Source organism: Mytilus californianus, unplaced genomic scaffold (assembly GCF_021869535.1).
Source record: "Mytilus californianus isolate M0D057914Y unplaced genomic scaffold, xbMytCali1.0.p SCAF_6, whole genome shotgun sequence".
NCBI lineage: Eukaryota > Metazoa > Mollusca > Bivalvia > Mytilida > Mytilidae > Mytilus > Mytilus californianus.
Window position 1 is genome coordinate 109218518 of NW_026262712.1, and position 72089 is coordinate 109290606.

At 32.0% G+C, this 72089-nt stretch overlaps 1 protein-coding gene across 1 annotated transcript; it reads right to left on the reverse strand.

Moving 5' to 3' along the window:
• Positions 1 to 2029: 2029 nt before the first annotated feature.
• Positions 2030 to 26150, reverse strand: LOC127704280 (MAM and LDL-receptor class A domain-containing protein 1-like). Its single transcript, XM_052208287.1, has 9 exons — positions 26021 to 26150; positions 22182 to 22352; positions 13995 to 14159; positions 12979 to 13137; positions 12359 to 12499; positions 9777 to 9922; positions 7108 to 7189; positions 4078 to 4253; positions 2030 to 2324 (listed from the first exon to the last, which is right to left on the reverse strand). Exons 1-9 carry the CDS (start codon positions 26076 to 26078, stop codon positions 2187 to 2189), a joined length of 1236 nt encoding a protein of 411 aa, XP_052064247.1. The 5' UTR covers positions 26079 to 26150; the 3' UTR covers positions 2030 to 2186.
• Between the last annotated feature and the right edge of the window lie 45939 nt (positions 26151 to 72089).

The following is a 72089-nucleotide window of genomic DNA, read 5'->3' on the forward strand; positions in this document are numbered from 1 at the left end:
GCCGTATGTCTTGATTTCACCTCTTTTTGGTCATGGCGTTGTTTATTTTATCAAACTTATTATTTTTTATCCCCGATTTAGAGCATCATAAATATGCATGAAGTATTTGCCACTGGACGCTCAGCCAACAACAATCAATCAATCAAAATCTCCTCTAAACAGTACTATAATGACTTTAAACATAATTAATTAATTAAAAAATATATTCGTTTAATCCTTTCAGCAGATATACACGTCTCATATTGTTTCAAATTTAAAAAAAAGAAGAAAAAAAAACCCATTAAATATCAAAAGAACACATTCTGTTCTGCATGGGTTGTTTGTCTCATGATGATAATGATGATGGATGACTATTTAACGTCCAGTGCGGCAAATTAGATCCCTATTTCAGACTAGAATATGTTAATGCAATGTGAATATTAACCCTGCTTTGTACCAGACCGTCTGGCTGAGCCGGATTTTTAACGTGCTAATTCACAAGGTCTGCAGGTTTGTTACATTTGATGAATATGCCAAAGGATATTTTCAATGGAGAAACGACTTGTCATTAGTTGCGTTATTTTTATATGTATTTTCCACTACTATGATGATGTTTCCTTAAATTGATCGTAATTTTCTGGTCCAATATTTAGAAAACATTTATATGAAGTGGCGAGCAAATCAGGGCAGTTTTCAAAATATACAGGATTCATTTTTTGTTGCCCTCGTAACACTTTGTATTTTCGATTTTATCATATCATAAGTGCTGTTTTTTCTTATATGCAAATCTTAAAATCTGATTCATAGTTTGAGTCAAAATAAAAATCTTACTCTTTCTTACTATTAAAATTGTTTTTATCAAAAGGAATGTATAAAAACTAGAAGCTCTAAAGAGCCTGTGTCGCTCACCTGCATCTTCAACAATGGCCATTTTTAGTAATAATCTTCATTTAAGGGGAATAATTCTATAAAGAGTTAACTGACAATTTAAGCCATGTTGCCATATATGTAGATCTTATCCTGCTGATCTATTTTCCTATTTAAAGTTTCTATTTATCTGTTATAGTTTTCGATATAAAAGGATGAAAATGCTAAAAAAAATAGTAATAATTATCATTAAAGGGCAATAACTCCAATAACTAGTCGACTGAAAATTTCGGCTATTATGGCTTATTTGTCGATCTAGTCTCATGATCATTTTGCTATTTAAACTTTCTATCTATCGATTTTAGTTTTCAAGATAATAGGCAAAAAAATGGGAAAATCGTCATTAAAGGGCAATAACATTGATAAGTAGTCGACTAACGATATCGGTCAAAGCTGATTTATTTGTAGACCTTTTCTTGCCTATCATTTTTGCTTTCAAAATTTCTATCTATCTTTTGTATTTTTCAAGATAATAAGCAAACGTGAATTTTCTTTGGGCAAAATTCGACGTTTAAGGGCAATAACTCCTTTAAGAAGTCGTTTGACAGTTTTTATTTTTATAGACATTTGGTAGTTCTCATCATTCTGAAATATTTTCTATAGCATAACATACAAAAAAATGCAGTTTTACCATATGTTCTATTTTAAGACATGTCGGCAATGTTTGTCGGCAGGCAGACATTTTATTGTTCATATTCTAAAAACTAAATACCCAATTGAGGATTGTGGCCAAGTTTGGTTAAATTTAGGGAAGTAGTGTCAGAGGAGATCTTCTTTGTAAAAGTTTACGGACGACAGACGACAAACGACACACGCCAAGTGATGGCAAAAGCTCACACTGGCCCTTTAAGCCAGCTGAGCTAAACATGATGTCAATACGAAACACGACACTACTGAGTGCCTTTGATTGTCAGGGATCAACAGTCCAGGTTCATATGATATTATGAATAAATGTATGATGTCGATTTAAGAGCGCATGTTTTTCAAATAAATTTTATCAGAAACGCTTGAGGCAAAACGTTTTGGATTTATATTTGCTCAGTAACAACATTTTGGCATGGGAGGAGACACACTTTTAGTTGCAGCAGATAAGCTCTTTAATGAAGGAGAATATTTGTCTTCGTTTCCTGGATTAAGCTTTTATTTTTCCAAAAGGAAAGCGTACGTCGCTGTCTTTACCATATTTATACATTTCAATTAAGTCATTTTTAGCTATCGGTTCCCCTCTGTCCACAAAAACATCTTCTTTTAGTCGCTTTTTATGATGAGCATAAATTGCGCTAGTCATTATCATTAATGCAGTTACTAATCCTACTCCTATACCAATCATGAGTAGAGTTTGAGTAGGGTCTGTACAACAGCTTCGGTTGTATTGATTGCAGTTGTTTCTTGATTACTACGAGTAATGTCCGTATAATCTACAAATAAAAATATTCATTATAGCTTAAACAACTCTATTAAATCATTTCTGTATTAAAATCTTTTACTGAATGTCACATATGAACAGAATAACCAATTAAACTTGTCATGAACAAAATGACGATTGCGACTAGTGGAACCAGAACTGTTAACCCTTCTCATCCACCGGATTTCACCTTATGTTTTAATAGGTTCGTGTCAATGTTTGTATCATTTAAATCTTTCACACTAAATCATGCATATTTGTAGATTAATTATACGTTACAATAGTGTATATTTGGTAATGTTGTAGAGTTAGACATGCACCATTTTCATATCAGCGATTGTATGATGCCACAAGTGAATCCGAAACTACATGCATGTACATTTTGAAGCATTTTCGTTCGCCCTGTTTTTCCTGGGATTCGTTTTGCGTAATCTATTATTTATATGTATTGTTGTTCTGCCATCGGATTGAAATGAGATAAGACATTAATTTTACACTAGATATCTAATCATAATAATATTTTAATTCCTCACTTTAATTCGGCAGCAATTTCATCAATAAAAGGAATAAAAAAATTCAAAAGCATTGCTAGAAAATACAGTAGAAACTGAGATGACGATGCCATTTATTTTCTTTTTTTGTAACTAATGAGTCTTGATATCGGTTACATGATAGCAATGTAATCCGGGTGCGGGATTTTCTCACAGTGTTGAAGACCCATTGGTGGCCTTGGGCTGTTTTCTGCTCTTTGGTAGGGTTGTAACCTATTTGGCACATATCCCGTTTCCATTTTCTATCTATTTATTGTTAAAATCTTGTCGTTCACGTTTGGATTGAAATTAAAATCCTTATGAAGTAAAAGGTACTTGTATGAAAATTTAAGTTTGCAATTTTGAGTCTGACCATTTTCGCAGGTAGCAGAATTGAGGAATAGCAGTACCATTTCTTAAGAAAAATTTTGGATTTGACGTTTTAAAAGAAAGACTCATTGGCAAGAGAGAGAACAGAACCAGTGAAACGAATATTTGAGACAGTCAAACCCAAAATTGAAGTTGGCTACTCTCAAATGAATGAACTTGATAAATTACTCCGTCCGAAGTTGTTTCCTGGATTAACCTCCACCAGGATACTTAAACTTAATTCTTTGAAAGCCAATTATGTGTATATACCTGAATACATTGGACGCTTTATGACCAAAAGGAACCTTGAAATAATAACCGAGTTCATTTAAGGTTATTATTCCCTGAGAAAATTGGATTTCTACTTTCTTTTTTTACTAGAAATTAACATTTGGAATATCTCGAAAACGTCTATAACTTAATGCAACGTTGTTGCCATCGAATCCAACTGTCGCCCATAGAATTGTCGACAGACGTCATCAAATTAATAAAAATGGCGTACATGTCCCATTTCATCCGATTAATGAATGAAGTCATTTATGAAGACAATATTTTGGTAGAAACCAGCAAAAAAAAAAAAACAACAACCAAAACAACAATCGAAGTAAATGCTTAATTAGATGCATATATAAAATAACCAAACACATTGCATGTGATAAATCTGATAAAGATAAATACCTAAACATTTACAAATAGATTTCTTCTGGACGCGGAATCTTAGCTTTTGTCTATTGCAGAAATGTATGTTTAACGAGTAGTGGGTTTCCTTGTCCCTGAAGTTTTGTTTTGATGCTATATGTGATTATTATTGTTTTTTTTTAGTAAAACTTTCAGTAATTTTCACAAAGTGACTAATAAATATAACACCTGTAAGGAAGCTGCTAATTCTTCTGATGTTTTTACTAGTCGGGTAACTGTTGCTGAACTTAATGAAGCTTCAGTGGTTTCGACAGGTCTATGATACATCGTTGTGGTTTGCACAACTGACTCGGTTGTTTCGACTGCAGTTGTTTCTCGATAAAGAAGAGTACTGTCCGTATAATCTACAAATAAAAATATGTATTAAAGGTAAATATTCCGTATTTAAAACTTTTACTGACTGTGACTTATCAACATAATTTAACTAGTTATGAGCAAAACGACTGATGCAACTAGGGGAACCGGAACTGTTAACCATTCGTGTCCACCGGTTTTTACCTAAAATTTTTCTAGGTTCATGTCAATTTAAGTGTCATTTAAAGCTTTTGAAGCACTGATTACTGAGCTGACGATACGGTATAGTTATACCTATTCTAATGGAATACTCGCAATAAACTCGAAATAAAACATTTATAATGTCTTGAAAACGTCGACAGTTACAACGAAAAGTTGTTGCAAATGACCCCGACTGTCGTCCGAGGAATTTTCAGCAGACGTCATTTAATCAACAAGAATGTGTCCATAGTACACGGATGTCCCACTCGCACTATTATTTTCTATTTTTAGTGGACCGTGAAAATGGGGTCAAAACTCTTATTTGGCATTATAATTAGAAAAAATCATATCATAGGGAACATGTGAACTAAGTTTCAAGTTGATAGGACTTCAACTTCATCAAAAACTACCTTGACCAAAAACTTTAACCTGAAGCGGGACAGACGGACGGACGAACGAACCAACGAACTAACGAACGAACGCACAGACCTAAAAACATAATACCCCACTACTTTCGTAGGTGGGGCATAAAAATGGTGTGACATGTCACATTACATCCAAATCAATACTGAAGTCACTTATTTAGACAACTTTTGCCTAGACACCAGAAAAACAACCAATTACAGCAACCGAAGTAAATACGAAAATTGGTAAATATATAAATACAATAAAAACTTATCACTTTGCACTTCTCTGTTGATAAAAACAATGAACAAAATGTATGAAGATACGAAAATCTTGTTTTTACACAGCACGTGCGTTACTGCATAAAATGCCAAGTGGCGTTAATTTGTAACTGACAGTTACTGGGGTAAATTCAATAAATAAATAAACGTCATCAAGGACCGCCCATTTGGCGGAAAGCTTTCTGTATAACACTAAAGTCTTGTGCTCTTTTGATTGGTAAATAATGTTTGTAAAATATTTTTGATAGATGGATCAAAACTAGAGTTAAAAAACATGAATGCTGAATGTTTTTACTACAGGGTTCAAAAGTAATAGGGGTCAATATAGGAATTTAGTGCAAATCTTCAGTGTTTGTAAACAAGGCCATGAGGATGCCCCAAAAATGCCGTATGACTCTCTTTATTGTTGCAAAAGATGGAGCTACATTTGTACTTGAATGATATATGAAAGCTTCTGATTTATAAAGGTAATCCAGGTATAAATTTAATTCAAAACATAGGTTTACATTAAAGTCGATGAGAGATTTTTTACTGAATTTATCCCTATAGGTCCTCTCGTATTGAACATTTTTGTCTGGATATCTTATAGATTATGAAATAAAGTTTATGGTTTAAAGGCATACGAAACAGTTTTGATCCCACGGTGAATTTTTAATGAAAGTTTGCATACAAGCTATTTTTCACCCAATCAATACAAATATGCAATAAAAAATATTCTTCATGTACTACTTTTTGAGATAAATCGGGTCGAAATTTTGGACATTTACTGGAAATTTCGGTTTCTTTGACATATCTTTCCTTTGGAAAGATATACCTAATTTTTTTGTATTTCAAAAGAAAAACGCAAGCGTATTTTTATAAAAACATATGGAATATCTTCTCTAGATAAGTGTGCTTTGGATTTGTGTAACAATTCTTTGGAAATAATTCATTTTTATCACATTTTGATTATTTAGTAAAAAAACGGCATTTTTTTGCTGTATATTTAACTAATTTAAAAAAAATTTCATCGGTGATTTGTTGATAAAAATTGGCACAAATAATCTTCACACATAATAGAGCCAGCTGTCATTTTTAAAACGAGGGGTCCATGAACTCGTTTTCAAGTTAAATCAGTCTGAATGATAAAAATCAGTCGAAAATGCATCTTTTACCGATATGTCACAGTTTGACGTCGCGAAAAATAACATTTTACGTTAGCAACGTCATTACCTCCCCGTAACTGTATCGTATGCCCTTGATTCACTTTGTTTTTAAACAAACATAAAATATTTATGTGCTTAAATGCTTAAATCTTGAAGGCTCTGCTCTTTGCGGCTTGAATGTTCCTTTCGCCTTCCAAATTTCTAGCCATTTCGTCTGATAGATATTCACCGACAGGTTTCCACCCTTTCTCCGATTTTTCCGCTAAATGTAAAAGTTTCTTTCACTTCTTCAGGAACTTTTCCGACCTTTCAACAAAAGGGACGACATTGGACTATCTCTAACTATGAATGGAGTCTACGGCAACATTTATATGGTCTAAAATATCAGTGTTTAGCTCAAACTACATATGTTTCCTTGTATAGGAAAGTACTCTCCGTCTTCTTAACTTTACGGGCCAATTCGTTCTGTGTTGTGTCAGTCACATTCCTTTCATTCCCGAAAACTTTTTGCTGAAATAGGTTTTCGATAAATTAAGCAGAAATCCCGTTAGCAGGATTTTCAGCTTGAAGTTGTACAGGATTTAATAAGTTGTTTGGTTCAAAATCGGACAAGATAAAAATAAACTTTTAACAATAAAACGTGTGCTGGTTTAGTCACTACTCAATCCTCGATAACTTAACACTCGTGCAGTTTCCTAATATACTGCCCGCCAAACCGAATAACAACAATTGTAACACAACCGATTTAAACTCTCCCGTAATGAAATCATTGCGCAATCTTTCAAATTCATTCCGCATAACGCATATTAATACATTAATTGTAATTTTTTTGTTGAACGACTGTGAGAGTGGTGTTCAATAATAAAACTTACCATCTGAACAGTTGTACAGTTTGGGATCATCTACAGAAATATCACTCAAGTAACTTTTTAACTTCGTACCTTCAATTATAAACTGAAAATATAAAACAATATTAAGTCATTTGTGAAGATTGTAATGAAAAAACATGTATCTATAAAGATTTAATGCTACAGAACAAACGTCTTTTAAAAATGTTTCAAGAAATCTTAAAACATTTAACAGTAAATAAAAATTTTAAGAGGAGCGATCGATATTCCCAGCTTGAAATATATAAATAAACGTAATAAATGGTGTATGTTGCAGAAACTTCGATGACCGGGTGAATGTCTACAGCGACCTAAAATGGTAATAACCAAGTGTGTCATTAAAACAAAATACAATGTGAATGGTTTCTTTGTTGCATTTTGTACTTGGATTCACATGAAGGGCTTTAAAGAACTGTTTGCTAAGGGAGAAAAATGTATATAAATGCATTGAAAGATATTTTTAACCAAACTATACAAAACCATCTAAGGTCAACTTGATTGTTATGTTCTCTAAGTTAAAATTTAGAAGTTGAGAACTAAAATAAAAATGTATGTAATAAACCATGGCCATTGACAAAAAATTGGCTACACGGTGGTTTATGTAAACATATTTAACTTAACTGTAATTAATGAATGGCTATTTTTTATTTTGAATTTATTGAACCATAAAATTAATTTTTGACTCTTCACATTGAATAATCCACGAAGCGGATTATGTAAAATGTGAAGAGCCAAAAATTAATTTTATGGTTCAATAAATTCAAAATAAATTATTGTCATTCATTATAAATAAATTTCTATCAAAAATAAGGCTCAAAGAGCTTTTTATATTATTTATATTAACAATAACAACGTACACAAATGTTGGCGTATGAATACATAACGTCAGAGTGGGCGTGTCGCCATAAAAATTGACAACATTGAAAATAAAGGTAATACTTTTAACCAATCAGAAGATACTAAATACACCAAATTTATTTATTCAAATATATCACAAAATTGAAATTTCCATCTTTGATGATAGAAAAAATATAGAATCAAACCACTGAAATAAATTGTTTAATTCACAATTTTGTAAAGAACGGTACTTTAATGAGAACAAGGAACAGGGGAAATTTTATTTTTCAATTGTGAAAAAATCGAGATCGGTGGATAAGGTATATGAGTGTTTTTTTAATTTTATCTCAATTGTGAAACTTTTTTTATCGTATAACAAGTGAGCGTGACACAACAAATGTTTATCTTTGTGCTAATTTTAAATAAGGAAAATGAACGGATCCAATGTGGTGCCTGGTATGCACGAATAGCGAATAACATATATATTATTCTGCAACATACCATTTAGAAATCAATGTTCACATACTGTGGGTCTTTTTGAAGAAATATCTTTAAAAAAATGATTTTCAGGGAAATAATTGGACACGTTAAAGCTAAAAACTGTATTGACCAGACCCTCGTAGTGTCTTGAACAATAATTTCAAATAGTATTTTAATTTGTTGTCCTCGCAAAAACAAAAAGAAAGAATATCTTGCAAAGTTCTTTAAAATCATTTTAATGTATATTGATGATCTTCTGTCACCCAATAGCCCATATTTCTGTAAGTGCTTGCATCTCATGTTTCCAGTGAACTTCAGCGTAAGGATACTACTGAAAGTAGGTCTGCTTCTTATTTTGATTTTTTCCACGATATTGACAGAGATGCATGACTTTAAACCAGATTCTATGATACACATGATGACTTCACCTATCCAATCCGTCAACTGTCCATTTCTCAGCAGTTACATATCAATAGCTTCTGCCCATCGTAAGTCCAGGGGTGTGAAAATATCAAATTCCTCACTTGCCCAAGTACAAGTACTATACAAAAATATACTTGCCAAGTTTTTTTTACTTATCCTTACTGTCTGCTATTGCACAGTCATGGCTATTAAATGTATAAGTTTAAGCGTTTATGATAAAGGTAAATCCAGAAAGGCGCTTTGGATGCAAAACATTTTTTCAGAAATTACTTGTCTGGTCAAGTAGTACAAGCCAGATAATAGAGGCATAGTTTTTTCACATCCCTGAATGTTGTCTTCATATTCCAATCAATGCGTATCACTCTTACATGCTCACATTATACGGAATTCATTAACAGGGTGCTACTTACACAAAATTGCTCAAACAGAGGTATGAGCAAAAAGGAATGAAATCGACACTTCATGAGTTTTACAATCACCATCATGAATTGATTGACCGACACGAGCTGTCTGTGTCTCAACTCACTAGCGATATGATTTTGCGGTGTTAGATCTTCGATACCATAATATTTGTCAGATCTTTGAATTTATCGGCTGTGTCCTATTCCATATTGTGACATTGTGAATGAGTTTGAAATCGTATTACAGGTGATGCATACACAGCAGCAGGAAACTACCCTATCGATGCTTCCGGTTTCGCTCCTATTGCAGTCCATGTGATTACCTCAACATTTGTTTTCTACCTGCTTCATTTGTATCTTTGTAATGGATTTATAAGATTTGAACATCATTCGGTTAACTAATGTTGCCTTTAATTTACATATATACTAATAACATTATATTGAGGGGGAAAAAAGATAATTTTATTTAAATTTCTAATTTGGAAGTATGTTGCCTTTCAACTACATAGTTACCATGAAAGACGTTTTTCGTTCTCCGACTGGAAATTGTCCTTTTATCCATTCGTCCCCTTGATTCCCAAAAACCTCGAACTCTGCTTTTTGTGATAGTATATCCGTTTGTCCCATTTTTCCAATATATATTTTTAATCTTCCAACTTCTGTTAAGAAAATGAGTAAATATGATTTTCTTGCTTTCTTTTATGGATATCAGTAATACCATTGGTCAAGGTGAGGGAAAGGTAATTTCCTGATGTAAATTTCAAAATTTTGGCACAGAAGCTTATCTTTTGGGTCATTCGTATTAATAGTTCCTTCACTTTATTTTTTCATATAGTATTAAATAAAATTGAGAATGGAAATGGGGAATGTGTCAAAGAGACAACAACCCGACCATAGAACAGACAACAGCAGAAGGTCACCAACAGGTCTTCAATGCAGCGAGAAATTCCCGCACCCGGAGGCGTCCTTCAGCTGGCCCCTAAACAAATATATATATACTAGTTCAGTGATAATGAAGTATATTTATCTATTCAATATTATTCAAATACATGCTATAATCTGAAAAAGGATATTCTGTTATTTTTCTAAATATACGTTTTACATTTTGTGAATCGTTTTGAAATCAATAAATAAGGTTCTAATTCATTGCTGGTAAGAGTGCCACAGAAATTAGTCTTTTACACGAAAACACTGAAAAGTTTCATAGAGATTATCATGCAGACAACGCTGTGTATACAATATGCCCAGATGTAAATAGAATCCTAACCGACTCATTAATATTTCTCAGTTATTTGTTGTAACAGAAATTATGTTTTTGCAGAGTGGATTACATATGCATCAGCAATTCATATCTATTCTTATTTACAGTCTTTGTTGTTTTCAAATATTACCCATTTTCATGCAATTGATTAGAACTCGATCAATTTGAACAAAAAACTTTTTTTTTTTATAAATTTTTTGAAAATTTTGTACGAACATTTGCATTTTTAAAGCATGCTCATTCTCTCCCAAATTCGAATTGTCATAGAAAAGAGGCAGAAAATACTGTTTCAAGGGGACAAACTCTACATTGAAAAAAAATTCTGAGCAACAAGAACCCTACCAAAAACTGTGGTTGATAACAGGTGCTCCGGAAGGGGTATACCGATCCTGGTCATAAATGTGCATGTGTATGGAAACAACATCCTTCATAGATTTGATTTTCAATACTAAGTAGTTAAAATGCTGAAATATAATCTCTTTTTGTGAAACCATGGCAAAAATCTATATTTATTTGATACAAAACATTGCAAAAAGGAGGGCCAAAAGTCACAAAATTTTGGTCCAAAGTAGAATTTCAATCCATTTGAGTGATACCTTTTCTGAAACCATTGACATGTATCTATCAAGAGGTTGAATAAAAGTCGTATGCATTTCATCTGATTTTTTCATAAATTTGAACTAAAAAATTCAGGCGTAAATATTTGTTGGAAAACACTATAATAATTTCTGGACATATGGGCGGTGCGTATGTGAAAATACAGACTGTCAAACAGAAAAAAGGTCCATAAAACTTGGAAAAAAAACCATCTCAACGATCATATAATAGATATAAGAAGATGTGGTATTAGTGCCAATGAGACAACTCTCCATCCAAGTCAAAATTTATAAAAGTAAACCATTATAGGTCAAAGTACGGTCTTCAACACGGAGCCTTGGCTCACACCGAACAGCAAGCTATAAAGGGCCCCAAAAATTACTAGTGTAAAACCATTCAAACGGGAAAACCAACGTTCTAATCTATATAAAAACGAGAAACGAGAAACACTTATGAACCACATCAACAAACGACAACTACTGAACATCAGATTCCTGACTTAGGATAGGTGCAAACAATTGCAGCGGGTTTAAACGTTTTAATGGTACCAAACCTTCACCCTTTTTCTGAAACAATAGTGTAACATCACAACATAGAAAGACACACTATAAAATATCAAGTGAAATGGCTTAACTCAATCAAAGCACATATTAACACCAGTGAACATACACTGAACAAATAAATTTGATCTATGATACAATGTAAATACAAAATAAATAAACTAAGGGAAGAATAATAAAAGTAACATGTTATACCGCTGTGAAATGTTAAATAATATAAGAAAAACAATATGCTCGAACAAAAAAAATATAAACCCACTTTGAAGGCTATTATTCTTCAGCTATCTAAAAATCAATTTGATTGCACAATTACTTTCATATTTGAAAAATTTAACGGGGCCAAAATGCGAAACCAAACTCCTAACTGTGTATTGCTAGCTTACTCCTGGTGATTATAAATTCGGTGATTAGTCACATTCGGTGATGTTACAACCGAGGAATAGAGAAAGGGATCGTGGTTACGACAATTTAAACATATTTGTGGTCATCTGTGACACAGATATTCATAAGGAAGTATAGCAACTGTGACTTCTTACCAAAACCGCTATATGTAACAATATGAACATGTGGTATCAATAAAACCCATAACGTTATCAAGCGATAAAAGACTCTGTGATCAATTTGAAACCGTAAGCCTTCCATGAAATGGTAAATATAATTTGTTGACCAATGCATACGGTTGTATCCTACTGGTCCCAACATATGATACCAGATCTCAAAACACAGACCACCGGTTGTAGCTGGAAAATACGGAGACAATAATCTTGCTTTGTCGTTCATTTCTATAGGAGATGATGATTCCATAAACATATAATGTCCTGAAAAAAAACAAGAAATTGGATTCACAAATATGCCATACGAAGCAATTATCAATTCAGATAACACATTGCTTTATATTTTGAAATATGTATATTTTTCTTACTTAATTGCGACTAGCGCATAAGGAAAAAATTCTTTGACACATTTAGATCAACACATTCTGCCTTGCTGACTTGCAAATGGCAAGCAGCTATCCATATGCTAATGATCAATCATAATATTTAATCCAATGGCTTTTGAGATACTATTGATGATTAGTTATAATTGTTTTGGTTCAATCATTTTTTTTCTCCACCAATGGGCGGGCATTAGGGACATACTGTTGTTCATAAAAAAAATAATCTCTTGTGTTCAATAACTATACTATAGAATCATTATTCTGTAACACATTGCTTATTTTTTAGTTTAATTTTTTTCGAGCTTCATTTTCATCAAAAAAGAAAAGAAAACCCCTATAATTATATGTTCATTTTCCTACCGTTTCGACCTTTCCCCAAGGTATGGTCATATTTCGGACCTGTGCGTCGAGTAGGTGTGGTACCAGAATTCCATTTCCATTCAAAGTTTGCTAGTTTATCATGTTGCCAGCCACAAATATTTTCATCTTCAAAATCACAGTATTTTCCTGGTTCTACATCTGCATACAAAATATAGGCAAAGGACTATATAAGATAACTTAAAAAATAACACAGGAATGCTTTATTTCCCATGTGTCATACAAAAAATCGTAAACCATAGTATCAGTTCTGCAACTCATTTCTTTTTATTTTACTGATTTCTTGATATATTATTTAACTCAAATGTTTAGCTTATATAAATGGCTTTGCTATCTAGTGCTAATTTTAAACTTTTCAATTTTCACAGCTGATAATCTGCTGTCGAATGACCGATAGAGGCGCTTGCCACATGAGCTGCGCATTTTTATTGTCAAATAGTTGTATTTTATGTTTTAAATTATTTATTAAATTTTAATATAAGCTTGCTCGAAATCCATAATTCTGGTTGTTGTCTGTCTTTATCAAGTCGTATGTTTTATGTGCTTTATTTGTTTTGTTTTGTTCTTATATTCAATTAAAAGCTCACCAGCGTTTATTTTTTTTAAATGTGTTTTCCATGAAAAATAAATATAAAGTTTTTTCTGTCTAAATACTGAGGAATGTGAAACAGTAAAACTTTCGTCGACAACTGCTGTAAGGTGTAGGTAGTTTAATTCCTGTTCAAGTTGTTTACCTACTGTCAAGATAAGGAACATTATCTATTCTATCATTAGTTGAAGGAAGTTTTGTATGTTTCTGTCGCTAAAATTTAAAAGTTTTACTCCTTTTAAATGAAATACACGATTTTCTAGTTTTGTTTTGAAAGAAAATCTTTTAATGCAAATAAATTCGTTATGAGAACCATAATCAAAATTTTGTACTCCAGACGCCCGTTTTGCCTACAAAAGACTTATCAGTGATGCTCGAATCACTTTGGTGAGCACTAAAACATACGTACATTTACATGAAGGAATTTGGGCACTCCAAGTAGCTCCATCACACGTGATCATTTTCTCGCCTGTCAATATGAGTGGTGGAGCACATTTGAATTCTAGTACAGCGCCATTTTTTTCTTCAGTGATTGTAACATTTCCTGTAGATTGAATTTCATCACAACCTTTTCCTGAAAAAAGTAGTTTCCTGGTTTTTTAACTTGTCAATTTTATGATATTTTGTCTGCTTTTAGAGATGATTATTTGTAAAAAAAATGTTCTTTCATTCATTTGTTTCCTCCTCCTTACACAGAGTTTTGGCTATAACAATTAATTTTTTAGACTATTTTTCAAACATCTTGCCTATGACAGAATTCGTTGGCTAGACATAGCGGGTGTATATATTATGTAGTTAACGGATTTGTCAAACAGTTGGTTAGAACTGCTAATATAAAGTTTTTTTAGTTTGAATAAATGATTTTAATACAGAATTTAATTAGCTATTATGATTTCAACTTCCCAATGGTGAATTTTCCATTTCTATGTAGCAATATTGCAGCAGCGCCTGCATACGGCGTATATATATTCAAGTTGATACGATATTACAGGGCTTGTATTTCCTATCATTACTTCCTTGATAGAGGGTTGCTGCTCACAAGGAAGTTATCAAACCAAGAGTTTCAAAAGGCGAATTTAAAATCATCCCTTCGTAAATTTTATGGACGCCATTACGAGTTGGTTGATCGTTATGGAATATTTGTTTCACAGATGACGACGGATGTTTCAATTGCCGTAACTCTAATTCCGTCCCCTTTTCCCCGAATGAGACCTAACGAATCAGCGGGTTTGTACTTACATGAGCAACACGACGGGTGCAAAATGTGGAGCAGGATCTGCTTACCCTTCCGGAGCACCTGAGATCACCCCCAGTTTTTGGTGGGGTTCATGTTGCTAAGACTTTAGTTTTCTTTTTTATGTTTTGTGTACTATTCTTTGTCTTTATTATCGTTTTTTATTTTTAGTCATGGCGTTGTCAGTTTATTTCGACTTACGAGTTTGAATGTCCCTTCGGTATATCTCGCCTCTCTTTTAATTTTTAATGTAAAATTTATCAAACAATATTTTCTTTCCCCATATTTGTTGTGATAAACTGAGCTTAGTACGTGTTAAAGTCACTTGAAACAGTCAAATATCTGAAAGTACACTGTACACAAACATATAAGTAAATATTAATATCAAATTATTTTTACAACATGACTAAAGTGATAGAATTTGCATTGAACCGCATGAAAATTGGACAGAAAAAAACATCTTTATTATCAAACAATAGTGTTTCGAATGAAAAAATTTAGCAAGAATTTATTTTCCAAATCTGTTTATTTCAAGGGCTATTTTCTTCTAAATCATCATAGAAAGGGAAAAACTGTAAACAGTTAAACTATCAGCAAAATCCGATATAGAATAAACGTCAATCGACAGTTCCCATTAATTGAAATGTTGTCCTGTTGGCAGTTGCCATTTATTTTTTAATTTTGCGCTTTTGGCTATTAACCTTAAAACAATAATAAACAGAGAGGAACTGCAAACAGAAAACATTATCAGGAAGACAAAAGTTACAAGGAAAGCTAATGTTAGAAATCGTAAACTGACTCCTTATATGGGTTAATACCCATAAATGACTTTACGACCATTTTTTCCTGATATTCTCCTAGCTGATATTTTTTCTAATTCCGGTAACAATTTTACTTAAACGGTGACAGATGGATGCAAGTGCTGTTACTTCTTTTTTTTTATTTCTATTTTGCATACTACAGTATTTTGACAGGTGAGCCACCTTTGAGCCTCTAGTGTATTTTCCCTGAAATGTTATCCTTCCTTTTTAGATCGACACGGTATTGTGTATGATATTACTCAAAACACTTAAATTCAATTAAAGATATGTTGGCAATTCCGTCTTTAAGAGCCAGTCTGCCAGAAAACCATGCAAAATCGAAAATATTGTCCAAATGGCATGTCGGAACTTTTGAAATATTTTTATATTTTTGAAATCTTATATATAAAAAAAAATTGAAAATATATCTTAGACTTTGTTGCATCGTGTCTATTTTTAGAAACAGCCTCATTTGCATAAATGCCTAAAAATCACTTAAATGCTAGTGTATAGTTTCAACTCAATAAATTCTGATTTTTAACAGTGTTACTGGTAATTTCAACTTATGTTTGCTAAAAAGATCTGGATAGACAAAAATAAACCATGTCAGGAAAGATTTGTCTCGAATGATTATTCGTTGTGGTATGTTAAAGAAGGGCCCTGTAGACCACAATGAATTTTGAAGGAAGTTTGAGTCCATCAATCTAAAGTGGCATTTATTTATTCATGAAATAAGCATCAGTGAATATACCAAAAGATATTGTCAAAAATATCTAAAATCTAATTTGGCAAATTATTGCAGGATATTGAAATTTGCATCTAACTTTCCTATATTTTGATAAATTTCTGAATTATTTAAAACTTATTAAAACCCATTAACCCTAACCAATGAATTAACTTTAGATCTGAATTAAATAGAATTACTGCATGATACAGTTTACATACATAATGTCATTATTTTTATGTATTATTGCCAAAAAATCTCTGAAATAGTGAAAAACCAGTCACAGGTTTTCTATGAGTTATTTCCCCTTGTTTACACTCTCCGTTGTGAAAACATAATGTTACCATAAGTTGTCTGTCACGGAGAAGTAGAACAAGAGATGAGACTACTCATATTTACTGGTATCTCTTGTGGAAAATAACCAAGTTATAACAATGACACACCCGCAATACCTATTTCACAGTTAAATAAGAACACACATATACATTTGATTAGACTGGAGTATCTGGAAAGAAGTCAAAGTGAACCAAGAAAGTTTACCCTATTTTCATATGGCACTGGATTTTAAATATTGATGCTATATCGCTTCAGTTAAACATATTCCGACAACAACGAGACTATTTTTGGCATTTATTGGAGAGGAAGCTTAAGTAAACTGAAATGTTGCTACCTAGAACATATAGCTTCCAGCAATGCAACAGAAAACAGAGAGTCTACAAGGCCTACTAGTTGGAAACAAGGGAGAGGTCATCAACATAGGAACAGATAAGAAAAAACTCTCTATCCATACACATACACATAATAGATTCATGAGGACCATTTGATTTTTTGGTTGGAGAAAAGGGGGGATGGGGTTGAGCTTGGAAGATTTTTGGATCAAATATCAATTTTCAATGTTTTTTGGGTAAATTATTTATTTTTGCTCTAGGCTGATTTAAATTAAATATTTTCATGTAAGGGAAAATGATCTAAAATCTGTGGCAAAGAAATTACTTATTTCTCTTGTAAACCTTCTGCAACAAATAATTTATTTTCAACAAAAAAATGTCTTAAAATTAGTTTCCAAGGTCTAGACTTAACACATATAATAAGAACTTTGAATATAGTGGTGAAAGCCTAAATATTGTTAAAAATTTTCAATACCTTGGTATCATATTTTCATGTACGGGTAATTTCAATGATGCCAAATTAAAGCACATCTTGTACAGCATGCAAGAAAAGTCATGTTTATAGTCTTAAGAAAGGCTAGAAAGTTGAATTTACGAATTGATATGCAATTAGGGCTTTTTGATACGATGGTTGTACCTATTTTGTTATATGGTGCAGAAGTATGCGGTTTTGAAAATTTTAATATTATAGAAAACTTGCATGTGGAATTTTGTAAAACAATTTTGAAGGTTAAAAAAGTACTGCTCATTGTATGATTTATGGAGAATACCATTACATATTCTTATTAAAGCTAGAATGGTTGGTTTTCAGCAACGTATCATGTGTGGCAAAAGAGAAAAAAATTCATATACAATGTATTCTATATTGTATCAGCTTAGTAAAAGGGGTTTCTACCACTTTAAATGGTTGTTAGAAATTAAAAGAGATACTTTATATAAATGTGGATTTAATTTGATGTGGGATAATCAAATAATTGCTAAATCTGATAATATAATATTAGTAAGAATGTAAAGAAATGTTTGAGGGTGCTGAACTGGAGTAATAATGTGATGAATTCTGCAAAATGTCTTAATAATAGAATATACAAATCTGATTTTTGTTTTGAGAAATATTTATTAGTATTACCATCTGATCTAAGAATGTATTTATGTTAATTCCATTGCCTAGAAATAGATTGCCCATTGAAACTGACAGATTTTTAAATATTGATAGAACTGAAAGACATTGTAATCTCTGTAATGCTAATGAACTTGGTGATGAGTTAAATTACTTATTCAAATGTACCTTTTTCAACAATGTAAGAGCTAAATTTTTACCTTTAAATATGTGTAATAACCCAAATGTTTTAAAATTTAAAGAACTGGTGAATACACCAGATTTATTTACAATTACTGGAATAGCAAAATTTTGAAGTGTTATTAAAACCTTTTAATACATGTGCTTAATCATGTTACTATAATTTGTACTTTCTGTCACATATTAGTATTCATTATGTATACTATCATTGCACCATTGTTTACCATGTTGTTCTAATGTAAATATGTTCCAACTTTTATTGTTTGTTAAAATGTTGTATTAACATACCCCATGTGGGGGCTTTTGTGAAATAAAATGTCGTATGTCTTATGTCTTATGTCTTTATCAATGAAAATATGCATCGTCTTGGTGGACCAAATTCTTGATTTTTAAGTTTGGTTATTTTCAGGTCCAGGTCAGTACTGTGACATTGGCTTGATAAAATTTACTAGCACACGTTCATGAATTTGATATGGGTTATCAAATATCTGTATACTTTTATGAATAATCATATAAAATTATAACAAATTGCCATTGGAAGCATGAATACCTTCTCGAAAGCAGTTACATGTCAAACTGTACTTTAGTATAGAATCGTCAAACAAAAATTACGAATCCTGAGCAGATATATGTTTTGTGTTTCCTAACCCCACCCCCCTTAATATAATCGTCCCAGTATATATACATAAAAAAAACATCTAATAATTCAACCGGTTTTTCAACAAAAATAGGGTGCGAATGGACCCAGGGGGCGAACGTGTTGGATGCGAACGTGTATTGGGAGCGAACGGACCCGATACCAAAAACTACAACGAGAGAAGGTACTCTGGTACTTAGGAAGGGTAAGCTTGTCGTGCTACACTAGTAATTACCCTTGTATTGTTCTAAAAAAAGCAGTGTCAGTAAAATTTCTAGTCTGTTTGAGACAATAATGTCAAGCGTCATTTTTGAGAAAAAAAATTTGTATTGAGCTAGAACACTATTCTTTTAGCATTTTGTCAATATTTACCTACGTTATGCTCAATCAGTTCCATATGTTATGAAAATATGGTTACGTGTTTTTTTGTAGGTACAAATACCATTTTTTAATCAGAAACTAGGATCTGTTAATTACACTTATCACAAAGACAAATTAGATGGAGGATATAATGAAACAGCAGAAACTGAATATTTTCCAAGAGCAAATGTAATAGCCGACACTGATGATAATTCAGATGATGATCCATTCTTTGCTTGTCCAGAGCAAAATTGCTTAAATGTTTAAACAAACACCTCACGTCTTAGAATATCATATATGCATATATAAGCGTATATATATATATGCCAACATAGAAAATTGTTATTACAAAGCGAAACTTCTCTGGGCTAAGACATGTGTTGCTGATTTTCATGACCACGGTTTTGCTACAATTAGCTTTTGAATTTATATTGCAGAAAGATGATCTTTTACGGTTTCTATAAGCCATTGAAACGTTTTAGTAAAATTGAAAAGGAAATGGTATGGTAGTATGGTTAAGGAATTATTACATGATATATACGTAGAATGCAGTGCTACAGAAAAAAGACCAATTTTTTATCAAACCTTTGATAATTTGAAACTATTTAAGAACGATGATGGAACAAAGAAATTTAACTCTGATGAGTGGTTACCACATCTCAAGTTTGGAGTGTATTTGCAAAATTTGTCAAACTTGAATCTAGATATCAAGCAAAGTCGTCATTAGTTAGAATTGAGAATTTGAATGTAGTTGAGGACGAAGATTTGCAAAACACCTTGGCAGAATATTAAATGATGACATACCGGTATATGCTGTGTCTGCAGACTTGGCAACATATATCATTATACAGATATAATAGACATTTCAACTTTACATTCATTCTTGTTGCAAAACCAGTACAGTGTAACTACAAAAAATGCCACCGTCATTGTATTAGTGTTTTACTTTCCAGTATTAATTGCCTTAATACGTGTATTTTGAATTAATATAAAATGAAAATGATTAAAACATGTAATTTTATGTACATGAAATCCGACAGTTAAAGTCTAAATGAAGTTAAACAGTGCTAAGGGTCATTTTGAACTTGCAGTGAGGTGTGAGCTTTTTGTACATGTTGAAGGCATCACTGTGACTTTAAGATGAAGAACAGCAACAAAAGCTCTGCTAATTTGCTAGGATTTTATCAAGTAAATATAAAGATTTTTTGTCATGAATCTATACAACATATCCCTCCTTTTTAATTTTGATATAGTAATTGGTGATTTGATAAATTTTCTCCACATGTCTTATTCCATTGGAAAGATTCATATGAGTATCCACAATAGTGAACCAACCAACCATATCCCCTCAGCGTTTCTTCTTTTAACAAATTATTTAAAACCAGAAGGGCTAGCTTGACACGTAATTATTGGCTGTCCTGAATCCATTCGATCCTTTTGTAAAAAAGGACTTATTATACCCTTGCTAGTGATAGCTGGGGTATATATAATATTCATAATGTCGGTCTGTCTGTCTGTCTGTCCATCTTTTTGTTTGTAATATATCTACAATCCTTAAGTCCGCTTAAAGTACAGAATGTATTTAAACCAAACTAATGATGTGTCTTGTGGGGGTTGTGAAATTGTGCAACATGTGTTTTTTTTTTTTATTATTGACGGATTATGGGGCTGTGAAACTTTGGACCAAAAAGGAGAAAATCAGTAGTGGTGTAGTGTAACTACCTGTGGTCCGCAACTCCTCCGCAACCACTAAAGGGTTTAATGTGGAAGTTGTATGAGATACTCATTTGATATTTTAGGTGTGCATCATATGTTTATTTTCTACAAGGTGGGGCCCCAGAGGGGAATTATTGATGGGTCCAAATAAGAAAAATTTCATTGATATGGGATAACACCTGCTAAACCACTATTCCTTCTAAACTAATAATTTTATATTGATAACTATAATCATTTGTTGAAATTGATTTTTTTTATATTTTGTAGATATATGATTAGGGTTTAAGAAAAAACAAATGGCATTAATATATTTTTGCCACTTTAGAAAATATAGACTTTTAAAAATTAGAAAATTTCACCATTTTAGCAGTTTCGTAAAACTTCTGATATTTAGACCAGCATGAGCAAATATAGGAAAAAAATTTAACCTCAGGCGTTAATATAAATTGACAGTTAGAATACAGTTTTACAAAATATTATTACCAATAAAACAGTTTCATGTTGATAAACACTGGTATTTGTCAGCTTAAGTCTGCTGAAATTGGCAAATTTTCAGCTTTATTTTCACCATAAATGGCTATATATAGATGGTGCTCCATGAAGAGAGTACCATTGAATATATTTAAAAATAATTTGATCAGAGAGTAGTTGCCATGAAGGTATCATGTATGCAAAATTTGAGGTCAATATGATAACATTGCATTTGGAGCCTAATGCATGGTTTTCTGGCAGACTGGCTCAATGGTTTTCTGGCAGACTGGCTCTTGATATGAATTTGTACATGGGACAAATGTTCGCTTTTATTATATATTATATTTTTTTCAGACAGTGCATATGACAAGTATACCATTCATAACATTTTCTAGGATGTAAATGATATTCAGACTTTAATATGATACATAACAAAATAATTTAAAGTGTGTCTGGATTGCATTGCTGATGAACATTGTTGAATCATAGATCTAATCTCATCATTTACATTGGTTTACTAGTGTTTACAGCGTTTGTAACCACACGAGCGTCGCTCTCAAGAGGCCGTACTGGGTGTAAACATTTCAATTTTATAAGCAGATTCCTCGGAATAGTTTGGCTGCTTGAAAGATTTCAAAGGGGGTTTGGGAAAGATCTTGGATAGTTTGGGATATATAAACCATACTCACGTATACAAATAGGTGGTGGAAAACTCCATTTGTCGCCTGAACATATGATCATTTTTTTTCCAAATAACGTGTATTTACGATAGCATCTGAACTTTGCGATTCTGCCTCTTGCTCGTAGTCTTACTCGACCATGTGCCGGATTATCTAAGGTTGAACAATTTACGCCCAAAACTGAAAGCAAAAATATGATTGGTCAAATGTAAAGAAATAACGTCCAATAGGATGGACCATAGTATACCATCACATTTGTGACAAAACATTTATACCTTTTTTAATAATCTGTCTTAAATGATTTCTTATTGTTTCGTCATTTGGAGAACTACGTGTTTATGATACTAGTAGTCAGTTATATTTATTACCGTCTATTCTTATATATTATAATGTCTGGATAATAGTCAACCATCTTTGTTACGAGGGTATTGGATCGTTATATGAATCAATACTGTACACAGTAAAAAATTATATAATCGCCTAAAAAGTATACAACACCATCAACATTAAAAAGGAAAACGTACATAAAAGTATCAATAAATATTCCGGATAACAGCTATCCTTCATCAGTACGATGTAAAATGAATCTCATCAATATATGCTGATTTTCCGAAAAACAATTTTGAACGTAATACATTTGTTTGTTTACAATTTTACCCTTTACTTTTGTTGGTATATAATGTTTTCTTTCCGTGTACCTTATTTTGGGTTATTGTAACACGTGACATACACACTGAAATCGGTATAACCATTTGAAAATACCATTGTAAAATTGTATATGAAATAGAAATTATAAGTGAGTTGATTTCCAAAATAATGTTTCTATATCGTTTAATATTTGTCAGGGAAATTCAGAACAAGAATGCAAAAGGCCCTTTACACGCTGATAAATTTTTTTATCATATATATCAGAATTAAAATTGAATATGCCAGACTCGCGTTTCGTCTACAAAAGAATCATCAGTGACGATCGAATATAAATAGAAATAAAAGGCCACATACAGTACGAAGTTGAAGAGCAATGATACTACACTTTTATTTCTATCATTGGAAAGTCGTTTTAAATTATCTATATTTTCTTAATGACCGAATAAATTGTAAATAAGAATGAATATTGAATTAATCCCGATATATATATACACAACAGCATGAGTGGTTGTTTCTTCAAATAAATTGTTCAAAGTATTATATTGACACTAAATATAGTACGTAATAGGTAACATGAACTAATACTACAATATTCTTGGCGAATAAGGATAATTAAAAGTGTATTATGATATTTCAGTACTTTTTACTTTGCCTCTTTAGAAGTTATATAATGCTATTATATTAAGTCAAAGTTTTGCAACTAGGACAAAAAAACTTGCATTATAATAAACTGCATATTGACTAGGTTGAAAATCATAAAGATATAAATAATAAAAAAATTAGGACATAAACTGTTGCATTGTTGACGTGTCAAACTAATTCAACATGGTCAAACTATTCAAATCAGAAATAGTAACAGTTTTTAACACCAACACCTAAATATCTTGACAAGAATACGTTATATTAAAGATTAATAGATTAATTGATTGGTGTTTAATGCCACTTTCAGCACTATTGTGCTATTTTGTGACGGACAGTTCTTATTTGTGGAGGTTATATTGAAGAAATATCAGTCGGATTAAGTTGTGAAAAATCTAACTGGTACAATAAGAAAGACTACCAACCGTTCCAACAATTCAAAAATCGTAAACGTAATGGAGAATTTAGTAGATTATAACCCGCTTAATTTTTTTTATTGTGTAGGTCTGCACGGTTCCTTTTCGTAATATTGTATCCTGTTTCAGTACTTATGCGTCCTTGGTTTTCATAGCGTTCCTGATGAAGGCTAATACAGGAAAGAGCTTCGGACGTACAATATTTTAATAGTGTCATTTTTTCCGGGCACTGGGTATATACCAGGCATGGGGCGAATTACATTGCAATGTAATGCATTATATTACAATCACCTTGACAAAACCATGCATTAAATTACAATTACTATTAGATGCATTTATCAAAGTAATGCATTAAATTACAATTACTTTTGCAAAGTAATGCATTGAATTACACATTACAGTTGTAAATTTTATTATCAAGTGAATAGAAAATTCAAACATCTAGAAAAACAACATTAAGTCACAAATACATCTCTGTGTTTTCTCTAAAAAGAAATTACAGAGATGAAGTTTAATACTTATTTTAACTTAATGTTAACTTTACTTTTATAAACATTCATTTGTTTTTTTTTAATTTCAATCAAAATATTTACTGAGAATTTCTTTCCTAATTATATAATAAACATAGAGCTTAATTTATGACTAAGTGTCAAAATGGCGAAAAGATTGATTGTAAAACAAACTAACTAGTGTTTTATGACAATGTTCAATTATCTATTATTTAATCATCACAAGGTATTCATTGATCTGTTGACAACAATGGAACACTTTTACAGTAATGCTTTTCAAATATTAATCTTTTTATGCAGGAAAATGTATGAAATAAAATGAAATAAAAAAAGGAAGTCAATCTGATATACAGTGTTGTGTTATCCATTTAGAATTATAATTTGGTCATTCTAGTATTTATACCACTTTATTTTTTTTTAAATATATGTGTAAAATATATCAGACATAATAATACAATATCTTAATCATTGAAAGTCTTACCTTAAGATGAGTTACAAAATTTGATGTTATCCTTAGACTGCCAGATATAACAGAAAAGCAGTGTTTGCATTTTGCCTTGAAATTTGTATTCTTATCATCAATATTTCCAGGAAAGTAAAAATGATCTAGAGAATTCGACATTACTCTTCAATATAATAAAATCCACTGCAAAATGATAACTTTTCACTAAAGTAGATTAACCTTTTTTTTTGCAAGTTCTACATGGAGCAAGGCTATATACCGCTGCTTGTGGACTATTAGTCCTCGAAGATATCATCAGATTGGTAGTCCGTGGTTCGGAAATGACGTGATTTACAAATACTGTTTTTCATTTTCCGTTTTTAAAAAAGAAAGAATTGAGAAATTAAGGATCTAACTCCCTCAGGTAAGTTGATCATAAATTGATTTAGCTTTTATTTTAGGTTCCTTTTTCGTCATATAGCTTTTCACGTGTTTTGGTATTTATACATTCTTGGCTTTCAAATATTTTCTTTTGAGGTTACTCCAGACCAGGAAAGTATTTCGGATGCATACAATATATAAAGTGCAATATCATTTTTTAACCTAGCTTCATGTAGTTGAATAATTAGTAATGATTGAAAGGCACTTCGTGGTTTTATAACAAGCAGTTTCCTTCTGTTTTAGGAGTTATTCATTTTACACCTCAACCAGTTAATTTAGAATATTAAAAAAATATAAAACAAAATGACTTAGTTAACATTTGTTCTAGAAATTATGCTAAATCATGAGTGTTTTTGACTTCTGTTTATTAACGTTTTATTTAGCTTTAGTCATGAAAGCAAGGAAATAATTATTTTATCTGTGATTATCATAAATGTGTAAAACTTGTTCATATCCTCTTCGTAGCTATTTATTTATATAGTTACTTTTAACGATTTTTTGCACACTTTCATTTACGTACGCTGGGTTTTTGTTCGATAGAAATAAGTTTTTGACGTCTCAAATGACCTGACTATGTATTTAACTTTCATATAATTTTAGGATTCCAAAAGAATGAATATTAAATGATTTTAAAATAAAGAAGGGTTGAATGCAAAATTATAACATGCCATCTTGAAAAAGATCTCTGCTAAGTATAACACAAATAATACAAAATATCAACCCTCTTTTCAATGATGCAATCATGTTACTTACCTTGCCTAATTTCCAATACTACTATTGATAAAATAATTAGCAAAAGTACAGTCCTCATCTTTTCAAATGAATTATGCAAACGTTCTTTCAAATAATGTCTTCAAAAGCCCTTTCGTACCGCCACATTCAAAAGACATATTTAAGTACTTGAAGGCAGGATGTTGGTTTCCATTGGCTTACTGTACTTTCGGTATAGCATATTACGCATATAATTTCCTTTTTACTGCACCCAATTATTGTACGACCATATCTTTTACTATTCTAGGGCATACTACAGGAACAGGAGGACGGGCAATTATTTCCAAAGAAGTCAATTTTTCCTATTACGTCTTCTGATTTAAAAACGATATATGAACAGTATTAAGAAAATAGACTTTAAACTATGAATTACTTTTTTTCGAATGATGAATTTTAGTTTTCGCCAAAAAAAATGCAGGTTAATGTGGTAAAATGAAGAAAGACAATCTTTGTTTGTAAATTAATAGTAAATCACCTTAATATATTGACTCTTAAAATTAAAACTTTGAAAAGATTTTCGATTAATTATAACATAGGGTATGTTGCACTATGACATATTTTGGTGATTCCTGTTATCCATTTTTTTAAATTGTTTTTTAAGTACTACAGCCCTTGATCCGTAAACATTTAAAAAAAAAAACACGTTAACTGTACAATGCAATGAAGTATATTATGAAAATAACCAAATCTGAACTTTTGGTGTCACCGATCAGTCCAAACCGTGACATATAACCATTTGGGTAATGCAATTTATAAATTGCTTCACTTAACATGTATAAAAAATGGTATGAAGAAAATCCTTGTACTTTGTTAAAAATATCTAGATTTTCTTGTTGTCGAAATACAAAGAGCATACATCAATTCATTTGTTCAAGGGTAGAACTGTCAGAATCAGATCTAGGGTAAGACTATTTAAAACATTTTTTTTTGGTAGAACAATAAGGACCAGTTCTATCTTTTTACATTAAAAGGATCATTAAAAATAAGAAAATATTTCTAATATTAGCCGATCACTTTTGGCATGTATTGTGTTATAAATTTATACTAGCAATTATGATAACCAGTTACTGGAAAGGACATTATGATTTCAGATATACCTTTACATCTACCTAATACATTTACGATCGGTCGTTATTTAACTTGTGAAACTTTTGCACGTATTTCGTTGTAGTAGGAGTCTTTAGATATTTGTTAACTGAAAGGAGTAACACAAAAATAAACATTTGTATTTATCAAGTAGCAACTGTCAGAATCAGATCTAGGGTATGACTATTTAAAACATTTTTTTGGTAGAACAATAAGGACCCGTTCTATCGTAGAACTGTCAGAATCTGTTCTAGTGTAGATGCGTTCTAAATGACGCAAACTATCGCAGCTGTTTTATGGGTGTTTTGCTAAAAAAAATATTCTGATCCCCAATTTGATGAAAAAAAATATTGTGGTCAAGCAGATAACAAAAAAAAAATATTCTGAATCCAGATTTCCCTCATACCTTAAAGGGTTAAATTTTGAAAAAAAATTTGATTGATAGCGTCGAAAAACTAAAAAAAAATGTTTGCGCTTTGCGCGAAAATTTTTTCTGACTAAAACAAAACCATACCCCTCACCCCGGCTAGTTCAAAGCCAATAACAACTAATGAGAAAAATCATGTATTCAAGACTAAAATATCAATCAGTTCACATCCAACGTCCAATTGATTTAGTGTAAAGACGTCATTAACAGTCAGAGAAAAACATGACCTTGTGCAATGCCAAACTATAGGTATCGACAGATTGTAGTACCATGAAAGTACATATAAAGTAATATTTAGTATAGTGTCGATTTCTGTCGTTCTTCTTCATAACTCTGTTTTGGTAGTGTCTGTGTTAAGATCACACATACTTCTGCCAATATTTAAGCATGCACACGCGTAAAGTATCAATTGGGATATGTAGACGTCATACGATGAGGCAGATGGTATGTTTCTGCTGAGAAATGGAAAGTTGAAATTATCACGTATATCATAGATTTTTAGTTTGAAGTTGTCCATCTGTATCAATATCGAGGAAAAGGGCTAATGTCTGTTTAATAAGGTCGTATAAGTCGACAATAAATTCAAAAAAGAAACTGAAAAACAGAGTGAAATATAACCTATAAAGAAATATATATCAGAAATACAGGTCAATGTGTTGTTAAACAGAATGTGACAATTTATCATTATTAACTTAGATTTGAAGATAAACTTTTCCACCATAAGTCATTTGATTTTGAAATGATAACTACAAAGTTAACTTCAGTAATATAAGTAAGTATGACAGCTCGTAATTTTTTTTATATATCATAAATATCAGATGACGTGATTCTTTTTATCATAATGCATGCAAATATGCAATCTAAACTAGTGGAAATATTAAACCAGTTATACTGCAACGTGATTAAGTTTAAGAAAGATATTCTAAATCGAATGTTCAGAATAGGTATTGGATATAAAAAAGAAGATGTAGTATGATTGCCAATGAGACAACTCTCCACAAGAGACCAAATGACACAGAAATTAACAACTATAGGCCTTCAATAATGAGCAAAGCCCATACCGCACAGTCAGCTATAAAAGGCCCCGAAATGACAATGTAAAACAATTCAAACGAGAAAACTAACTGCATAATTTATGTACAAAAAATGAAAGAAAAAAAAATATGTAACACATAAATAAACGACAACCATTGAATTACAGGCTTCTGACTTGGGACAGGCACATACATACAGAATGAGGCGGGGTTAAACATGTTAGCGGGATCCCAACCCTCCCCTTAACCTGGGACAGGTGTGTAACAGTACAACATAAGAACGAACTATAAAAATCAGTTGGAAGAGGCTTAACTCATCAGACGGATAAAAATACAAATAATACAAAAACAAGTGGACGTGGCCGGGTACTTGTACATCCAAACAACAAAAAGACACTAAGTACAGATCTGAGAGTACTCGCAGTTACTGACAGCTAGTTCAAAGCCACTAACAACTAATAAAAAAATTCATGCATCTAAGACTAAATTATCAATCCGTACACATCCAACATCCAATGGATTTAGTGTATACTTTAAGAAAACTCTTCTTTCGAAAGCATGTTTTCTTACGGACGGACAAAGAAACGCCCATCGGTTATCAAATAACATATTTACAAACGAGAGTTGTAAAGTAAATGATGATTGAAGCAACTGTAAATAATCCATATTATCTTTGTTTTTTTTTCTCTTTTGTATCGTTTCTATTTTATTTTTTGTAAGGGCCAGTAAAATGGTTACGACATAGGTCAAAGTACAAGCTTTCAAACTTTTGTTATGTCCATTTAAAAAAAAAGTTTGTTAATGAGTTATTTTCAATTTCTAAGTCAGTCCTTGGAGGCATAATGGAGATGCAAACTCTATTCTAATCGTATACGCAATAAAATTGTAATTGTTTCGGCCTTCCAACTGTTAAAGAACCACCGATGATTCTTGTGTATATGTATGGCTTACTAATTTATAAACCTGATATCGGTGATTAAATTTTAAAACCACTTAGTCGATGTCACTGCTGGTAGGCATATCGTCCTCCAGGGTATAAATAACCCGCTAGGAGAATCGAAAGATACCAAAGGGACATTCAAAATCATAAGTTGAAAACAAACTGACAATGCCATAGCAAAAAAAAGACAAACTGAGAAAAGACAAACAACAGTGCACAAAACACAGCATAAAAAACCAAAGACTGAGCAACAAGAACCCCATCATAAACTAGGGATGATCTCAGGTGACATTTTAAAACCACTTAGTCGATGTCACTGCTGGTAGGCGTATCGTCCTCGAGGGTATAAAAAAACCCAGTAGTCAGAATTTCTGTTCTGATCTTTGATTGATGCGGTCTGTGGATCTTAGAGATATGTCGAAAACATACTGACATAATGGCAAAAAAAGATGAAAACCTCAGAAAAGACAAACAACAGTGCACAAAACACAACATAGAAAACTAAGGACTGGGCAACACAAATCCCACCAAAAAGCGGGGATGATCTCAGTTGATCTCTGGGTAACTTAATTCCTCATAAAATGTTAAAACCATTCGAAACACTTATGGTTTTTGTTTTAACTCCGTAGTCATACTGTCACAATCTTTTTTTTTTGCCAGTGCTCTTCGTAATTGTTATTGATTTGGACTTCTTACTTGTTGGTTTTAAGCGTTTCCTGTGACTCTTGTATAACGCCTGGTATCTTTAATAAGCGTTTACAGTGACTGCTTTTGATGTTCTTTACTGTTACACTTCTATTTCATTTGGCTAAGAAATAAACGCTGACGCTGTAACAAGTCTAGCAAGAAGAGACAAATTGAATTACTTCATCACTCAAATATTTACATTTCTAACCCAGTTTGTTTATGATTTTACATGAGTAATGAGACCTTAAATATTGAGAAGTTGGTATGAACCTAATGTTAAGTTAAAAATGACAGCGAGTACTTTCTTCTTACAATTACTCCTCTTCGCAGCGATCAAGTACTTCTTTCCAGGACGTAAAACATTCCGTATTAAATCTATATACAATAGTTTAATATTGGATTTCAAAAATGAATTTTCTTTATCTTACATTTTTATTTTCATTTCTTTTTTTGTAATTCAAGGATGTCAATGGTCTCCAGTGAATTCTCCAATTTGATTTTGGAGGGTATGATGAGTGATTTTTATTGCATATATACTAGAAAAACAAAGGATATGGGGTATCCATCCATGACACAAAATCAGCACATACACAGTAAAAACACACAAAAAGCAAGGGAACAGTGCTTTAATTGCTGTTCTTTATCTCAAAGTCACAAAGGAGCCTTCAACATGGAACAAAAAACTCTCACCTCACTGCAAGTTTGATAAGACGGCCCCTTGAACAGGTTTGAGCGGAATTCTTTGCAAAATAATTCGGGTAAACTTTGTAAAACGTAACACCACTAAATCGGGCCCGGTGTCCTATAGCCATGTTTCCCCAATGCCATTTTTTTTCCGGAGGAATGTGTGAAACATATGATAGTTAATAACCTCACTCTTGTTAGTCAAATTTGATGACATCATAGAAATATATTAATATATATATCTACTTGTTTAACGGTGTTTGGTTTTGAATAAATCATGACAAACATTGTCTTTTTTTATCTTTGAATAATAAGGTAATTTAAGTATTTGCTGGAATAGTTCTGTCTGCATTCAAGCTCCACATTCATAAAGGTATACACCAAAATTCTCAGCACCCTTTAGTGTAAAGTTTTCTGTAGATTTATAATTTTGCTTCATTTAAATGCAGAGTCCTTTAAAGATATTTGCACCAATAAGTAATGTGACTTATAACGTTTCGAGATCATTTGTTTTGACAGGTGTTTTATATTTGGTATAACTATGGGCCATTTCTAAACGAAAAATCTACTCCTGTTAACGGATAAACGTTTCTCTCCGAAGAGTTTTCAATTTTTTTAACGAAGTCCATACTTTTTAGTGTCTGGCCTGTAATCTAAATGCGATTGGTCAGATTTTTTGACAGTCAATATATGAATAACGGCACCCCGGTAAAAAATTCTAGGCCCCAATCCCATCCCCTGATCCTAGACCTTTAAATTTACATGCATGTCGTCAAAACGAACTCAATTTGTATCTATTATTTTTTATATGCAACCCAAGCCGAAAAACAGATTATTTTAGCAGTCCAGAGTACAATCATATCTTAAGAAAATTCGGAAACTATATGCAATAGATAACCATGCAATATTGATGTATATATATATATAGTGAAATCCATATTGTTTTGAAAATATGAATGAGGATGGGGGAAATTGGCTATATGTTTACGTATTGTCAACATTCCGCGGGGGAAGAATGGCAATTAACCAAAATTTCCCCGGGGGGGAAAAGAGATCATGCCAGTTTTTCTCCAAGGGAAAAAACTGGCATGGGGAAAATGACTATATAACACCGGTCATAAAGAGCAAACTGGAAAGTAGTACATATTTGAAACAAAATATTTCATACGCACAGGTGTAAGTATAAAAAAAGTAGAATTTAGGTATCAAATGAGAGGTGAAGGACTGGTGATCCTTGTTAAACACATTTTGACGGTAAATTTGAATAATACAAACATGTATGAATAAATCTAATAAGAAGTACTGTAATATCTATATGGCTCTTTGCTTATAAAGGACTGTCTTGTTGTAAAGGGTATATGTATTTAACGTTCTTTCTCTTTATCCTTGACAAACATACCAAATATCATTTAATAGTGTTTTCGAGATAAAAAATCTTCCTATCTAACGTACTCTTTATTCTCATTACATGACTTTTTCGTTAAAGAGATCAAATATGATGGATCGCAGATGCATGCATATACGTTGTAAGCCACACATTTTTATTTCTGTCATGTTTAATCAAAATATATGATCTTTTTTATAACATTAATCAAAACGAACTAATCAAAATGATGATTTTTTGACGTTATGCAACCAACAACAACAAATTAGTATAGTGTTAGTTACAGTTAAGTGGATGGTATTGTATTTTAACTTGAAATTATTTGATAAAGATATTTGTTTCAACAACCTTGAACGGTTAAATTTATTATGTGATATTGGAAATACTTTCAATAATGATGTAATAATACTTTAAAAGAAGTTACTGTTTCCGGAAAAGAATGAATCCTTGGACTTTGAGATGGGTGATGTAAACATAAAATCCCTTCAGTGAATATTGAAACTTGTTTTTATGTGACACTACACCACGCTGGTATACATATTTTATAGACAGAAGTCCAGCTATTTTATTAAGTCCACAACGTCTAGTCACATTTAAGTACATCACCACATATTTCTTTGAAGAAGTAAGACAACAGTCACAGATTTAGAAACATACTCATTATTCTATTGCAACTGATCTGGTATCACATTATTTTGCTCAAGCTCATACCTGCCAAAAAGTTTGTTTTTTGTTTTTTCAACTACCTTTCTTTATAAATATCTGGTTTTCTGAATTTCTTTATCGTAGTAGTTAAATAAGAACTTAGAAGGACATATTTCAAAGTTATACGCAACGAAATCTTTTCGTCCGATGTGCCTTTCTAGATTAAGCTTCATCAGAAACAAAATGCATTCACATCCAAAAGAGTGTATGGCATAGTAATAGTTTAATTGTTGCTGATAAATGGCAAAAATGCTAAAACATAGTTGTGCATGTAATAAAAGACTTAAACTCACCACTCGTCCATATAAGTGTAAAACACAAGGGATATCCACTTTCATGTTTTATATGCCTTCAAGTCAAAAAAAATTTTAAAACAATTTTTTGCTCTGAAACGGATTTGGATTCGTTTCCTATGATCTTCGATCAGCATTTACATTGAAAATCAACAGTGGTCAGCATTTCTTTATCATAATTATTCAAATCAATTCAGACAGGAATAGAAAACCGTGTATGGTTTATACCGTTGTGACAAGGTTTTGGTATGTGAAGTTCTAAAATCTACAAAAGCTGTGAATATTTACAGAGAAACAATAAAACAATCACCATCTTCGCTGAATTCTTCAAATAACAAAAATCTTTAAAGCGACATAAGCTGCTGAGCTCATGCCAATCGAATACACTAAACATCTAATTGTTTACACTAAAACATTTCAACTCAGTGTGAGATCCCCCTTTAAATAAATGAGGATAATCCCATTAGTTTAAACGAATCTTCCTGAGAGTCCTCAAAATAATAATAACATATTCATAAAGTACATACAATATTATAATGATATATACACAATATCCAATTTTATATAGATATTAATGAAAAAGCATATGAATCTGCCTTCTTCATGAAAAAAATGTAACATTTTGTTTTAAAATATACAAGTGTATTACTCATCTTTATTTCATTTGGTAAACTGTTCAACATTTGAGAACCAGAATATATTAAAGTTTTCTTCAAATAGATTTGTTTTTGGCTTCGGAAGTTTCAATAGTTTCATCAGCTGAACGTAAATTATAATTTTGATTATCAGTAAAATGAAAGTTTTCACGTAAGTAGTTAGGAACCATATCCTTTTGATATTGAATTGCTTTTTCCATATTCAATCAATTTAAACTGATAAGTGCCAATCTTCTTAAGAATCATGACAACATGACAAACAATAACCCTCTCAAGTTTACATTTATTTAAGTTCAAAATATCTAATGGTGCATGCATATAACATTCGTTTCCTTTTCCTGTTCTGGTATTTCAAGATATAATTTGGTTGAAATGTTCTAGAAATAAACGATTAAGGGTAGCTAACTCCATAATTTGCTATCTTTCTAACCAAAGGTTATCTAGAGATTTCTAGAATTACCAGACACACAGAAACGAAAGACCTACCATTTCTAACTCATGTTACATGACATGTTATCTATTTGCTCATTCTAATTTAGGTTATTGTCGATATATAAACCAAGAAGTTTTTCACTATCTGCAATCTCTAATCGTTCAACTGAAATATTGATATCTAGATATAAGAAGATGTGGTATGAGTGCCAATGAGACAACTCTCCATCCAAGTCAAAATTTATAAAAGTAAACCATTATAGGTCAAAGTACGGTCTTCAACACGGAGCCTTGGCTCACACCGAATAGCAGCTATAAACGGCCGCAAAAATTACTAGTGTAAAACCATTCAAACGGGAAAACCAACGGTCTAATCTAAATAGATAATCTTCTTACAATTACTCCTCTTCGCAGCGATCAAGTACTTCTTTCCAGGACGTAAAACATTCCGTATTAAATCTATACAATAGTTTAATATTGGATTTCAAAAATGAATTTTCTTTATCTTACATTTTTATTTTCATTTCTTTTTTTGTAATTCAAGGATGTCAATGGTCTCCAGTGAATTCTCCAATTTGATTTTGGAGGGTATGATGAGTGATTTTTATTGCATATATACTAGAAAAACAAAGGATATGGGGTATCCATCCATGACACAAAATCAGCACATACACAGTAAAAACACACAAAAAGCAAGGGAACAGTGCTTTAATTGCTGTTCTTTATCTCAAAGTCACAAAGGAGCCTTCAACATGGAACAAAAAACTCTCACCTCACTGCAAGTTTGATAAGACGGCCCCTTGAACAGGTTTGAGCGGAATTCTTTGCAAAATAATTCGGGTAAACTTTGTAAAACGTAACACCACTAAATCGGGCCCGGTGTCCTATAGCCATGTTTCCCCAATGCCATTTTTTTTCCGGAGGAATGTGTGAAACATATGATAGTTAATAACCTCACTCTTGTTAGTCAAATTTGATGACATCATAGAAATATATTAATATATATATCTACTTGTTTAACGGTGTTTGGTTTTGAATAAATCATGACAAACATTGTCTTTTTTTATCTTTGAATAATAAGGTAATTTAAGTATTTGCTGGAATAGTTCTGTCTGCATTCAAGCTCCACATTCATAAAGGTATACACCAAAATTCTCAGCACCCTTTAGTGTAAAGTTTTCTGTAGATTTATAATTTTGCTTCATTTAAATGCAGAGTCCTTTAAAGATATTTGCACCAATAAGTAATGTGACTTATAACGTTTCGAGATCATTTGTTTTGACAGGTGTTTTATATTTGGTATAACTATGGGCCATTTCTAAACGAAAAATCTACTCCTGTTAACGGATAAACGTTTCTCTCCGAAGAGTTTTCAATTTTTTTAACGAAGTCCATACTTTTTAGTGTCTGGCCTGTAATCTAAATGCGATTGGTCAGATTTTTTGACAGTCAATATATGAATAACGGCACCCCGGTAAAAAATTCTAGGCCCCAATCCCATCCCCTGATCCTAGACCTTTAAATTTACATGCATGTCGTCAAAACGAACTCAATTTGTATCTATTATTTTTTATATGCAACCCAAGCCGAAAAACAGATTATTTTAGCAGTCCAGAGTACAATCATATCTTAAGAAAATTCGGAAACTATATGCAATAGATAACCATGCAATATTGATGTATATATATATATAGTGAAATCCATATTGTTTTGAAAATATGAATGAGGATGGGGGAAATTGGCTATATGTTTACGTATTGTCAACATTCCGCGGGGGAAGAATGGCAATTAACCAAAATTTCCCCGGGGGGGAAAAGAGATCATGCCAGTTTTTCTCCAAGGGAAAAAACTGGCATGGGGAAAATGACTATATAACACCGGTCATAAAGAGCAAACTGGAAAGTAGTACATATTTGAAACAAAATATTTCATACGCACAGGTGTAAGTATAAAAAAAGTAGAATTTAGGTATCAAATGAGAGGTGAAGGACTGGTGATCCTTGTTAAACACATGTTGACGGTAAATTTGAATAATACAAACATGTATGAATAAATCTAATAAGAAGTACTGTAATATCTATATGGCTCTTTGCTTATAAAGGACTGTCTTGTTGTAAAGGGTATATGTATTTAACGTTCTTTCTCTTTATCCTTGACAAACATACCAAATATCATTTAATAGTGTTTTCGAGATAAAAAATCTTCCTATCTAACGTACTCTTTATTCTCATTACATGACTTTTTCGTTAAAGAGATCAAATATGATGGATCGCAGATGCATGCATATACGTTGTAAGCCACACATTTTTATTTCTGTCATGTTTAATCAAAATATATGATCTTTTTTATAACATTAATCAAAACGAACTAATCAAAATGATGATTTTTTGACGTTATGCAACCAACAACAACAAATTAGTATAGTGTTAGTTACAGTTAAGTGGATGGTATTGTATTTTAACTTGAAATTATTTGATAAAGATATTTGTTTCAACAACCTTGAACGGTTAAATTTATTATGTGATATTGGAAATACTTTCAATAATGATGTAATAATACTTTAAAAGAAGTTACTGTTTCCGGAAAAGAATGAATCCTTGGACTTTGAGATGGGTGATGTAAACATAAAATCCCTTCAGTGAATATTGAAACTTGTTTTTATGTGACACTACACCACGCTGGTATACATATTTTATAGACAGAAGTCCAGCTATTTTATTAAGTCCACAACGTCTAGTCACATTTAAGTACATCACCACATATTTCTTTGAAGAAGTAAGACAACAGTCACAGATTTAGAAACATACTCATTATTCTATTGCAACTGATCTGGTATCACATTATTTTGCTCAAGCTCATACCTGCCAAAAAGTTTGTTTTTTGTTTTTTCAACTACCTTTCTTTATAAATATCTGGTTTTCTGAATTTCTTTATCGTAGTAGTTAAATAAGAACTTAGAAGGACATATTTCAAAGTTATACGCAACGAAATCTTTTCGTCCGATGTGCCTTTCTAGATTAAGCTTCATCAGAAACAAAATGCATTCACATCCAAAAGAGTGTATGGCATAGTAATAGTTTAATTGTTGCTGATAAATGGCAAAAATGCTAAAACATAGTTGTGCATGTAATAAAAGACTTAAACTCACCACTCGTCCATATAAGTGTAAAACACAAGGGATATCCACTTTCATGTTTTATATGCCTTCAAGTCAAAAAAAATTTTAAAACAATTTTTTGCTCTGAAACGGATTTGGATTCGTTTCCTATGATCTTCGATCAGCATTTACATTGAAAATCAACAGTGGTCAGCATTTCTTTATCATAATTATTCAAATCAATTCAGACAGGAATAGAAAACCGTGTATGGTTTATACCGTTGTGACAAGGTTTTGGTATGTGAAGTTCTAAAATCTACAAAAGCTGTGAATATTTACAGAGAAACAATAAAACAATCACCATCTTCGCTAAATTCTTCAAATAACAAAAATCTTTAAAGCGACATAAGCTGCTGAGCTCATGCCAATCGAATACACTAAACATCTAATTGTTTACACTAAAACATTTCAACTCGGTGTGAGATCCCCCTTTAAATAAATGAGGATAATCCCATTAGTTTAAACGAATCTTCCTGAGAGTCCTCAAAATAATAATAACATATTCATAAAGTACATACAATATTATAATGATATATACACAATATCCAATTTTATATAGATATTAATGAAAAAGCATATTAATCTGCCTTCTTCATGAAAAAAATGTAACATTTTGTTTTAAAATATACAAGTGTATTACTCATCTTTATTTCATTTGGTAAACTGTTCAACATTTGAGAACCAGAATATATTAAAGTTTTCTTCAAATAGATTTGTTTTTGGCTTCGGAAGTTTCAATAGTTTCATCAGCTGAACGTAAATTATAATTTTGATTATCAGTAAAATGAAAGTTTTCACGTAAGTAGTTAGGAACCATATCCTTTTGATATTGAATTGCTTTTTCCATATTCAATCAATTTAAACTGATAAGTGCCAATCTTCTTAAGAATCATGACAACATGACAAACAATAACCCTCTCAAGTTTACATTTATTTAAGTTCAAAATATCTAATGGTGCATGCATATAACATTCGTTTCCTTTTCCTGTTCTGGTATTTCAAGATATAATTTGGTTGAAATGTTCTAGAAATAAACGATTAAGGGTAGCTAACTCCATAATTTGCTATCTTTCTAACCAAAGGTTATCTAGAGATTTCTAGAATTACCAGACACACAGAAACGAAAGACCTACCATTTCTAACTCATGTTACATGACATGTTATCTATTTGCTCATTCTAATTTAGGTTATTGTCGATATATAAACCAAGAAGTTTTTCACAATCTGCAATCTCTAATCGTTCAACTGAAATATTGATATCTAGATATAAGAAGATGTGGTATGAGTGCCAATGAGACAACTCTCCATCCAAGTCAAAATTTATAAAAGTAAACCATTATAGGTCAAAGTACGGTCTTCAACACGGAGCCTTGGCTCACACCGAATAGCAGCTATAAACGGCCGCAAAAATTACTAGTGTAAAACCATTCAAACGGGAAAACCAACGGTCTAATCTAAATAAAAAACGAGAAACGAGAAACACTTATGAACCACATCAACAAACGACAACTACTGAACATCAGATTCCTGACTTAGGACAGTTGCAAACAATTGCAGCGGGTTTAAACGTTTTAATGGTACCAAACCTTCAGCCTTATCTGAAACAATAGTGTAAATCACAACATAGAAAGACACACAATAAAATATCAATTGAAATGGCTTAACTCGGCCAAAAGACATATTAACACCAGTGAACATACACTGAACAAATAAATTTGATCTATGATACAATGCAAATACAAAATAAATAAACTAAGGGAAGAATAATAAAAGTAACATGTTATACCGCTGTGAAATGTTACACAATTTAAGAAAAACAATACGCTTGAACAAAAATATCAGCCATTTGCAATTATTTTAAACACAGGGAAATGAAAATAATTTTGTTGTTAGGTATACGTGTACAGTGTTTCCAGTTGAATAAATACATTTTGGAGAACATGCGATCCTATCAGGTTTTTTAAAGCTTGATTTGTGTTTTTAATATCAATTTATAAATTTAAACAACAATAATATACTGCGTTTTGTTGTTCAACTTGGCTAAACTTATCATCTATACTACTAAAGGAAGAGACCGATTTCATTGAGCCGCAACTCCTCTGAAACCATAAAAAGTCAGAAATATTTGTGATATGACGTATAAATGTAGTGTTTTGTACTTCCGAAATTTGTCTTTGAAACAATCTTTTTTCCACAGAAAACGCCAATTTTTGAGATAATATCCGAATTTGGAGACCGTTATCGATCCGTGTCTTATACGCTTTCGTGCATGCTCAGTCGACGTACTGCCCTGTCAGGCGCACAACCAAACGGTGTATATTGGATTTGCTATATACACGGGTCATAATCACACCTGATCTTCGTAATTAAATAGGGTTGACACTACTAAATTCAATCATTGTCACATTATTTCCGGTTGTAGTATTTTAATCAGTTTGACTTTATAAGTAACAATACGAATACTAAAAATCCAGACTTAAAATAAGGCGTAGGTACTGTTTCCAATTTGTTAGCCGGCATGACGTAAAAACGACGAATCAAAGAATTCAACTTTATATATAACTAATATAGGACAATGCTGTTGATTACAAATTACACCACTCCAGACCCTTTTGTTTTCTAAATAATTAATATTTCAAATAATAAATAAGTTCCAGGTCGACGGGTTCAAACAGAAAGATTTTGAAATCAGAGAAAACCGTGCCTCTTATAATCAACATGACTTTATTATATGACAATGCCAATACTAAAAATCCAGATTAAAACATAAGGCTTATACATAATTAGATACTTTAATTAGTCACGGAACCGCGATGTCGCGTGTGTGTTCTAGTATGATTAATTTGAACGAGTCGCAAAAAATTAATCGCATGATTAGTAAATACAATGATTAAATTTTGTTGTTCAACTGATTTTAATCATTGTATTAGTTAATCACTGCCATGTGTAGTAACGTCGTCATATCGAGGAGCGTTCAGTACAGTGATTTTGTCATAGTCTGGTTAAGATGGTCATGGTTTGGTTAGGTTACTTCCCAGAACGATTGCCTCAGTTCTTTTCAAATGAGCAAATAAAAAGCACATAAGATGTTTGAATCTATATGGTAAGTCATACGAACTACAATGAAATTATTGTTTTCAAGAAATTAACGCAGGATAAGCAAAATGTCGATATTGAAATGGTTTGTTTAAGTGATTGACATGGTTCAGTTAAGTGTCTAGAAATTCATCATGCTTTTGATCAAATTTGTCATGGTTTAAAATATATATTAAGCGTATATGATGATGTTCTATTTTATAAGGCATTTGGTGACAAATATCTTTTTGAACAAGCAGTTCATAGTGGAATGTAAATTGGAGATCTCAAATGTAGCAAAGTAGGCAAGCTAAAATCTACATCATTTTGTCTTTGATGGAAAGTTGTTTCATTGGCAATTATACTACATCTCCTTATTTCATAATGGTTTGAGTTTACTCCTGAAATACAAGAAGTTTAAAGACTTTAACAAATATGTTCTAGGAGACTGACATATGTTACTATTATAATTAGCATCTGACTATTGTTGTAAACATCTATCTATCTATCTTCGTATTTCCGCACTCAGTCACAACTTTGACTATTACGTGCCGTTGCATGCGTGGCTTGTTTACAATTTAAAAGAAATAAACTTTTCAGTAATATTACGTTACATTGGTGAACAGAAAAAAATAACATAGTTTTTTTTTGTTTTTTTTGTGGATTGTTATCCTATGTATATTTCTTGGTAAAACTATGTACATGTTATGCAGTATTTAGAATATTTGCGAAAGAGCAGATATAGAAATCTGCTCTTTGAAGCCGTCAACTGTGGTACAAAAGATGCTGAAGTTTGAAGTAGGTTCCATTGTACTATTGTGTGCGGATAAAATGAGAATTTGTAAGAATCTTTATTGGTTTTAATTTGTTTATAGTGGTTGGTATCTTATGTCTTGTTCTGCTGTCTGATTTAATGAGAAGATCTTTATGGTAGATTTCTAAATGTTGGTGTATAATTTTATAGAAAACCACTAGTCTTGTTTGTATTCGTCTCAATTGTAATGTAGGCCACTACAGGTGTTCGAGCATATTTGAGACAGAGCTGGTATTGTGATATCTATTACATGTATAGCGGGCAGCTGTTCGTTGGACCATCTCAATTTGATTGATTTGATTTTTGTTGTGAGGGTCCCAGACATAAGAGCTGTACTCAAGCTTAGGTTCAACTAACGACATGTATGCCCTTTCTTTTATTTATTTGGATGATAATTTTATGTTATGTTTTAGAAAATTTAGTTGTCGATTTGCATTTGCTGTTATATTATCTACATGTTTATTCCATTTGAGATCTGATTCGATGGTTATGCCTAAATATGTTGTAGCTGTTTCAGTTTGAAGAATGTGACCATGAAGGATGTAGTCATGGTTGACTGTTTTCCTTTTTTGTGTAATTCTTAGTATGGAGCATTTGTCTGGATGGAATGACATTAACCTGTCTTTTTTTCCCATTGTGCCGCTGAATCTAAGTCCTGTTGTAATTTGGATACATCATCTTTGTTTTTGATGTTTCTATAGATGATGCTGTCATCGGCAAATAACCTTAAGGTGCTATGTTGTAAGTATTCCGGGAAATCGTTAATGTAAGTGAGGAATAAAATTGGGCCAAGAACGGTGCCATGTGGCACTCCAGATGTTACCCCGATTTTTTCTGATTGTTCTCCATCTAGCATGACTGTCTGTGTTCGTTGATGTAAAAAATCACCAATCAATTCCAAGGTATTATTGTCTATGCCATAGTATTGTAATTTATACAGTAACCTTTTGTGAGGGACTTTGTCAAAAGCTTTGGCAAAGTCCATCACAATGACATCAGTTTGTATGTTGTTTTTGCTGTCTTTTGCAAGGTCCTGTATGAAAGATAATAATTGTGTCTCACATGAGCATTTAGATCGAAAGCCATGTTGTATATCATATAATATATTGGCTTTTTTCAAGATGTTCCATTATTTGACTAGCTATGATGTGCTCCATTATTTTTCAAAGTATACATGTAAGTGAAATTTGTGGCATTGTGTTTGTCTCCTTTTTTGAATATAGGACAGTCGTTTGCATGTTTCCAGTCTGTAGGTATTTTATGAGTGTTAATTGACTTTTGGAAGATGAGTGCGATGATAGGACTAAGATGATCTTTCATTTCCTTTAATACCTTTCCACATAGTTCATCAGGGCCTGTGGCTTTATTTGGATTGATGTTATGCAGTAATGTGTTCACGCCCTTTTCTGATATTTTAATTACATTCGTTTGGGTTTTTACTGGTATTGGGTTTGCAGATGATTCAGTGGTGAATGCTTTTTGGAATCGCTCGTTGAGGATGTTGGTGTTATAATTTGATAGATATATACTTGCTATAATAAATATACTAATTTACTTTCAAATTCAAGGGACCAAAGAATCTTCACTAAAACTACAAATTAGCAGTAAAAAAATACTCGTCCATCCTGCATTTGTCACGTATTATCTAGATTTCTTTGATTTTGTGTGTCGTTAATTGGCCAGTTGCTGTCTTATTGAATCTCCCACATCTCCATTTATGCACTTAAAGAAATACCAACACTTTATTTAACATACATACTTGTATATGTACTTGTTTTAAAATCTCCTTAAAAGATTGCTAATACCCTCGGACTATTTCCGACACTCATGTCAGCAATGTGCCCCTCCCCAAAAAGACACCTTTGTTAATCTTTTGTGAGTCGTTTTGTCTCACCACTTTATGAAATGGTGCATTTTTCATCATCTGTACTTATATATCCCAACTCGTTCGTTATGCCCGTGTGTATAGTGATGTCATAGATTTTAACGAACGTAATCAATGCATCACTGGTAAATTATTAAGTCAGGGATTTCGTTACCATAAATTACTTAAAACTTTTACTAAATTCTTCCATAGATACAAAGATTTGATTAGTTAATTTGGCTGTACCTGTAGAAAACTTATTAAAAACGGTGTTTCACATCCTAAATGTTACGGTAATATTGTACTAATAGCGCGGAAATCACTATGTGATCCGTGTAAACTCATCGAACCTTTAAACAAACTTATAAAAAAAGGTTTTCTTACCAATGTTGTAATTAGATCTTTGAATAAAGTTTACATTGGCACTAATATCGATTTTGTCATCAGCAAATTAAAACTGTAAATTTGTATTCTTTTCAAACGGGATGTATAAAGACACGCCCACGTTCATTTTTATCTATTAAGAGGTTAACTCCTAACTATCCTACTGCCTGTCGATACATTTATTTTTGGTATTGCACAAGTCATGTCTTCTTTGACTGTCCATGACGTTAAAATACTAATATGTGGGATGTGTTTTAGTTGATGTTTTGTCTCTGATGCATGATTTTTTATCATTAATTGTTTTTGGCTTTAAACTAGCTGTCAGTAACTGCGAGTACTCTCAAATCGTACTTTCTTGTTAAGTTGACCTGGTGATACTATCTGTAATGCTTTTTTGTTATTTAATGTTTACTTATTCAGGGTTATATCTGGCCTATATACCAGCTTTGATAAGTGTTTGGTATTACTATAAATTTTCACTTCTTCGAACTATGAACATCAAAATTATTTATTTTGTAAAAATATTTCCTTTCTCCTTTCTCCTTTTAAACTGTATACCTAACAACAAAATTATTTTCATTTACCTGTGTATAGTATTATTGTGAATGGCGGATTTTTGTTTAAGGTTATTGTTGTTTTTTCTGAAATTGTTTAACATTTCATAGCGGTATAATACTGTTACTTTAATTATTCATCCCTTATTTTATTGAATTTGTATTTACATTGTATCATAGATCAAATTTATGCGTTCAGTGTATGTTCACTTGTGTTAATATGTCTTTTGATTGAGTAAAGCCATTTCAATTGATATTTTATAGTGTGTCTTTCTATGTTGTGATGTTACACTATTGTTTCAGATAAGGCTGAAGGTTTGGTACCATTAACACGTTTAAACCCGCTGCAATTGTTTGCAACTGTCCTAAGTCAGGAATCTGATGTTCAGTAGTTGTCGTTTGTTGATGTGGTTCATAAGTGTTTCTCGTTTTTTATATAGATTAGACCGTTGGTTTTCCCGTTTGAATGGTTTTACACTAGTAAATTTTGGCGCCCTTTATTGCTTACTGTGCGGTGTGAGCCAAGTCTCCGTGTTGAAGACCGTACTTTGACCTATAATGGTGTACTTTTATAAATTGTGACTTGGATGGAGAGTTGTCTCATTGGCACTCATACCACATCTTATATCTATTGTACATCATGTCTAACTCAAACAACAAAACACACCCATCCCTGTACACCCAAGCGTAAATTAAGAAGAATCTTAAAACAATTGAAAATTAATTTTAAAATTTGTTGGTTTTTCAGTTTGTTTCTGTCGTTTGAATAATATAGGTTAACGAAAATATCTCTTTATAATTTGTTTGCCTCCGAAGCACTTTTCTGGGTTTACCTTCATCAAAGCACCAATTATTCATTTATTGTGGGGCCACTGGTTTTTTAATGAATCGTGTGATTGTAAATTTCGAGAAATAGTTTGTTTTGAAATGGAATTGAAAAAAAATATGTAACGGGATCTGAATGATTTATTTTTATTTCGTCCCACCGGGTGCACATTAAGTGTTGACATCCCCTATTTTCAAGCCTTTGTTAAATTTTTCCTCCTTCCGATATTGCTTTTCTGTGTAAGCTGCGCTTATACGATTACAGTGCTGGCAATTTATTTTTTACAAGCTTCCGAAACCATATCGGATTTCTTTTGTACAGTTCAATAATTTCCAGAAACTGGTTACACTTGGAACTTAAAGTTGTGCGGCCAAATAACCAAGTTCAATTATTCTTCTTTGTTTATTCCATTCCAACAAACCATTCTCTGTCTGAGTTTCCTAGTCTGTTTGTACGGAGCATTTTTCGCTAAATTATATCCGGTTTTTTTCCAAATAAATTTCCTTTTTTTTTATTTTGCTAGCAGCGTATTTCGGCAACCATTTAAAACTTATGGGTTTATTAAAGAAATTGCACTAATAGTGGCACACAATTCCCCGTATTTTCACACATTATCCTGCGTTTCTATAATTTGGATTTCTACTGTAAAAAAAATCATCGGGGAACGGCGTGCATCATAAATAAGAATTTATTGCAAAAAAAAAAAAAAATCAACCCAGATTAAAATAAACTCAGTCTAATATGCATAAGAACATATAAAGATAAATCGTACACATTTTTACTTATTAATAGATACAGAACATTTAAAAAAAGTATATAATTAAATGTAAAGAATGAGAAGAAGAATGGGATAAAGACAATCGACGCAATCAATATCAAATAACGTATTGCATCAAATCTCTCGGCACTCTGCATCTATACAAAATTACAATGAAAAATGTTTTCCAAAAATATAAGGTTAACTTATTATTTTATTTTCGCGATAAAAGAACAGCATAGGGCCTAAATGTTTTGTGTTGTCAAACGCCCGAAACACGACGGAACCTGCTGCATTGAATGGTATCTATGAACGACGCTAAATGAAGGTATTTTTGATATATAATGATATATTTGCAAATTTGAAATAAAGAAACATTTATCTTTCAACTCTTTTATACCAGACTGAGTCAAATTGTTTGTTTAATTCGTTCTAAGTTATTATAAAACACCAGATTTTACGTTTGCCGTAACTTAACTAAAACGAAAAGAAGCCTTTTTAATCAAATTGGTGGGCGTGATAGGCAAACCGTAACGGTACATTAGATATTTTTGCTTTTCATATATTTCCTAAGACAGAATGTATATAGCCACAGCTCTTTTAAACTGGCGTTCGATAAAATAATTTACAAAAACAGAAAACGTTGCTTCTGTTTCACATAGAATCTATTCTTCGTATGTCAATGATTGACTCGGTCGGGTATTTACAGATATCGTGAGCGGCATCACTAGTCAAATGGTCAAAGACGTCTATTTAATGTTGCAAAACGTAGCAGCTAGTCATTTTCTTTACACTGTGTTCTAGCAAACTTTACATCTGTTGTTTTATTTTGAACCAGATTATGTCTATGATAAATAAAAGGAGATGTGGTGGTTATACGCCAATGATATAGTAATCCAACAACAAAATTAACCAAACGATATCGAGATAGCATCATACAGTCTTCGACAAAAGACAGCTGTTTATACAATATGTCAAGCTCTTAATCGCCCAAAATCTATAAAGTTTTTGAATAAATCAAACAAATACAATCAAAATGGTTAAGGACAAACATAAGACTAAGGTGCACAAGTCCCCCCTCAAAATCCTTATTTCGTGAATATCTAAAAACAAAATTAAAGTATTTTTGTGACTCGTCGGTAGTGCCCGCATCTAAACATTTGGAAGTCTAAAAAATGATTACGTAGAAGAGCAATAAAAATTACCAAATATTCCATAAAATAGGAGCAGAAAAACATTTTATAAGCGGTAAATGTGAAGAACATGACTGCACGATTGATATTTAATGACTCACTACTTGGCTCCTAATACCTCGTGACGAAACGTCATACAACAAAACCCTACCAACCAGCGGACACGACACAAAGCCACAGCTTTGACCTGACGTAGAAAGTCATGATATTCAAGTTATTTAACCATCGTTGCACGGGACAAAATGTTAATATGGACAACAGTTAAAACATTTTTTTAAAATAAACTATAAATGAAATAAAATTGAAAGACTACCTCAGATTTTCGAAGTACTTAATAAGTTGTAAATTACTTTCAAAGTTCCGAATTTAAATATATGAAGAATCACAATTTAGAATTAGAATTAGGTCGATATAATATCCATTGTTATCAATTATATTGAGAAATGAATAAAAACTATTAGATCTATGTTTTTTTTATATCATATAAATGTATTGTGTAGTATCGCTAAATCCGTTTGATTTTTTTCTTTTATGCAATAAAGTTTCGATTATAAGAAAAAAACTTCAGTCGCTCTAGTATTTAGTATGAGAAATTGTACATATTAAATATGATTGAAAAATAATTCAAGTTCCAAGATACGCGTAATATAAAAACAGCCTGTAGGTGTAATACCACCAAATCATAGTACGTCACATCCGGTTCCATACGAAAAAGGGTCGAACAAAAATATACCCTTGATTTTGACATTTGTAAGAAATTAACCCTGCATTTCATTGCAGAAAAACAATTCTGAGTCATAAACATATATCTTGGGTGATTAAAAGCACCATTCTTTTTTTATTTGCTGTTTCTATAAAATATTTTGGAAACTTCAGGTGATATGGTTACTAACGCTTGTTAACAGGAAAAAAATTGATTGGTTTACTTCCGGTGATGGTTATTATCTTATATCCAATGCAATGTTTGTGAAATTTTCACTGTAGTACTGGACAGGATAAAACTTTACTCATGCCAAGTATTTCTTTATTTGAAACAAAGATAAATTCTGCACAATTTTTTGAAAAGTGCCAATTTAACAAAGACTAATTGGAGAAAATCAATGGTGGTATTACTCCTGTAATGTACAATGGCTGCAAATTGTTAATTGCTACTGTATATCATGCTTGTTTTTCGTTTGTTATTTTGTTCATGCATCAGGCATTTGATTCTCTTATTTCAATTGCTTTACATTTAATTTTGTCGGGTCTTTTATAGCTTGCTATGCGGTATGGGTTTTCTCATTGTTGAAGGCCGTAAGACGACCTAAAGTTGCTAACATTTACGTCATTTGGTCTCCGGTGGATAGTTGTCTCATTGGCAATCATACCGCATCTACTTATTATATATTACTATGTAATTTCTGAGGTCCTTTTTATCTTATCCCAAATGAAACAATTTTTAAAAGAAAATTTACCATTGAAGCGCATTATTATATTATCCTCGTGATTATCTTATATACATGCTTATTTTTAAAGCTAATATCTTAAAGTTACTGTTAACGACCTATTTTCTAGAGCGATTTTTTTTTTCGCGAGTAGAAAATCAGCATAAATATGTGAAAATCAGATCAATTCGTATAGTAACAAATCAACAACATTAGAAAATGGCGACAATATGTTACCGCAAAATAAGGTAGAATAGGTTAAACGCGAAAAAAAAAGTATCTGCGAAGATATTATTTTTTTGAAAAGTATTTCAATAGCTGAATAATGTTTGTTTACTTTTATCGTTACTTAGAATCATAGAAATGAACCATGTCGATCATGAACTAAACCATGACACTACTGAACTAAACCATGACACTAAACTGTCAGTAATTTTGAATTATGTGCAAAAGTAGCTATTTTTTTCGGACAAATTGACGGTATTGTATATTATAACGAAATATGTGATGTATCAGACGGTAAACAAATCTTTTTTTTTTATAGTTGGTAAATGAGTTAGCAACTTTAAATTTTGACATACGTGTGAAATTATTAAGTATATGATACAAATTTTAATTTACTAACATATTAGCTATAAGCAAAGATAATTACCAGCTTGAATTCATGTTCAGATGTTCCTTTAGCAAAAAATCAGAATGTTCATATTGTGTCATTGTTTGTCATTAAAAACACTTAACACAATCATGTCTAACTTAACCAAACTATGACAAAATTACTGTACTAAACTCTGGATATGACGACGTTACTACCCGTGACTGAATTAATTGTTAATGATATGACTAATTTTGGGTTATCAGCAAGTGCTTGTAACCCAGGGCCAATAACTTCCTTTTCTGCTTTAAATTATAACTTTCTTCTTTTTACCAAGTTTTTTGGTGCCAAATATGATTGAATAAATATCTTATAACATGTTCATATTTTGTATGGTAACATAATAAAATTATTTTAGCTTAATCAAAATTGTCAGTTTGAGTTCAAAATGAATTGTGCTTGAAGGGGAAAATAATTTCAGATACATTTTACAAGAACAAAACATTTCCATCCACCCATGGCTGATCATGTCTAGGGCCAAAGTTTTTCATTTGTTTGTTTTTGATTGCATAACAGTTAAGTTTATCTTTCATGGTATTTGAAATTTATGTTGTTAATGTTAGTACAACGTGATACAGATTCCACGCTTTTTGTTTGATGAATGACGAAATCGTCATAGTGTAACATCTGTGGGTGGAATGTAATATCCGTTGACGCGCGCGTTAGTGAAGAGTGCTTTCTTTCACGTCTGCATTTCTATCAAGTATGACATGCCAAGTTAACATTTTAGATAAATATTACGGACGGTGAAATAAATTCAGAACTGTGAACAATAACATACATTGTAATTCATACGGCATAAGAAGACACCATGTGAAAATCTGTTATCTTCAATTTTTTAAGTTTAATGCCATATTGCACAGTAATTTAAGTAAGAGAAGGTTTTTCATTTTTTTCTTCTGTTAAAATGAAACTACGACTGGTTTGTTACATGTATTAACGAACCTTGCACACGTATTTTTTTGCAGTTAAAAACAATAATAAAGATGAAATAAAACAATCCGAAACTATGATATATCTTGGGTATCCGATATTCACGCAGGGGTGCATAATAGTGAATATCGATATAAGAAGTTGTGGTGAAATTGCCAATAGGACAACTCTCTATATGTAAACTAGAGACCAAATGTCGAAAAAGTTAATATAACAACTATAGTTCACCTTACGGCTTTCGAAAATGAGCAAAACCCATACCGCATAGTTAGCTACAAAAGACCCCGAAATGACAGATGTTAAATAATTCTAACGAAAAAAATAATGCTCTGACAGTTGTTTATTTGGTCCCTTTTTGTGGTCCCTTTTACGATTGGGTGTGATTATGCTACAACAGACCAACAAAGATGGCAGCTTACTATAAATAGAATATCTGTTGAATATGTTTATATTTCTGATTTTTTTTTTCATTTTTTTTTATGGATTTGTGCTCGATTTTTAGTTACCTATTTTATATTTGTTATTGCCGTTTGTCTTTATGTCACCTCTTTTTGGTCATGGTGTTGTTTATTTTTATCAGACTTATGATTTTTTATCCCCGATTTAGGCCGTCATAAGTATGCATGAAGTATTTGCCACTGGACGTTCAGCCAACAACAATCAATCAATCATATATCCTCTAAACAGTGCTATAATGACTTTAAACATAATTAATTAATAAAAAAACATTCGTTTAATCCTTTCAGCAGATATATACACGTCTCATATTGTTTAAAATTTTAAAAAGAAGAAGAAAAAAAAACCCCAATATTAAATATCAAAAGAACACATCGTGTTCTGCACGGGTTGTTTGTCTCATTATGCTGATGATGGATGACTTTTTAACGTCAAGCGTGCCAAATTACATGAATATTTTAGACTAGAACATACTTTGTACCATACCGACTGGCTGAGCCGGATTTTTTTACGTGCTAACTCACAAGGTAACAGTCTGGAGGTTTATTACATTTGATGAATATGGATATTTTCAATGGAGAACTGACTTGTCTTTAGTTGTGATACTTTTATACATAATTTCCCTAACTATGATGTTGTTTCCTTAAATTGTTCATAATTTTCTGATCCAGTATTAAGTAAAAAAAAGTTTATATGAAGAAGCGAGCATATCAGGGAAGTTTTCAAAATATACAGGATCCTTTTTCTGTTGCCCTCGTAACACTTTGTATTTTAGATTTTATCATAGCATAAGAGCCGTCTTTTCCTATATGTTAATATTTAAATCTGATTCATAGTTTGAGTCAAAATAAAAACTCTACTCTTTCTTACTATTAAATTGTTTTTATCAAACGGTATGTATAAAAACTAGAGGCTCTAAAGAGCCTGTGTCGCGCACCTACATCTTCAACAAAGGCTTTTATTTAGTAATAATCTTCATTAAAAAGGAATAACTCTATCAAGAGTTAACTGAAAATTAAGGTCATGTTAACATATGTGTAGATCTTATCTTGCTGATCCGTTTTCCTTTTTAAAGTTTCTATTTATCTAGTTTTCAATATAAAAGGGGAAAAATGCCAAAAAAATAGTAATAATTTTCATTAAAGAGCATTAACTCCAATAACTAGTCGACTGAAGATTTCGGCTGTTATGGCATATTTGTAGATCTAGCCTTATGATCATTTTGCTATTTAAAAGTTTCTATCTTTGGATTTTAGTTTTCAAGATAATACGCAAAAATACAAAAACTGGGAAAATCGTCATTAAAGGGCAATAACTTTGATAAGTAATTGACTAACGATATCGGTCAAAGCTGACTTATTTGTAAATCTTTTCTTGCTTATCGTTTTTGCTTTTAAAATTTCTATCCATCTTTTATAATTTTCAAGATAATAATCGTTTAAGGGCAATAACTCCTATACAAAGTCGTCTGACAGTTTTAATGTTCCTAGACATTAGGTAGATCTCACCATTCTGAACATTTTTGCTCTGTGTTGATTTTTTCTATCTATAGCGGTTGTCAAGATAATATACAAACATTGCAGTTTACCCCTATGTTCTATTTTTAGACATGTCTGCAATGTTTGTCGGCACCCAGACATCGGCCACATTTAAAAAACTAAAAACCCAATTGATGATTGTGGCCAAGTTTGGTTAAATTTAAGGAAGTAGTGTCAAAGGAGATGATCTTTGTAAAAGTTAACGGACGACAGACGACGACGGACAACAGACGCCAAATGATGGCAAAAGCTCACACTGGCCCTTTGAGCCAGCTGAGCTAAAAATGATGTCAATATGAAACACGACACTACTGAGTGACTATGACTCTCAGGGATCAACAGTCTGGGCTCAAATGATATTATGAATAAATGTATGTTGTCAATTTAAGAGCGAATGTTTTTCTAATAAATTTTTTAAGAAACGCTTGAGAGAAAAAAATTTGGATTCATATTTGATCAGGTACAACAACTTGGCATGTGAAGAGACATACTTTTAGGCGCAGCAGATAAGCTCTTTGATGAAGGAAAATATTTGTCTTCGTTTCCTGGATTAAGCTTTTATGTTTCAATAGGATAGCCTACGTCGCTGTCTTTACCCTAATTATACATTTCTATTAAGTCATTTTAGCTATCGGTTCCCCACTGTCCACAAAAACATCTTCTTTTCGACGTTTTTTATGATGAGAATAAACTGCGCTAGTCATTATCATTAATGCAATTACTAATCCTACTCCTATACAAATTATGAGTAGAGTTTGAGTAGGGTCTGTACAACAGCTTCGGTTGTATCGATTGCAGTTGTTTCTTGATTACCACGAGTACTGTCCGTATAATCTACAAATAAAAATATTCATTATAGCTTAAACAACTCTATTAAATCATTTCCGTATTTACATCTTTTACTGAATGCCACAGAATTAAAATTTTCATGAACAAAATGACGGATGCGACTACTGGAACCAGACCTGTTAACTCTTCTCGTCCACCGATTTTCACCTTATGCTTTAATAGGTTCGTGTCAAAGTTTGTGCCACATGTGGAGCAGGATCTGATTACCCTTCCGGAGCACCTGAGATCACCCCCAGTTTTTGATGGGGTTCGTGTTGCTCAGTCTTTAGTTTTCTATGTTGTGTTTTGTGTACTATTGTTTGTCTATTGGTCTTTTTCTTTTTTTTAGCCATGGCGTTGTCTGTTTATTTTCGACATATGAGTTTGAATGTCCCTCTGGTATCTTTCGCCCCTCTTTTAAATCATTCACACTAAATCATGCATATTTGTAGATTAATCATACGTATCGATAGTGTATATATTTGGTAATGTGACAGAGCAAGACATGAAACATTTTCCTATCAGCGGTTGTATAATGCCACAAGTGAATCAGAAACTACATGCATATGCCTTCTGAAGCTTGAGTTCGCCCAGTCTTTCCTGGGATTTGTTTTGCGTAATCTTTTATATGTATTGACGTTCTGTCATCGGATTAAAAATGTGATAAATTTACACTTGATAGTTAATGATGATAATATTTAATCCTCATTCTAATTCGGCAGCAATTTGCATCAATAAAAGGAATAAAAGAATTCCAAACATTGCTAGAAAATGCTGTAGTAACTGAGATGACGATGCCATTTATATCATTTTGTAACTTATGAGTCTTGACATCGGTTGTAATCCGGGTGCGGAATTTTCTCACAGTGTGGAAGACCCGAATTCATCTAAGATTATCATTCCCTGAGAAAATCGGATTTCTACTTTCTTATTTTTTTCTAAATTTATCAATGGAGAATTTAAGAAAGATTTGTTTTAAATCATGTCAGTACCGAAGCACTGATTACTTAGTAAATGATACGTTTGTTATTCCTATTCCTATGCAATTCTCATACATACTAGTACTTGAAATTAACATTTGAAATATCTCGAAAACGTCTATAGCTTAACGCAACGTTGTTGCCATCGACTCCAACTGTCGCCCATGGTATTGTCGACAGACGTCATCCAAATTAATAAAAATGGCGTACATGTCACATTGCATTCGATTAATGAATGAAGCCATTTATGAAGACAAGGTTTTGGTAGAAACCAGCAAAAAACAAACAAAAAAACAATCGAGGTGAATGCTTAATTTGATGAATATAATATATACAGTAACCAAACACATTGTATGTGATAAATCTGATAAAGATAAATAACTAAACATTTGAAAATATATTTCTTCAAGACGCTGAATCTTAGCTTTTGCCTACTGCTTGAATTTATGTTTCACGAGTAGTGGGTTTCCTTGTTCAAACGAATGGAAAACACCTTTCATATTCCTGACTTAGTACAGGCATTTCCTTATGTAGAAAATGGTGGATTAAAACTGTTTTAAAAGCCATCAACCTCTAACTTGCATGACAGTCGCATAAAACTTTCAATAATTTTCACAAGGTGATCAAACAAAATAACACCTATAAGGAAGCTGTTTTTACTAGTCGGGTATACGTTGGTTGTTGGATACTTTTTTACTGACCAATACCCCACAGGATTCTTCTATTTTTTGGGAAAATTAACTCTAATAAGTCCATGAGAATTTTATTCAGGAAGTAAAAACAAAAGTTATATCTTTTATTTGAAAAAATCAAGTAACTCTAATAAGGTTATTGTACGTAATTGTTGCTGAACGTAATGAAGCTTCAGTGATTTCGACAGGTCTACGATACATCGTTGTAGTTTGCACAACTGACTCGGTTGTATCGATTGCAGTTGTTTCTCGATAACGAAGAGTACTGTCCGTATAATCTACAAATAAAAATATGTATTAAAGCTTAACAAATCCGTATTTACATCTCTTTTACTGACTGTGACTTATCAACATAATTTAACTACTTATGAGCAAAACGGCAAATGCAACTAGCCGAACCGGAACTGTTAACCCTTCATTGTCCACCGGATTTTACATTAAGTTTTTCTAGGTTCATGTCAATTTTAGTGTCATTTAAAGATTCCGAAGCACTGATTACTGAGCTGACGATACGGTATTGTTATACCTATTCTAATGGAATACTCGCAATAAAATTAAACTCGAAATAAAACATTTATAATATCTTGAAAACGTCGACGGTTACAACAAAAAGTTGCTGCAAATGACTCCGACTGTCGTCCGAGAGATTATCAGCAGACATCATTTAATCAAAAATGGGGTTACATGTCACATTACATCAAAATGAATACTGAAGTCACTTATATAGACAACTTTTGCCTAGAAACCAGAAAAACAACCAATAATAACAACCGAAGTCAAAACTAGAGTTAAAAATTTTTTTTTAAATGAATTCTGAATGTACTTACTTTTTTTACTACAGGGTTCAAAAGTAATGGGGGTCAATATAAAAATTTAGTGCGAATCTACAGTGTTTGTATACAATGCCATGTGAATGGCCCAAAAATGCCGCAAGTCCCTATGTTTTTGTTGTTTCAAAAAATGTGTACTTTAATGGATGATATATGAAAGCTTCTGATTTATAAAGGTAATACAGGTATAAATTTAATTCAAGACATAGGTTTGCATTAAAGTCGATGGGAGATTTTTTACTTGAATGTACCCCTATAGGTCCACTCGTATTGAACATTTTTGTCTGGATATCTAATAGATTATGAAATAAAGATAATTGTAATATTTTGTTGAACGACTGTCAGAGAGGTATTCAATAGTAAATTTACCATCTGAACAGTTGTACAGTTTGGGATCATCTACAGAAATATCACTCAAGTAACTTTTAAACTTTAAACTTTCAATTATAAACCGAAAATACAAAAACAATATTTAGGCATTCGTTAAGATTGTAATGAAAAATACATTTATCTATAAAGATTGAATGCTTCAGAACAAATGTTTTTTTTTAAATAAAAAAAAAAAATACCAAGACTTAAAATTTTAATACTTTATAAATTGGTTCATAGGACGTGCTTTTCTTGATTTACACGAATCAAGAACGCTTTAAAAACTTTAAAAGCAAAGGACTTTCAAGAAATCTTAAAATATTTAGCAGTAAATAAAAATTTTAAGAATAGCGATCGACATTCCCAGATTGAAATATCAAATTATACGTAATAAATGATGTCTTTTGCAGAAACTTCAATGACCGGGTGGATATCTTCAGCGACCTAAAAGGGTAATTACCCAGTGTGTCATTAAAACAAAGTATAATGTGAATGGTTTCTTTGTTGCATTTTTTACTTGGAGTCACATAAAGGGATTTAAAGAACTGTTTGCTAAGGGAGAAATGTATATAACTGCATTAAAAGATATATTTAACCAAACTTTACAAACCATCTAAGGTCAACTTGATTGTTATGTTCTCTAAGTTTAAGAAAATTAAGAAGTTGAGAACTTAAATGAAAACGTATGTTATAAACCATGACCAATGACAAAAAAATTGGCTACTCGGTGGTTTATGTAAACATATTTAACTTTACAGTTATCAAATGTATCACAAAATTGAAATATCCAACTTTGATAATATATAACATATATAGAAATCAAACCACTTAAATATATTGTGTGACTCATATTTTTTGTAAAAAACGTTACTTTATCGAGAACAGGGAACAGGGAAATTTTTTATGTTTTTGATTGTGGATAAATTCAAGATCTCTGGATAAGGTGTTTGAGTGTTCTTTTAATTTTATCTTAATGGCGAATCTATTTTAATTGTATATCAAGTGGGCGTAACACGGATGTTTATCTTTGTGTTAATTTTAAATAAAAAAAATTAACAGATTTAATGTGGAGCCTGGTATGCAAGAATAGCTAGTTACATACATATTATTCTTCAATGTACCCTTTAGAAATCAATGTTCACATACTCTGGGTCGTTTTGAAGAAATCTCTAAAAATGATTTTCAGGGAAATAATTCGACACATTAAAGCTAAAAACTGTATAGACAACATCCTCGTAGTTTCTTGAACAATAATTTTGAATATTATCTTAATTTGTTTTCCTCACAAAGACAAAAAGAAAAAGCATCTCGCAAAGTTCTTTAAATTCGTTTTCATGTATATTGATGATCTTCTGTCACCCAATAACCCATATTTCTGTAAGTGCTTGCAAACTCATGTTACCAGTGAACGTCAGAGTAAGGATTCTACTGAAAGTATGTCTGCTTCTTATGTTGATTTTTTTCTCGACATTGACAGAGATGCATGACTTTAAGCCAGATTCTATGACAAACGTGATGATTTAAACTATCCAATCGTTAACTGTCCAGTTCTCAGCAGTAACATATCCTCTGCCCATCGTATGTCCAGGGGTGTCAAAATATCAAATTGTTCACTTGCCCAAGTACAAGTACTATACAAAAATCTATTTGCCCATTGCACATCCATGGCCTTCAAATGTATAAGTTTAATTGTTTAAGATAAAGGTAAATCCAGAAAAGCGCTTCGGATGCACAAAATTTATAAATTGTTTTTTTTCTTTTATAGAAATTACTGGTCATGTAGTTGGAACATGTGTAATTGTCCGGGAGATTGTGGGAGAAACCAGATAAGACAGTTATAGTTCTTTCACATTCTGAATGTTGTCTTCATATCCCAATCAACACGTATCACTCTTACATGATCACATTATACGGAATTTATTAGCACGGGTGTGCTACTTAAACAAAATCGCTCCAACAGAGATCTGAGCACAAAGGAATAAATTGAAACATACGTTTTACAGTCACAATCATCAATTGATTGATCAGCACGAGCTGTCTGTGTCTCAACTCACTAGCGATATGATTTCGTGGTGTTAGATATTTCAATACCAGAATAGTCGCCTGATCTTTGAATTTATCGGCTGTGTACATGTCTATTCCACAATGTGACATTGTGAATGAGTTTGAAATCGTTTTGCAGGTGACGAATGTATAGCAGAAGAAAACTTCCCTGTCAATGCTTTCAGTCTCGCTACTATTGGAGTCCATGTGATTCCCTCAATACTTCTTTTCTATCTGCTTTATTTGTATCTTCGTAATGGATTTATATGTTTGAAGATCATTCGGTTAACTAATGTTGCCTTAATTTACATATATCATTATAACATTGTATTGAGGCGAAAAAAAGATATTTTTATTTAAATTTCTAATTTAAAAGTAAGTTGCCTATCAATTGCATAGTTACCCTGAAAGACGTTCTTCGTTCTCCGACTGGAAATTGTCCTTTTATCCATTCGTCCCCTTGATTCCCAAAAACGTCGAACTCTGCTTTTTGTGATAGTGTATCCTTTTGTCCAATTTCTCCAATATATATTTTTCATCTTCCAACTTCTGTTTAGAAAATGAAAAAAATGTATGCATGTCAGTTATACCATATGTATAGGTGAGGTAAAAGTAGTTTCCTGATGTAAATTTCAAGGCTTTGACACAGAAGGTTATCTGTTGGGTCATTCACGTAAATAAATTCCTTAAATTTATTTTTTATATGGTAATAAAGTATATTTAGCTATATAATATTTTTCAAATACATGTTATAATCTTAAAAAGATATTCTGTTATTTTTCTAAAAATGTACTTTACATTTTGTAGATTGTTTTAAAATCAATAGATTTAGTTTTAATTCAATACCGGTAAGAGTGCAACAAAAATCAGTCTTTTTGACGTCGATTGTGGTTTAGATCTTTAAACCGACTCAGTATGAATTCTCAGTTAATTGTTGTACCAGGAATATTGTTTTTGCAGAGTGGACTACATATGCACCAACAATTCAATTTTATTTTTATTTACAGTGTTTGTTCTTTTTTTTATATTACCCATGTTCATGCCATAGATTGGAACTCGCGCAATTTGTACAAACAGATTTTTTTTTATAAATTCATTGAATATTTTGTACGATTATTTGCATTTTTATATCAATTTCTTTGCTTTTAAACCAAGGTCTTCAGTTCTCTTCCAGAGTCGCAATTGTTACAAAAAAAAGGCGGAAGATACCAAGGCGACAAACACTACATTGAAAAATAAGGACTGAGCAACATGAATCCTATTAAAAACTGTGGGTGATAACAGGTGCTCTGGAAGTGTTATGCCGATCCTGCTTATTAGTGTCACTCGTCGTGTTACTCGTTGTAAGTGCAAATGCGATGATAAGTCACATTCGGTGATGTTACAACCGAGGAAAAGAGGATGGGTTTGTGGTTACAACAATTCGTATATATTCGTGGTCATCTGTGACACAGATAATCATAAGGAAGAATAGCAAATGTGATTGCTTACCAAAAATGCTATATGTAGCAAAAAGAACATGTGGTATCAAAGAACCCATGACGTATAGCAAGCTATAAAAGACTTTACAAATTTGAAACCGTCAGTGTTCTATGAAATGATAATTTTAATTTGACCAATGCTTACGGTTGTATCCTACTACTCCCCACATATGATACCAGATCTCAAAACACAGATCACCTGTTGTAGCGGGAAAGTACGGAGATAATAGTCTTGCTTTGTTGTTAATTTTTATAGGTGATGATGATTCCATAAACATATAGTGCATTGAAATAAGCAATTGTTGTTAATTTTTATAGGAGATGATGATTCCATAAACATATAGTGCATTGAAATAATTGTTATACGAAGCAATTATCAATTCAGATAACACATTTACTTTATATTTTGAAAATATGTATATTTTCTTACTTAATTGCGACTAGTGCATGAGGAAACAATTCTTTGACACATTTAGATCAACACATTGTGTATACTATGGAATTATTATTCTATAATACATTCCTTTCTTTATACTTTTATTAATTTATTTTCGAACTTCATTTTTATCGAAAAAAAAGGGAATCCCCATAATTATATGTTCATTTTCCTACCGTTTTCACCTTTCCCCAGGGTATGGTCATATTTCGGACCTGTGCGTCGAGTTGGTGTGGTACCAGAATTCCATTTTCATTCAAAGATCGCCAGTTTATTATGTTGCCAGCCACAAATATTTTCATCTTCAAAATCTCAATAAATTTCTGGTTCTACATCTGCATACAAAATACAAGCAAAAAACTATCTTTAAGATAACTTACAAAATAACATAGAAATGCTTTATTCCCCGTGTGTCCTACAAAAAATCGTTAACCATAGTATCTGCTCTGCAACTCATTTTCTTTAAATTTTACTGATTTTTTTATCTATTATTTAACTCAAATGTTTTGCTGATATGTATGGCTATTTAGTGCTTATTTTAAACTTTTCAAAATTTACAGCTTATAACCTGCTGTCGAATGACCAAGAGAGGCGCTTGTAACTTGAGCTGCGGATTGTTATTGTCAAACAGTTCTATATTATGTTTTAAATCATTCATTAAATTTCAATATAAGCTTGCTCGAAATCTATTATTTTGGTTGTTGCATATCTTTATTAAGTCGTATGTTTTATATGCTTTATTTGTTTTGTTCGTTTTCATATTCAGTTAAATGCTCACTAGAGCTTATTCTTTTTAAATGTGTTTTCCCAAGGAGAATAAATATAAAGTTTTCTATGTCTAAATATTGATCACCAGAATATCAGACTTTGACGCCTCCGTCAACAACTGCTGTAAGATGTAGCAGTTTAATTCCTCGTTGAATACTGTTTACCTACTGTCAAGATAAGGAACAGCAATACAAGCGATATCCTAATGTATTTCTTTTTATTTCATTATTTCATTATTAACTGAAAGGAGCTTTTGTCACAAGTACATCTACAATATATCTCTCTGTCGCTAAAGTTTAGCTTTACCCATTTAAATAAAATAAACGATTTTGTTTTGAAAGAACATATTTTAAGGAAAGTTTGAATTCGGATGAGCACCAAAACATACGTACATTCACATGAAGGGACTTGGGCACTCCAATTTCTTCCATCACACGTTATAGTTTTATCGCCTGTCAATTTGAGTGGTGGAGCACATTTGAATTCAAGTACAACGCCATCTTGTTCTTCAGTGACTGAAAGAGTTCCTGTAGATTGTATTTCATCACAACCTTTTCCTGAAAACAAGTAGTTTTCTGGTTTATGCTTGTTAATGTTGTGATATTTTGTCGGCTTTAAGAGATGATTATTCATTAAAACAAACGTTCTTTCATTTATGTGTGTATTTATTCTTTCACCGAAATTTGGACTTAACAATTAATAGTTTAGGCTTGATTTTATTTTTGTCTTGCTTATGACGGAATTCGTTGTCTAGACATAGCGGTTGTATATTTTGTAGATGTCGGATTTGTTAAACATTTGATAAGAACTGTTAATAAAGTTGTTTTTAGTTTAAATAGAATTTGTACAGAATGTTATTAAACAGGATATCAGCTTTGAATGTTCAATGTAAAATTCATTCGGTTTTCAAGACTCATTCAAAGACTCATTCGGTATTCAAGAGCTTGCAGCTGCTACTCAAACTTTGTAAAACGTCACTAGTGTCTAAGCAGAAAGTTGATGAGCCTGGGTTATGTCAAAGAAAGTCTCTTCCTTTTCTAAAAAAAGTTAATCGGAAGATACCGAGACCTTGTTAAGAAATATTCCGTATCAACTGCACATTCATTTTTGCGTATGTGCTTTGTCTAAATGCCATTTTGTGTTTCTTTGTTGAAATATTTGTTTGTTTTTATAGTGATTGAGATTATAACACAATGTTGACTGCTGTACCCATATTTTTGACATTTTTACCTATTAAGTCTGTTTGTTTTGTTCACACATTCTTGTCAATATAATGGAATTTTATGCGACTGTCATACAAGTAGGAGGTTTAGCTAGCTTTAAAACAAGATTTAATCCACCATTTTCTACATAAGAAAATGCCTGTACCAAGTCAGGAATATGACAGCTGTTCTCCATTCGTTTGATGTGTTTGAGCTTTTGATTTTGCCAATTGTTAAGGGACTTTCCGTTTTGAATTTTCCTTGGAGTTCGGTATTGTTGTTTTTTTACTATTTATATGTCAAAAATTATTTTCTATCCCCATATATATTTTGTGATAAACTGAATTTAGTGTGTGGTATGTCACTTGGAACAGTTAAAAATCTGCAAATATATAAGTGAACATTAATATCAAACTGTTTGTACTGATGAATAAAATGATTGACTTTGCAAAGAACAAAGAATAGTTTATCGAATGAAAAAATTTAGCAAGAATTTATTTTCTAAATCTGTTTATTTCAATTGCTATTTTCTTCCAAATCATAAAAAGATAGCAAAAAGCTGTGAACAGCTAAATGATTAGCAAATTCCGATCTAGAAAGTAGTCAACCTAACCCAAATTGTCAATCTACAGTTGCTATTAATTTAAATTTTGCGCTTATGGCTATTATTTTGAAACAATAATAGACAGAGAGAAACTGCAAACAGCAAAACATTATCAGGAAGACAAAATTAACAAGGAAACCAATAGATGGAACTCGTCAACAACGTTAATATCCATGAATGACTTTTCAACCATTTTTTTTTCGGATATTCTCCTAGCTGATATAGATTAAGTCTGGTAACAATCTTACTTAGATGGAGAAAGATGGATGCAAGTGTTGCTACTTCTTTTTTTAATTATTTCTATTTTGCATACTAAAGTATTTTAACAGGTGAGCCACCTTTGGGCCTCTAGTGTATTTCTTCCTATTTAGATGGATACTGTATTTTGTCTAATTTTGCTCAAAACACTTAATTAAATATAAAATTTGTTGGCAATTCCGTCTTTAATATGAATTTTACATGGCACAAATATTCGCATTTATTTTAATATTGTAATAATTATGGTTCAGACAGTGCATATGAGTATAAATAAGAAGATGTGGTATGAGTGCCAATGAGACAACTCTCCATCCAAGTCACAACGTGTAAAAAAGTAAACAATTTAGGTCAAAGTACGGCATTCAACACGGAGCCTTGGCTCACATCGAACAGCAAACTATAAAGGGCCCAAAAATGACTAGTGTAAAACAATTCAAACAGGAAAACCAACGGTCTAATCTATATAAAAAACGGATACGAGAAACACTTTTGAACCACACCAACAAACGACAACCACTGAACAACAGGCTCCTGACTTAGGACAGGTGCATACAAATGCAGCGGGTTTAAACGTTTTATTAGGCGACAACCTTCACCCTAACCTGAAACAGTAGTGTAACATTGCAACATAAAAAGACACACGACAAAATATCAATTGAAATGGTTTTAACTCGACCAAAAAGACATATAAACAAAAACAAGTAAATATACACTGAACTATGGAACGCCAAAACTGTCTTGTTATGCCCAATTTCATTATATGTGCATTTACTTTTATATGATGTGCACTTGTCATTATATGATGTGCAAACATCATTATATGATGTGCAAACATCATTATATGATGTGCAAACATCATTATATGATGTGCAAACATACTTATATGATGTGCAAACATACTTATACTATGTGCATATATACTTATATGATGTGCAAATATACTTATATGATGTGCAAATGTACTTATATGATGTGCAAACATTCTTATATGATGTGCAAACATTCTTATATGAAGTGCAAATATCCTTATATGATGTGCCTGTTCCCTTATATTATATGCAAACATCTTTATATGATGTGGTTGTGTCATTCTATTATGTGCTTGTATTCCTATATGATGTGGTTCGGTTTACTTCATTATATGATGTCGAAACGTCATTATATGCATGATGTGCTTTCATCATCGTTATGTTCAATGAACATGACTATGATTAGAATGATTACTGTCTACGTCGTAACTGATTCCGATCTGCTTCTGCGGAGTAACTATACACCCGGCTCAAATTTGTAGCTATCACTAGCGAAAGTGCAATTTATAGGAAAAATGAGACAATGCAATTTAACAAAAATCAACGTTTCAAACATTTCGGAGGAAGATTAAGATCAATTAATACAGGAGCTAGTTGAAGAAATTTCTGGCTGCGGCGAAAATATGATAAAACAAATTTTTGGGCTCTTTATAGCTTGCTATTCGGTTTGAGCAAAGACACCGTGTTGAAAGTCGTACTTTAACCTATAATTGTTTACTTTTTACAAATTGTGACTTGGATGGAGAGTTGCTTCATTGGCACTCATACCACATCTTATTTCTATTCATTGCAAAAGCCACCGTCAGTTTTAAAAATATTTCATAACAATAGCTATAAAATTATCTACTCATGCATAATATGGCGAGATGGTTTGTTTCATAAAATGTTATTGAATAATATAAATGGTAGATGTATAATGTAATATTTAATATGTACAGGGATATTATATCTAGTATATCATATAATAATTGTATTTCGGAATACTTTGCTTGCTTGTGACCATGGTGTACGACAAGGAGAAAACTGATCACCTTTCCTATTTTCTTTACTATTGAATGACTAAGAAAATGTCTTAGTCAGTAAAAATATTACAGGACTTAAAACTATAGCAAAAGATCTGGAAAGAGAATTAGAAATATATCTTAAGTTTTTTTTATTATATTGTAAGCAGATGACACGGTATTGTTGGCCGAAACAGCACAGGACCTGCAGACTCAACTCAATGCTTTCCATGATTATTGTAAGGCTTGGAAATTGAAAGTAAACGTTGACAAAACCAAAGCCTTAGTGTTTGGTTTTGGACGTTTGCCAAAAAATCTCCAATTTTCTTACAATGACACTAACATTGAGACTGTACGGCAGTATAACTATTTGGGATTTTTTTTTTACTAAAACAGGGAATTTTAATATGACAAAAAATATTTATCCGATGAGATCTTGAAAGCCATTTGCGAAATCCTGAGAATAGGAAAGATGTATCAGCTTTCTGTAATGTGTCAACTTGATCTTTTTGACAAAATAATCAAGCCGATTCTTTTTTATGGGTGCGAAGTATGGGGTTTTAGTAATAATGACATATGAGAAAAGATACATTTAAAATTCTGTAAATTTTTTTCAAATTTGAAATCCTCAACACCAATTTATACGGTTTACGGGGAACTAGGTCGCCATCCGGTCGACATAGATATAAAAGTTCGAGCAGTATTATTTTGGGCAAATTTGAAATCCGGAAAACAAGCAAAGTTTTCGTTTATAGTATATTAACTTTCCCGCCATATGAACGGTCATCATAACATGCAGACTACATGGATTCTGTTTGTCAAAAACATATTTCAAAATTGTGATTTCTCATATACACAGTATGGGAAACACAAAATGTCTTCAATATTTATTGGTTAAAAACTGTTTTAAAGCAAAGATTGTTAGAGTAGTTTCTTCAGAATTGGAATTCGCTAATCCAAAATTCGCCAAAAGCTATTAGCTTCAAAATTTTTAAGAAAAACCGGGAATTTGAGGAATATTTTTATATTTTGAACTTTAAAGATGCCGTTGTTCTCTGTCGATTTCGAACGACTAATAACAAATTGCCGATTGAAACAGGAAGGTGGCAAAACGTATTAAGAGAAACCCGTTTTTGCCATCAATGTAACAATCGACAAATTAGAGACGAATATCACTATATATTTGAATGTACTTTTTTGGATCAAAAACGTAAAGAGTATTTATCACCCTATTTTCTACAACGACATAATACAGTTAAATTCTCTAAACTTATGTCGAGTACTCGAAAACCGGTCGTGAAGACGCTTTGTTCATTTATAAAAAACATAAACACGTGTGCTTGTCCTCCTGGCTAGCTAGTGACTTTTGTAACCTCTCTCCCTTATTTTGTATATATATTGTAAATAGTTATTGTTGTTATCTCTGTACTGATGTCATACATTGGCTTAATGAGAATAAAGATATAGATATAGAAGCCATAATTATACCGGTATGGATGATTGATTGATTAATTTGTTGATTGATTGTTGTTTAACGCCACTTTCAACACTATCATGCTATTTCGTGGCGGTGCGTTTATATTGGTGGAGGAAGCCGTAGTGCCCGGAGAGAACCACCGACCTTCGGTGGGAAAACTGACATTTAGGATTATGACATTTAAGTCAATTTAGATTTACGAGCTTACATGCACGTGCGGGATTCGAACTCACAACCTAAGTGTTGACAGGCTAGTGATACAGTAGTTCGATTACTTAGACCACTCAGTCACCGAAGGAAGACACGTCACCTTACCCGGACACATTATTCTGATTCTGAGCCGATTAGCCTTTGCTCTTACTCCTTAATTTCGCGTGCAGGGAAGCAGCAAATATCAATTTTAAAGTCTTTGGTTTTGATCCGGTCGGGGTTCGAACCCACGACCTGCCGCACTAGAGGCGAACATGCTACCACGAAAGCACCGCCACTAGACAGTAACCCACAATATAAAAGGTTTCGTGGGAAGCCGCTCATATATGCACCTCCAGACTCAAGTAAACAGGGCTAACGTACCAACCATTTTTTTTTGTGAGTGGGGGCATGTTTTTTTGTAAATGTTTTATTCCAAATTTCTTGAAAGAGATTTTATCTATTTCAGAAGGGAAGCGAAATAGTTTGTTTCCATTTAAAATGAAGGAAAAAATAAAACCATAATGAAATTAAAAAAAAAATAACCATGTTATTTTGTATTAAAGTCGAAAATTTTGTTTGTCCTGAGCACAAGGAAATACACGTGCTCCTGCCCACACTAGATGAAGAGTCGGTGCCGAACCAATCTGATTAAGATACAAATGTACAGATCATTTGTCTAAGGTTTGGTTACAAGGATCTGACAACACTTCATTTTACTTTCTGTTCTGGTAAATATTACATCAGCCAATGAAATTTCAGCCTTCATATTTTTGAAGGTGTTGATCAATCCGACAAAACCAAAGAATTCCAATGGTCTTTAAAACAGAAAATATAATGGAGCGTTTTCAGATCGGCGTAAGCAAAGCTTGAAAACATAATATATGTAATTTAATCAGATTGGTGTCTAAATGAACATAAAAAAATGCATTTATTTATTGTTTACTGAGACCTGTTGGTCTCTTACAGATAGAGAGTTGTGTTTTAAATTTTTCTAAGTGAAGATTTACGGCAGCGGCTTTTAAGATTTTGCGTTTATCCTGGAAACTTCAATAGATTAAAAAAAAAAAACAAATAGTGCAATGTGTCTGAATATACTCTATAGTAAAGGTCCCATTTGGGCAATTTTGGCTCTTAAGAGTTTTGTTGTTTATTGCCTATTGTCTTGATAACTTATCTATAGAGATACCTTTTCTTGCAAAATGGTATAGACAAGAACAGATTTAAAAATAAATAAATTATAATTATGGTCATTTTCTTTCATTGGGGGTGGGGACGTGGGAGGAAACATTGGAATTTCTCAGTAGTGGATCTAGAACTTCAAGTGTGGAAGTTGGTCTCATTGATATTTACCACACCTTCATTCAACATTACCTTCAGATGAAAGATGCTCGCTAGAAGAAATTGTTGAAACTAAGGATTTAGCGGAACGAGGCGTAAAAATTGATGTCTACGGATGACGAAGACATCGCCATAACATTATACGGCGGCAAATATATAACTATAAAAAATTGAATACCACCTTTTCATTCGAAAAATAATAAAATTAAAGGCCCCTTTATTTCTTCATATCCCCTCTTTTTGGTGTTACAAATGACCGGTCCCTTATATGAGCTATTACCCTATCAATGTCCGATTTTTGACCATTTTTGTGTCTATCTTGAGAAAAGTAATATATAAAGAGAAACTTGAACAGCTAAAATTATCAGCAAGGCAAAATTTACAAAAATTAACATACTGGAAATTCATGTATTAACTTCTTATAGAAAAAACGCTAACGCTAGATATAAAGATATTGACAAATATAATGCCTACCCTTGTTAAAATGATCATAGAGCATGGCATAAAAGAATTATTTCTTAAATTTAATAACATTACCCGTATGTTCATTATTGTAGACTCCGCATGTTTATTATTGTAGACTCCGTATGTTCATTATTGTAGACCCATAGCTATAGATTAAATCTAAACTTTGCAATTCATATTTTGACAATTTTCCACAATATCAAATGTGATTGTTTACATCTTAAAACGAAGTACCAACATACCAATGTTTATCTCTGTTTAAATTTCAACCATTTCCAAACGATAGCTACAGATTTGAGCCGGGGTTATAGTTATTCCGCAGAAGCAGATCGGAATTATTTATGACGTAGACAGTAATCGTTTTAATCGTAATCATGTTCGTTGACCATAACGACGATGGAAGCACATCATATAATGACGTTTCGACATCATATAATGAAGTAAACCAAACCACATCATATAAGGTTACAAGCACATAATATAATGACACAACCACATCATATAAAGATGTTTGTACATAATATGATGGAAAATGCACATCATATAAGTATATTTGTACATCATATACGTTTATTTGCACATCATATAAGGATATTTACACATCATATAAGAATGTTTGCACATCAAATAAGAATGTTTGCACATCATATAAGTACATTTGCACATCATATAAGTATATTTGCACATTATATAAGTATATATTCACATCATATAAGTATGTTTGCACATCATATAAGGATACTTGCACATAATATAAGGATATTTGCACATCTTATAAAGGTGTTTGCACATCATATAATGACAAATGCACATCATATAAAGGTAAATGCACATCATATAATAAAAATGATCATAACAAGACAGTGTTGGCGTTCCATACTGAACGAATAAGACTGATCTATGACACAATATTAATACAATATAGTATACCTTTCACAACATTCTAGGATGTAAACGATATTCGAACTTTTGCAGGATACATAACAAAACAGGTTGAAGTGTTTCTGGGTTGCACTGCTGATGAATATTGATGAATCATACATCTATGGTCATCATTTACATCGGTTTACTAGTGTTAACAGCTTTTGTAACCACAGAGTGTCGCTCTCAAGAAGCAGTACTGGGTCTGTACAAGCAGATTCCTCGGACTATTTTTGCTGCTTGAAAGTTTTCAACGGGGGTTCAGGAAAGATCTTGAATAATTGGGATGTATAAAACATACTCACGTATACATACGGGTGGTGGTAGACTCCATTTGTCGCCTGAACAGATGATAATTTTTGCTCCAAATATCGTGTATTTACGATAGCATCTGAACTTTGCGATTTTGCCTCTTGCTCTTAGTGTTACTTGACCACTTGCCGGATTATCTAAGGTTGCACATTTTTGGCCATCAACTGAAAACGAAAGTATGAGTATTAGTAAAAGAGGATTTGTCAAATGTAAAGAAATGAATTCCAATAGAAAGAGCCATTGTATACTATCACATTTGTGACAACACAAATATAACTTTTTAAATAATCTGTCTTAAGTAATTTCTTCTTGTCTCGTCATTTGGGGAATTACGTGTTTATGATACTAGTAGTCAGTTATATTTATTACCATCTATGCATATATATATAAAAATGTCTAGAAAATAGTCAATCATCTTTGTTACGAGGGCGTTGGATCGTTATATGAATCAATACTGTACACAATAAAAAAAAAATAAACGCCTAAAAAGTATACACCATCAACATTAAAAAGGGAAAACGTACATAAAGATATCAATAAATATTCCGGATAACAGCTATCCTTCATTAGTATGATGTAAATAATCTCATCAATATATGCTGATTTTCAGAATACAATCTTGAACGTAATACAAATTTAACACTAAACCATGCTTGTATAATTCTTAAATCTCACAGTTCACGCAAATTAAGTATTTACAATGGAGGCTGCGTATGTATGCATTCCAAACTGAAATTAACACTGACCGGAACAGACGTTGACTTTCAGAGGGTCGATGAATGGGACATATTTTTAAATGAAATGTCATTGGCTTACTGTACTTACGCTATAGTATTTTAGGCATATAATTTCATTTTTAATGCACCTAATTATTGTATGACCATATCATTTACTATCCTAGAGCATACCACAGGTACGGGACGGACAATTATTTTCAAAGAAGTCAGTTTTACCTATTATGTCTCCTGATTTATAAAACGATATATTAACAATTAGAATATTTAAGACTGAGTTTATTTGAAACTATGACCTTTTGTCGAATGAAAGTTTATAGTTTTTACAAAATAAAATCAAGTAAAAGTGGTAAAACTTAGAGAAAGACACACTGAATTTGTTTGTAAATTACTTAGAATCATCTTAGAATATTGACTCTTAAAATCAATGCTTCGAAAATATTTTCGATCAATTATAACATGAGATATGTTGTACTGTGGCCTATTGTAGATAAATCCTGTTATCCGTTTGCTGTGGTTCTTTTTTAGCTACTGCAGCCTTGATCAGTAAACATTTAAAAACAAGTTAATTGTGTAATGCAACGAAGTCTATTATGAAAAAAAAAATAAATCTGAACTTTGGGTGTCACTGATTTGTCAAAACCGTGAAATATAACCATTTGCGTTATGAATTTTATAAATTGTTTCACTTGAAATGTATAAAAAAAAAGGTACTAGTATGTAGAAAATCTATTACTTTGTTTTAAGTATTAAGATTTTTTTGTTGTCTAAATACATAGAACACATATGAATTCTTACACCTTCAAATTATAAAAAGCTGATGTGTAGCATCTTTCCTGTCAAAAAATGTTTATCTATATATATATACATGATTTAAGTATCACTTAGCCCTTGGCGAAGAGAAATCTAGTGAATCTCAAAACTTAGTTGGTGAACTTTTCATGAACAGTATATTATTTTTCCTGGTAGTTTGCAATAACTTAAATGTATCACATACTTTCAGATTTATATCATCGAATGATCCATTTTATCATAAATTATGGTGTAATAAAAAAGCATAACATCAATTGAAAAGGGGTCAACTGTTACTGCTATTTCCATTAATGTTATATGAAAACTATGGTAGAACTGTCTTAATCTGTTATAGTGCAGCTGTCTTGTCTTGGTGTTGTTGTTGATGTGGAAGTAGTTCTGTTATTTCTCCATGTTTGAAAAAATAATTATTTCTAAACAATTTTTTTATTTGAATATGATACTGCTTAAGTAGTAGAGAAAATATACCACTAATATTTAGGTAATCATCAAAAATAATATGTTCCTTTTTTTTTTTTTGAATACTATTACACATTTCGAGGATAAAATACTAACGACATCCCAGAATTTTTGTTTAATAATAAATAGTTTTTTTTTTAAATATTAAATAAAAAAATAAAACAAAATATAAAAATAGGAAAATAGATAGATAAATGAGTAAATGAAAAATTACGTAGATGAATTAATAAAATAAATACCTATGTGAAAAGATAAACTTGCAAAAGCTGTTCTAGTATTGAACTGTCAGAACCTGTTCTTGGGTCTAAAACTGTTCAAAGTTAAAGCTGTCAAAAACTGTTAAATCGTTTTATTGTCTGATTTGTAAATTTACCGATTGTGTCCTATTCCAAATTATGACATTTTTACTGCGCGTGAATTCGCATGGCTGGTGATGCATAATTAGCAGGAAAGTGATACTGACCATTTCAACGCCCCGGTCTCGCTCTTTTTGGAGTTCTTGCGATCCTCTCTGGTTTTTTTTCTTTCTTTATTTTTTCATCTTAATGGATTTATGAGATTTGAACATCAGTAGGCTTCTCTTGTCTTAAATGTAGGATAAGATAGCTTCAGTCAGAAACTGTTATAAAGGTATTAGCATCTACTTCCGTACATGCATCACCGGCCTTGCGAATCCACACTGAGTAACAATATTACAATCAGTGGTGTCTAGAGATCTAAGACTGCTAGAAAAAAAATACTGCTAGTGAGTTGAAACACAGACATATCGTATCGGTCAACCAATTCGTGAAGTTGACCATAAAACTAATGTGTAGTGTCGATTTCTGTCGTTCTTCTTCATAAATCTGTATGTGTTAGGATCACACATACTTCTGCTTATATGTGAGCATGCATAAGCGTAAAGTATAAATTGGGATATGTAAACGCCATACGAGTAGGCAGATGGTAAGTTACTGCAGAGAAATGGAAAGTTTAAATTATCACCTTCATCGTAGCTTTTAGTCTGAACTTGCCCATCTGTGCATGGAGGTTATATAACCTCCTTGATCTGTCTCGGGGATATCGAGGAAAAGGGCTAATTAAT

Excerpts from the sequence above, each read along its gene's own strand:
- LOC127704280 (XM_052208287.1), bottom strand. The coding sequence starts at position 26,078 with ATGAGGACTGTACTTTTGCTAATTATTTTATCAATAGTAGTATTGGAA. Across the intron at positions 12,500-12,978 it reads CTTGGGGAAAGGTCGAAACG|GACATTATATGTTTATGGAA; the intron begins GTAGGAAAATGA and ends GTTTTTTTTCAG. Across the intron at positions 9,923-12,358 it reads GGGACCAGTAGGATACAACC|AAGTTGGAAGATTAAAAATA; the intron begins GTATGCATTGGT and ends TTTTCTTAACAG.